Source organism: Rhinolophus hipposideros, assembly GCF_964194185.1.
Source record: "Rhinolophus hipposideros genome assembly, chromosome: 20".
Lineage (NCBI taxonomy): Eukaryota > Metazoa > Chordata > Mammalia > Chiroptera > Rhinolophidae > Rhinolophus > Rhinolophus hipposideros.
Window position 1 is genome coordinate 35,685,821 of NC_138066.1, and position 71,848 is coordinate 35,757,668.

The window sequence follows — 71,848 nt, forward strand, 5'->3', positions numbered from 1 at the left end:
ACCCGTGACCACATTAAAGTTGCAACTAAATTATAGAACAATCAACCTGGAGAACCATCTGAAGATTAGTGAACAGAAGTTTTATAACTAAGGATGTAAAGTAGAAGCCACCATCATTACCATCTTTATCCTTCTCTGCCTTTCTTATTCTCTAAGTGAGAGATCATTTTGATAGAAACTAGGAGTGAGTGTAAGGTCTAACTGAACAGACTAAGGGGTGAGGTCCTCTGGATTTGGAACATGCGAAGCTCTTTCCTAGTGTTGACTGTAGAGTTTTAGGCTAAGATAGTAGCAAGTTAAGAGAATACTTCTGTTCACAGAGGATTGAATTCTTGGGTTTGGGTAATGGGAAGGTGGCTCTCGGTCATAAAATTCTGTTCCTCCCTAGTCCTGAGTGTGTATTTCTCACTCCTGTGTATTATTCTAGTACCATGTACATTCAGATTTCTCATCCCTGGACTGTCACCTAAGATAAAAACCATCAGGAAGAGTTCGTCAAGACATGTTGCCTGTGTTTATGTTTTAAATAATTCTTAAGCAACTATTTTTGACTTTGTGTGACACAGTAGAAAGAGCAAGTCCATTGGGTACAAATTCTGGTTCCACCATTTTTAAGCTATATGACCAGAGGTCAATTAATTGACTATTTGAGCCCCAGTTTCCTCAACTGTAAAACGAAAATAATACCTTGCAGTGTTGTGACAAATGTTAAATGAGATTAGGAATACAAAGCTCAGTCAAGAATAGTTGTTATTGTTAAAATTTCTTCTAGTATTTGTGTGCATGTTTACCACATGCATGAGTATAATGTTGTGTATGTATACTTTAACAATTAGCATAGTTTGACTTGTAGTTTTTATTAGATGACTCATAATTCTATTACATGGCTTCTAATTTAAATTTCAAAGAGCATTTTTGAGTAGGACAGTCCATGTACTGGTATGACTAACACACACACACACACACACACACACACACACACACCCTTCTTCAGTAAAACTCCTAAGTATGGTTAGGTCATCAGATCATGGAGTATGTCAGAGACATTGTCTTCTTTTGCTTTTTGCATGACCACATTGCAAATATATTTTAGAAACTCTTTAATCCTCTTCAGAAAGGTAGTTACATGTAGATGTTGTAATAGAATAAATGTGAAGGGGAATGAGTCACACACATGGGAATGATCTCAGGCATGTAGTAAGTCGGAGAAACCAACATTGCTAAGATACACAAATAACTGACAAAACACTTAGGGGATATATAAAAACACCAAAAATCTTAAAAGTACTTACTGATTAAAGACCATATAAGAGTATAACATTTAATGTATCACATTGTGAAGAAACATGCCTAGAATGAGTGGACAATATTCAAGAATCTTAATGACTTAAAAACTTAAACATTCTAATGAAGAGCTACCTAATAATCACGATCATCTTAATCTGTAAAAGCTTTATATAGTTTCTTGGTGGAGGAGAACATTGCTTATCTACATTGGAAACAGATCCCTTTCAGTGAAACTTTTGATCTCTGCGATACTTACTGTAAGTGTAAATATTTATAGAGAGGATGTTAATGTCCCTGGAATGAGGAACTTAAAGAGAGCCAAAGGGAATCGAAACTCCAAGATAAGAAGGAGAGGCATTTACCTGGGCATCCAGCATACTTTAGAGAAGAACAGGGATGTCCCTCTTGTCCTGGTTGAGTTATACTGCCTCATCCCCGTTTGTGAAGAGGCAGAGAGAGCAGCTATGAACATACATGGGTAATGAATGACTTTACTCTCTGCCATTTATTTTTTAAAATAATTTTTTGTTTTTCAATTACAGTTGACATACAATATTTTATCTGTTTTAGGTGAACAACATAGTGATTAGACATTTATATAACTTATGAAGTGATCACCCCGATACATCTAGTACCCACCTGGCACCAGACATAGTTATTACAATATTATTGACTACATTCCTTGTGCTGTACCCTACATCCCCATGAGTGTTTTGTAACTACCAATTTGTACTTCTCAATCCCTTTCCCTTTTTCGCCCATCCCTTCAACACCCCTCCCATCTGGCAACCATCAAAATGTTCTCTGTATCTATGAGTTTGTTTTCATTTTGTTTGTTCATTTATTTTGTTTTTTAGATTCCATGTATAAGTGAAATCTTATGGTATTTGTCTTTCTCTGTCTGACTTATTTCACTTAGTATGATACCCTCAAGTCCATCCATGTTGCTGCAGATGGCAAGATTTCATTCTTTTTTAATGGCTGAGTAGTATTCTGTTGTATACATGTACTACTTCTTTATCCATTCATCTATTGGTGATCACTTAGGTTGCTTCCATGTCTTGACTGTTGTAAATAATGCTGTAGTGAACATATGGATACATATGACTTTTTGAATTGATGTTTTAGGTTTCTTCAGATAAATACCCAGAAGTAGAATTAACTGGGCCCTTCTTTGTCCCTTGTTATACCCTTTGTTTTAAAGTCTGTTTTGTCCGGTATAAGTATTGCTACCCCAACTTTTTCTTTTTCTTTAAATTTCCATTTTCATGAAATATTTTTTTCCACCTCTTTACTTTCAGTCTATGTGTGTCTTTCGATCTGAAATGAGTCTCTTGTAGTCAGCATATGTAAGGGTTTGTTTTCTTATCCATTCAGCTACCCTATATCTTTTGATTGGGGCATTTAATCCATTTACATTTAGAATAATTGTTGATGGATATGTAGTTATTACCATTTTATTATTCATATTTTTTATCCTCCTCCTCTTCAAGAAGTCCCTCTAACATTTCTTGTAATACTGGTTTGGTGGTAATGAACTTCTTTAGCTTTTTCTTGTCTGAGCAGCTCTTTATCTGTCCTTCAATTCTAAATGATAGCCTTGCTGGTAGAGTAATCTTGTAGGTCCCTGCTTTTCATCACTTTGAATATTTCCTGCCAATCCCTTCTGGCGTACAAAGTTCCTGCTGATAAATTAGCAGGCAGTCTTATGGGAGCTCCCTTGTAGATAACTCCTATTCACTTGCTGCTTTTAAGATTCTCTCTTTGTCTTTAACCTTTGGCATTTTAATTGTGATGTGTCTTGATGTGGGTCTCTTTGGGTTCATCTTGTTTGGCACTCTCTGTGCTACCTGGGCTTGTACATCTATTTTCTTCGCTAGGTTAGGGAAATTTTCCGTCATTAATTCTTAAATAGGTTTTTAGTTCCTTGCTCTCTCTCTTCTCCTTCTGGTAACCCTATGATGCAAATGTTGGTACACTTGATGATGTCCCAGAGGCCCCTTAAACTCTCATCTTTTTTGGATTCTTTTTTCTTTTTGCTGTTCTGATTGGGTGTTTTCTGCTACCTTATCTTTCAAATCACTGATTTGATCCTCTGCTTAATCTAATCTACTGCTGATTCCCTCTAATGAATTCTTCATTTCAGTTATTGTATTCTTCATTTCTGACTAGATTTTTAAAATGTTTTTTTAATCTCCATTTTTATATTTTCTATCTCTTTGTTGAAGTTTTCACTGAGATCATTGAACATCCTTATAACCAGTGTTTTGAACTCTGTATTTGGTGATTGCATGTCTCCATTTTTAGTTCTTTTTCTGGAGCTTTGTTCTGTTGTTTCATTGGAACATGTTTCTTTGTTTTCTCATTTTGGTTGCCTCCTTGCATTTGTTTCTATGTATTGAGTAAAGTTGCTGTGTCTTCCAGTCTTAACAGAGTGACCTTATGTAGTAGGTGTCCTGTGGGGCCCAGTGGCACAGTCCCCCTAGTCACCTGAATTGCGTGCTCCAGGTGTGTTCCTTGTGTGGGTTGTGTGTGCCCTCCTATTGTACTTGAACCTCGGTTGCTGTTTGCACAGCAGTGGAAGGGAATGGCTCTCAGGCTCATTGGTTGTGAGGGAATGACCCTGTGACTACAGTGGAGGAGCTGTTGTATAGGGGCTGACCCTACAGAGCATGATTTGCTTTAGTGGGGCCCTGGTGCCTGCTGAGTCTGCCCCTTTGATGTGTCTTTGTGGAGGTGGTTTGGTAGTGCTCTGGTGTGATCTGAAGCTGGCCATTGTGTGTGTTGGTTCTGAGGGCTTTTGAGAGGGGTTCTGGTGCACAAGCCAGGGTCAGCCGCTGCCTGTGCCCTGCCTGGAGCCACTTGGTATGAGCTACAAAGTAACCTGCAGATGATTGTCACTTGTGTTGGACTTGGAGGTGCCTGGGAAAAGGTTAAGCTGCGAATTGAGTCTGGCTGCTGCTAGTTCCAGGCTTGGAGTGCTCAGCCAGAGGTACAGGACATGCCAAGGCCAGATGCTGCTTGTTTGGAGTTTGTGAACTTTTGAGAGATTTTAGAAAAGTCCTCAGCATGAGCCAAGACAAGTTATTTGTATGGAAAAGTCACTGGAAGTGGCTTGGGTGTCTCCGAAAATTGGGTTGGGGCAGGGTCTCAGAGAATCACCAGGGCGGGGTAAACAGTGTTAGCCAGATTGATGGAGACTCAGATACAACACATACCTGTATGTACAAGCAGGGTGGGGGGAAGGCTCAACAACGGAGCAATAGCCTCTGCCAGCACTTCTGTCTGGGAGAAAGCTGCTTCTCCAGCCCTTCACTGAAACCAGACAATTCATTTCCTCCCCATATGTCCCTGGCACCTTTGGAGCTGTTGCCCCAGCACTGGAGCTCAGAGTGAGTTAGTCTGTCAGCAAGTAAGAACTTTAAGAGGAATGCCTGGGACTCCAGCAGTCCCCTGTCTAACTCAGCCAAAATCTCCACTGGTTTTCACAGCCAGAAGTTTTGGGGACTTCTCTTTCCAGTACTGGAACCCTGGGCTGGGAGCCTGGTGTGGGGGTGGGACCCCTCACTCCTCAGGGGGGGGGGACCTTTGCAGCTGAGATATCCCTCACAATTTTTAACTGCCACATGTGGGTGTCAGACCAGCCTGTTCTGTGTCTCTGCCCCTCCTACCAGTCTTGACATGGCTTCTTCTGTATATCCTTAATTACAAGACTTCTGTTCAGCCAGATTTCAGGTGATTCTCAATGATGGTTGTTCTGTAGTTTAGTTGTAATTTTGATGTGGTCATGGGAGTAGGTGAGCACAGCATTTACTTTGCCATCTTGACTGGAATGCTACTCTCTGCCATCTTTGAGGAAGAAAGACCGTTTTTCTCTTGGAACTTTGATGTTTCATCTATGGTTATTGGACCAGGACTTCTGTAGAGATCCATTTCAGTGTTAAAATGACTAAAATCCTAGTCAAAAGTTTGGTGGGATGCTAATGAACTAATCTTAAATTAGCTATTGTCACTGAGCAAATAATAGACTCTCCTATTTTTTAATACTTTTTTTTTTTTTTTTTTTTTTTTGCTTATCCATTGCCACATGAAAGCTTACTGGCTTAAAACAGTGCATTTTATTTGTTCATAATTCTGAGGGTCAGAATTTCAGATTCAGAAGACTGGGGATGGCTTATCTCTGCTCCATGATGTGTGGGGCCTCAGCTGGGTTGGCTCGACTGGCTGGGAAGTAGCTGGAATGGCTTAGTCAGAGTCATGTTTGTTGCTTCAGTTATGGCTATTGGGTGGGTTCCTCAGTTTTCCTTCATGTGGCCTCTCCATGAAACTAGCTTAGATTTCTGCATGGCATGGTAGTCTCAAGGTAAATGAACTTCTTACATGGTAGCTAGCTTCCTAGAGAGAGCATTCCAAGAGGATAAGCCCCAATGTGTAAGCATTTATTAAACCTCTGTTTGTGTCATGTTTGCTGATATTCCATTGGCCAAATCAAGTCGCATGGCCAAGACCAGAGTAAATGTGGGAGAGAATACAGAAAGGCATGAGTGATGGTGGTATTGATTCATTGGGGCCACCAGTAACTACTAAATACTCAGAAAAATAATACCATTTTTTAATATGCATTTTCTGTTGTGAAAGGCTAAATAGGTATAATGTAATGATGGTACAATGTTGCTAATGTCCATAAAAGGTATTTCTGAAATTGTTATCTTTATCCCAAATAAATGGTATGCTATTTGACACAATCTAAACTTTTAAAAATCTTCATGCTATGTATAGCCTGTGTTAAATAATTTATTTAAGACCATCTGTAAAGGAAAAAAAAATATCTAACCTCTTGTACCTATCTCAGACTTACTTTTTTCTTGCAATTTTTGGGATTTTTTACAAATTGGTTCCAGTTTAAAAACTCATACCTTAATTATTTTGACCTTTCAATAGTTCACACATTTAGAATTGTTATTTTTAATTTGCTATGAGTTTTAAAAATTATGTGATGCTTTCTTCAGTATTGCTGTTTCCATATGTCAGAGATGCTACATGTGGGTTACATAGAGGTAGGAACGAGATTTGAGTCCCCGGTGGGCTTGGCTAACCTCTCTAGAATTTAGCTTCCTCATCTCTTAAATAAGAGGGTTCAATCAGTTGATTGTTATGTTTCTTTCTAATGCTGGCATTTTAAAAAATTTGAACTACGTGTGATGCCTGCTTAATTATTAGAGAAATATAAAATATGCATTTGGGAAATAAATATAAAGCAATCTGATATTTCTTTAAGAAAAGAATTACTTGCGTGTTCCTCAAATTAAATTTAAATAAGTCAGTTGGCTTAGAATGTTTTCCCTAAGAGTCTCTTACCAGCACATGGGACTGTTTTACTTTACTGTGAAAAAAAATCTAAGAGGTAAAAGAAATGAAGAGGCTTAAATAACACAGCAAATTTTCGTCACAGACATTCATTACAGGAACCTAACACTTTGTGAAAATATTTGATTAAGCACTTGAAAGAGATTTTACTACAGTCATGTGGAAGTAAGTTTGCAGTTTTGTGAAATCATTTTTAATACATTAGTCTTACTATTACATTTTTATTCAGCTGTCCTTCCTGGAAGCAGTACTCTACAGTTCTGTAAAATGAAACTCGACTCACAAGCCATTGGGACTGACACAAAGGAGATTCTTACTTTTCTATTAGCTGTCATTAATTCTTATGGGAGTATTAGCAAATTAGTAATACGGGGACATACAAATACAAAAGCACTAGCCTGAATTTAAAACAGTATGTTATCGGCTGGGCTATACATTGTAATTACTTTGGGACTCTTTAAAATATGTTGATGCCTGGGTCCCAACCTTCAAAAACCTTAATTTAATTGATCTGTCACGTGGCCTGGGAATTAGAATTTTTAAATTCCCCAGGTGACTGTGAGGTGCAGCCAAGTGTGAGAACCCCTATGCTCAAGGACCTTTCTCAGATTCTCCTTCCTCTTACACACCTTTCTCACCATAATTTGAGTCTTTGCTCCCTTCTCAGGCCTATGACCTCTCCATCCAACATACAAATTCTATGTTCCTTAATAATAAATTTTCACTTTCATTCCCAGTTTCACATATCATTAACAGCGTATGTATATAAAAACAGTAATGGAAAAATGAACATTTAGTAAAGGCATCTATTTGATTGGTTTGAAAAATATTAAATGGATCTATCCACCCAACCATATTATGGTACTTTTGGAAAATATGTCAACATAAATACATAATTCCAAAGTAATACTTTATCCTCTCTGGGTTAGCCAACTATTTGTTCAACTGGGTTTGGGGTAATTGAATAGCTGCTATTTATCGAAAGTGTGTCAGGAATAAAAACAATATAATGTATTACAACTCCTTTATGTGGGTTGGGTGTGTGTGGGTCAAAACCAAATATAAATGAAAACCTATCTGGTTGGCAACTCATCTGAACATATAGGCACTAATTGATTTGTAATGGGTATTTTAAAAGATTTTGGGGCTGATTTAGATGTGGGAGAGATGTTATTTTAGATTACCCTAGAGCCTAACCTCATGCAATTGTCTCTTTATTAAGGCAAGTGGTTTAATTTCTCTCTACTTGTCTCTCCTTCGTGAAATAGAGGTGTTATGGTCTGAAACATTTCTATGTTGAAATTCTAAACTCCAAAGGTGCTGGTTTTAGGTGAAGCCTTTGGGTGGTGCTTAGGTGATGAAGGTAGAGCCCTTACGAATGGAGTTAATGCTGTTACCAAAGAGCCCCCACCGAGTTCCCCTAGCCCCTTCCATCATGTGAGGACACAGGCTGTGAACCAAGAAGCAGGTCTTCACCAGAATGCGACTGTGCTAGTCTCTTGAGCTTGGACTTCCCAGCCTCCAGAACCATGAGAAATAAGTTTGTATTGTTTATAAGCTCCCCACTCTGCGGGATTCTGTGATAGCAGCCCAAATGGACTGAGACAAGAGTAATTCTTTATTGATAGGTTGGCCAACCACCCCACTTTGCCTGGAACTGAGGACTTTCCTGGGCAAACTGAGATGAGTGACTCACCTTCATTGCAACAGTGAAAATTAATAAGACTGTAAGGATATTTTAGCTCCTTAAATGAAAAATTATTTGTATATTACAATTTGCTGTTACCAAATCATATATAAACTATGATGGTAAATGGAAAGTTAGTGGTTACTTTCTGGGTCAAGTATTATAACTTTCTCTTTAGCGTGTCATATTCTTTTTGAATAGTCTTCGAAAGATTTTACTAGCAATACTCACTTTACCTTGAGAAAGCACGTATATTTTATACATAATTTCTAAATTTCAAGAAAGAGGTAATATCTCAAATAGAGTGAATTGGTGCTAACATAGAGAAAAGAATTTATTTTTAGATCTGATTTTAGACAATAGTATCTTATTAACATAGAGAAGTTCTCATAGTAAAATGAAATAGAAAAAGAGAACTATTGAAGTGTGACATGGATCCATTCTTGCTCCCTCAAAACATCAGAAGTTTCCAGAGACAAATACTGCACAAAGAAAACTCGTTGAAGATGTTGGGGTAGTAGTTATTTTTGACATTCTCTGAGGTAATCACAGCAAAGATAAATTTATAATTTTACCCCAGAGAATTAATGTATTTCAGTTATATCAGTAACACATTTTGCAGTGATGTGATTATCCAGGGTTCCTTTTGCCTAATTTCAGATTCTTTGGGCACTAAGAATCAGAAACACCAATTATTGCCTTAAAGGGAAGACTAATCCAGTTTTCACAGATGCCCAGTTCAGAAAATATCAAAAGTGATACTTTCCAAGAGAGTGTTAAAACATAGACACCAAACATAGGTCTCTATGTGACATAGGGACATTGTCAGTGTGTTAGATGCCAATGGAACTAAATTACACCACTTTTAGTTTAGCAACTGTTATGGAGTCAAGAGGGCTGGATCTAGGCCCAGATGCAACAATACAGTGACTGTTTGGGTAAATGCATTTATTGCTTTGGGCCTCAGTTTATTTGTCTGTAAAATGGGAGAGTTTGACTAGCCTGTGCCTGTGGTCCCTTAAATTGTTAATATTCTATAATTCCACATACAACATTCTGATGATGTCTTAGTAGGTATGTGGGTTTCTATCTTTCTTTTCTCCAGCATTGTTCCTCTGTACCAACCTTGGACAATGGCTCACACTGCTACACTTTGAGAAAATGGCATCTTCTTTAGAAGACAGAGCTGCATAGTGTCTGTGTTTTAGCCTACTATACCTCCACATAATACTCTGGATCCTAATATTTGCAGTTCAGATCTTGGATGGGTCAATTCCCCTTTTATGGTCTTTGAATCTATTTATAATGAGGATTTTTTAAAATGAATTTCCACTTCTAGCTTTAAGTCTCTTTTACGCCCTTAATGTTTGTTGGTCAATTGCTTCTTTCTTTCTTTCTTTCTTTCTTTCTTTCTTTCTTTCTTTCTTTCTTTCTTTCTTTCTTTCTTTCTTTCTTTCTTTCTTTCTTTCTTTCTTTCTTTCTTTCTCTCTCTCTCTCTCTCTCTCTCTCTCTCTCTCTCTCTCTCTCTCTCTCTCTCTCTCCCTCCCTCCCTCCCTCCCTCCCTCCCTCCCTCCCTCCCTCCCTCCCTCCCTTCTTTCTCTCTCTTTCTTAGAATAAGGTTTGGTCATCTCACATTCTCAGTGAGTTTTTCTGGGCCTCCCTTTATTTCTTTTCCCTTCCCTGTGGCAGAAGTCTAGAGAGACTTGTGAGCCACATCTTGTCCCCAGGTTGCATGGCTGCGGGATAGTAATTCTGCCCAGTGTTTGGATGCTGTGGACATTAAGGTCCCTCTGGATCTTTCGTGGATAGTGCTCTTATTAGGAGGAGATCTTGAGTTCTTATCTTGCCTTATGGTGTAAAAAAGACGTTGATGCAGCTGGTGTGGAGTTTTATTGGCTACAAAACAGATACACAATGATGGGAATCGAAAGACTGTAGCAGGAAAATAGAGCTTTAAGCTCCTGGACTCATACTTTGATTCAGAAAGTGCAGCAGTATACCAAGATCATTATGGAATGTCTGGTGAGATTGTTACAGAGGAAAAAAAAGTTCCCGAGTTTGATAACTCCAAGGATACCTCTTTGGACTCACCCATTTGTGTCTGGGCAAGGACTTTCCATTGCGAAAAAGTAATTTTTACATCAGGCAGAAACTTTTATTGGCATCACGCACACTTTTGGATCTCATTCACTTGAGAATAAACTATTCTTCCATTGATGCTCTCCTCTGTGATGGCCTTGATCTTTGGAGCTGAAGACGCTGAAAGAAAGAGCAACGAAGAGGTCACTGCCATGGTCCCTCCACCATCTGAACTGTATGTACTATTTTCAGTTCCCTGCTCTCAGCACCAGAAGGCTCTTTTTTGCCTTCCACAGTGATCACTAAGCAATATGGCTCTCTCTGCTGGAATGAAAGGGGATCTCACCAAGGAAAGTTTTTCTCGCCTACGCTCCAGGAAATGAGGGTGTCTGAACAGTGTCATCTTCTAGAGGTCATCCCAGGCATGCCTGAAGCAGCATCTAGTCTCTGACCACAAGCACTCGAGGAGTCCTTTCTGCTTATGTGGGCTTTGTGGCACTTGCCTCACAGATTCTTTGAGCTTGCAGGGCACTGAATGCCATTCTGGGCACCTCTTTTTAAGATCTAGAAAGCGTGCCATGTGAGGGATGGGCGAGAAGCCAGTGATGTTTATTATGGTTACACTTTTCAAAGATATGATTTATTTGAATAGTGTTTTGTTGACATCAATCAACTGATTCTAAACGAGAGGGAAGAATTGAAACCATTAATAGAGATGCAGGGAAAACTTCGTTAAAATCAAACCTCTCCAATAGTAGGTTGGGCCACCCCATCAAGTAATGGGTTCCCCATCCCTGGACATGGGTGAGGAGAGGTGGAAGGACCATCTGTTGGGACCTGGCAGAGGGGTAGCAGTTAGACAGCTGTTCGGTGATGGTTACTTGAACTCTGATTCTCTGAATCCCTAATGCCTTAGGACAGTTTTACCACAAACGAATCAGAAAGTGCCCCTTGTCCCAGACGAGTTTCTTGGTACTTTTGTGAGATGGTAAAGGTAATCTGAGAAAATAGAGTTCCCAGATCAAAGATATTTGGGGACACTGGGTTTAACAAAGTAGAACTTTTGTTGTTTCTTTCTTTTTCTTGTTCCTTTTCTTCCCCACCCAGCACTTCCATCTTTAACGTACTGAAACGCAACATGGCTCTTTGCGAAGAGGAGAAGGGTACAGTCTTCCCAGCCGTATCTGGCCATAGAACACATTGTTCATATTAGGTTGGTGCAAAAGATTAATTGAGGTTTTTGCAATTTTTTTTTAATTAATTTTTTTTTTTTTGGTTTTTGCAGTTTTTTAACCTTTTAAACCCCAATTACTTTTGCACAGACCTAATAATAGACAATTTAAACCTCATGGGACACTAGTACTCAACAAAATATAGTTTGGGAACTTATGTAAAACCATTTCCTTGTAATTTCCTAGGAGTTTAGTAAACAGATTCTGTTTACTATAATAGAGATATAATAATATTAGTGATTATTTTTATCTAGTGCTTGCAAAGCGCTTTCATATATATTGTTGAGGACAACATTGAGAGCTCACTTTGTTCTTATTATCTAATTTGTTAATTCAAAATTCCTGGCCATTTGGGAGTAAAAGAAAAATTGAACACTGGCTATTTGGGAGTACACTATTATGAGTACTCCAGAATGGATAAATATGCTGATTTAAAAAAAAATAGATTGAAACAATGAAAGACAGTTTTTTACCTTTCACGCTCAGCTTAGATTCTTCCATTGTCCTATAAAAATGATAAAAAGTTAAAGCTCATTTTAGTTTTGGCAACAATCGAAAAAAGACTTCTCAAGATGACCTTACTTCCTTTGCCTGCTTGTAAATTCATAGCTCTTTAATGAGGATAATTGTCTGAGCTTTGTAGTCTCAAGGTCATGAGTTCAGGAGAGAACCCTCCTGGGTCCAGAAGGCAGTGAATAGGCCTCTCACTAACCCTGGGGTCAGGGGAAGTCTCGGAACCACCCCCATCCTTTCAGCAGCCTGCAGGTTTTGCCCCCCAGCAGGGTCCTTTCTAGTGTGTGGATCTGAAGTCCATAACTGCCTCTCCCCCGCCCCCGCCCCAGACTATTTACAGTTTGGTCCTATAACTATTTATGGATTTTTTAAAAAAAACTTCTAACCCTTTCTCTTAGGTCATAAAATGTAGGCGCCCTTTTGGTGGCCAGTTATTGTTATTTCCCGAGGTGATCAGAAATAACAGACTGAAAATCTAGATACCTCAATGTCTCATGAATCTGCTGTTAGGCTAAAATATTCCCTCAGCCATCCTTTCTTTGGAGACAAAATGGTGTGCATTCCCCCTGGGAAACACTAGCGCTAAACCTTCTTAGTGTTTCTTTCTAGAGATTTTAATATATCAATTTTAGCTGTTGACCTCAAATCTCTGTGTCCTGGAAGTAATACCTGATTAATTCACACTTGCTGCTTTATGAACTACAACCTGATCTAAGTATTTTTGGGAGAAATTCAACAGAAACCTTTTTGCTCTCGAGTGATGCTTGCTAACAGAACCTTATGGTCCATGAACGCAAACATGGGAGCGGCATGCCCTTTCCATCTTCCCTCCCCTGACCGCCTCTGCCTTACCCCTGGCTCTCTCCCTCCAGGAGCTGGCGGTAGGTGGCGATTTCCTTCTCTAGGTGGATTTTGATGCCCAGAAGGACCTTGTATTCGCTGTTCTGACGCTCCAGGTCATGGCGGAGCTGTCTCAGTTCCTCCTCATAGTGGGAGATGGTCTGTTGCATGTCCTGGAGCCGGCAGGAGTTCCGCGACTGCGTCTCGGATAGCATGTTTTCTAAAACAGATTTCTGAAAGAGGAAACGCTATGTCTAACATCAATTGACTGATGGCTTGATTGATTCAATAATGTGTGCTTGTGGAGTAGTTAGAATACGCTGACCACTCTGCTAGGTGTCCTGGTGGCTGTTGGGGATGGGAAGATGAGAAGTGCGGGCTGACTTACAGGTTTGGGGCTTGGGTGGTCAGGGGTTGAGCAGGGGCTGGACTCTTGAAGTGCATTTTTCTGGGCATAAAACCTTCGTGTCAGGGTTCTCTTGGCAACTCTGCTGCACTCCTGTCCTCTTTATTGTTTACGTTACTTATTCTGGATTGGGCACATGGCGCCCGCCCTAATCTGCTCCTTACCTCCTTATGCTGACCTCTGTCTCTGGCCAGATTGAAAACTCCTAGAGAGAAACAGCAGCTGGGACTGCTGTCTCTCTGTATCTTCAGAGAAGGGTCTTAAGTAGGGTTGCCAAATAAAATAGAGGCACCTATTAAATTCGAATTTCAAATGTGCAATGAGTAATTTTTTAGTACAAGTATGTCCCAAGTATTGCTCCAGTATTGCATGGGACATACTTATAGCAAGAACGCTCTGTTGTTTATTTGAAATTCAAATTTAACCGAGTGTCTATTTTAATTTGGTAAATCTGGCAACCCTCATCACAAGCAATACTTTTTGATTATGACAATTATCCCTTCCCCCCTCCCTTCCCCTCCGTTCTCCTCCCTTCTTCTCTCCCTTTTGTTCACTCACTGAAGTCACATTGGCTTCCCTTTGTTCCTCTAACCCAGTGGACATACCTGTGCCTCAGAGCGTTTGCATTTGCTGTTCCCTCCACCTGGAGCCCCCTCCTCATAACCACAGAATGCACCTCCTTACCACATCTTGGTTTTTGCTCAGCTATCACCTTAACAGTAAAACCTTTCCTGACCATCTTTTAAAATGGCAGCATTTCACCCTGGTATGGCTTACCTCTCTCCCATGTTTCATTTTTTTTTTTTTGAGCACTTTTCTCCATCTAATATATATTTTGATGATTTGTGTATTCATTGTCTATCATCCTCGGTAGAATATAAAATCATTTATTATTGAATCCTCAATGCTTAGAATAGTGTCAGATAGTAGAATGCATGAAAACGGGTATGAATGCCTTGCTGACCTTGCAGGATTGTTGTGAAGTACTGTATATTAAAATGTTTCGAAAGCTGTAAAACACTGTGATTATTTCTGCATGCATTATCACCTTGACAGTGCAGATTTTAAATATCTGCTCACCATCACTGATTCCCAAAACCTAACAGTAATTTACCATGTGTGCCTGCAACAAAATGAACTAATAATTTCTCCCCAAGACCAAGGGTAGAGGAGCACTCAGGAATGATATTGGTGAATGATTAGAAGATTCAGATAGACTTCACTTAATGAATTTTGAGTGCTATGACACTCACGCATAGCACTTCACTAAAAACCTTGAAGATTATAGAAATGACTGAGACATAAGAACTTACAGTTGGTTGGGTGATAAGACATTCGTAATGAATAGAGCAGCACTTTGGAGTCAGCCAGGCCTGGATTTGCCACCAATTCATGTGGGCACCAGAATTTTTCTCTATGAGGTTTTGGGGACCAGCCTGGTTGTAAGTGGGTGAGCCCTGACAGAGATTATGGGAGTTTAGAGTTGCCCTGCCCCCCAAATACCATGTGGCTCCATCACCGACCACTTAGCTGTGTGACTGTGGCCAATTTACTTAATTGTTTGGAACTTTGGTTTCCTCATCTCTAAAGTGGGGACACTAAGATCTACCCGGAAAGGTTAATGTGAGGGGTAATGACGTCACATATAATGAACTCCCTATCACACCATCTGGTACAATGTGGACACTCAGCAAATGATAGCTTGTATTATCATTCTCATGATGAACAATTTGGATGGAAAGTGAGAAGTGAGAGATGTCCCAGGGGAGCTGGGGTATTGGGCCCAAGAGAGAGAACAGGAAGGCTTTGTGGAGGAGGTGACACCTGACTCAGGTTCTCCTCGCTCAGACTCACCCTGTTGTACTGTGTCTGTAGGTCAATCTCCAGGGCCTGGAAAGTGCGCTTCAACTCATGGATGTTACTTTGGCTGCTCTGAACAGCTGTTGGATTGGCCCCCTCCTGGGCCGTGGCCATTGCCTGTGAGACCAAGCAAAGAGCAGAGGCGTTGGCATTGGACCCCGTGGAAATGGAACCTTTGGGAAGTTTGGGCCCCTTTCTTTTACCTTCTCTTTATACCAAGCATCCAAGTCTCGGTGCTTCTTCTTTATCAGAAACTCGTATTCCTGCCTCATGTCCTCCAGGGCCTTAATCAGATCTGTCCCCGGGGTTGTATCCACCTTCACATTGACCTTGAAGTCATTTGGCACATGATGTTCCTCCATTTCCTGTTTAATCACAAAGAAAGAAAATGAATTGGCTGAGACAATCAGAAAGAAGTGTGTTGATTGGCAACAGTGAATGGATCTTTTAAAAATCCAGCTTATGTGGTTGCTACTCGTTCACTGGTTTGGCTTCTCCGTTATTACTTGTTGATGACAAAACATTATGTGATTTTTTTCCCTCTTATATACTTTTACAAAATAAAGAATAGCACCAGACAGGTAATAAAATGGCCTTTATGATTACTGACTTAATCCCTGGTGAAAATGTTTCAGCAAGAATTATGTTTGCATAGCGTGTAAAGTACTCGTCAGTAAATTTTCATGGGTGAAGCAATGACATAACTAAGCAGTTGAGTGTTTCAGGTTACAGACCAAAGCTTTGGGGAAATAGTTCAGTAACCCAAAGCCAAAAGGTGTAGAAGCTTTTAAAATCTCTTCAGTGCGTTATAATGGGCTCTGTAGGACTGACGCCCATAGGATATCATGAAAACCAAGAAACCAAAGGAGAGGTTTAATTAACAGTCATTGTCTAACCAGCTGTTCAAAAACCGAGGGTCTTCGATGTTCATAAGCAATTTTGTTTGCCTAAAATAAGGATCGGTTTTCTGTCATTTTATCAAGTCTCGGGGACTTTAGATAGATGGTAATGTTTTGAAAGTAGGATAAATGTTTCCAGAAATTAGGATTCTTCATTTTTGCCACTACATAGTCATATTTACCTTGGTCAGTGGCGGATTCTCTTTACTCTATTGTCCCTCAATTTGCTGCACCTTGGGTCAAAGAAGGAAGTTCATTCTCACACATTTATTCTTCCAGTATCACGTTAACAAACAAATCTAGGTAAGCACTATGTATTAAAATTGTTGACCAGTCCATTGTTAATTGTGATTGTGTTTTGGCTGTTGTATTTGACATTTGAGTAGATAACCTTGAAATTGGAAAGATTCGATGTTTATGTGGTTCCTTATGATTATTTAGGTTAAAGGACAATAGCACTGGCATAGAGGTGGTTTCTTCTGTAGCTATTGAAATGTGTAAATTAAGAGCTGTGCTAGTGACTCCTGGGGAGTCCTACCTTCTCATGGCGCTTTTTCATGAGGATGAGCTCTTTCCTCATCCCCTCGACATCCTGTTCCAGGTCTGTTGTGATAATGGTCAGATCATCCAAGGTCTTTCGGAGACCCTCAACCTCAATTTCCAAGTCTCTCTTGAAGGAGTGCTCATTTTCATACCTTTGGTTAGAAGGAGGGAAAAGTACACCTGTTGTTGGAAGGCGTGATCTTTGTAAGGACTCACCTTGGTTTAGAGGTGAATCTCTTACTCTTAGGTTTAATGGGAGCAAATTAATCCATGCTGTGTGTTCTTTGTATGTCTGTTTCATGTTTGTCTTTCTGTGATGATGACTCAATGTTACTTTTTTTTGCAGTTAGAGAGAATAAAATATTAAACAACCACATGCCCATCACGTAGATTTGGCAAGTACCATTTTGCCATATTTACTTCATCTGTATTCCATTTTGTATTTTAAAGTAAATTACACACATTGTGACATTTCATCCCTAACTACTTCAGAATGCATCTTTTAAGAAAAAGATATTTAGGGCCGGCCTGGTGGCTCAGGCAGTTGGAGCTCCATGCTCCTAACTCTGAAGGCTGCCGGTTCGATGCCCACATGGGCCAGTGGGCTCTCAACCACAAGGTTGCCAGTTCAACTCCCGAAAGGGATGGTGGGCTGCGCCCCCTGCAACTAGCAATGGCAACTGGACCTGGAGCTGAGCTGCGCCCTCCACAACTAAGACCGAAAGGACAACAACTTGAAGCTGAACGGCACCCTCCACAACTAAGATCCACAACTAAGATTGAAAGGACAAAAACTTGACTTGGAAAAAAAGTCCTGGAAGTACACACTGTTCCCCAATAATAAAAAAAAAAATCTTAAAAAAGGAAAGAAAAAGATATTTTAAAAAATAAGCATAATAACATTATCATACCCCAAAATGAACAATAATTTTTTAACATGTAATTCTTGGTTCATGTTCAAAGTTCGTTACACCAAAGAGAGTGTTTTATATTCGGTTTAAGTATATTTTAGTAAGATTTTATATGGGGGTAATGGTGAGATAAATTTTCCTTTTGCAAAACAAAAACAAAAGCAACTCAAATAAAACAACCCCCCCCCCCCCCAGTTCACACACACACACACACACACTGTGAAGAAGGAACTTACTTGAGGTTGAAGTCGTCCACTGCCATCCTGGCGTTATCAATGAGAAGAATGACCTGGGCATTGCTCAGCTTACCATTCACTACCTGTAAAACGTGTGAAGAGTCATTTCAGTGGGACACACTGCACAGGAAAGCTTCGTTTCTGCCCTCTAGTCCCCTGGGTGTATGACTTGTATAACTTCTTCTGGCAGCGGAACAATGAATAATCCAATCAATCAATATTTACTGAGCACCTACTAGGTGCAAAGCAGAAGACTGTATTTGTCGTAAGGATATGGCCTGCACTGTCTGTTTTTACATGGAGTTTTGACAGGCCAGGGCTGATGCAAATGCTGAAAGAATGATACAGGAAAGGGAAAGAGAGTAATTGTTCAAAATGTCTTCAACTCTCGAATACTATGAATGTATCTTAGTGTTTTGCTTAAGCTCATCCACATCTTGAGATGTTAAAAGTGGCTTAGGTTCCGATCCTTTTCTTATTGTGCATATTAGTTTGGTGCCCCTAAAATGCAGTGATTGTTTTAGATTCTTTCTGCGATAGCATTCGTGTTTCTGATCAGTATCACTGATACAAAGTATTACTGACGTTAGTTCATCAAACTAATTTTCAATGTATGTTACAGTACATTTAAACTAATTTGAAATGTATTTTATACTAGTCATCACATACCATAAATATTTTTGTCCAAAGAGACTGTAGTCATATACATAACTTATAGGGATGTGTATTTGTTTGTAAATTATTCCATGAGGAGAATGCCCCAATTACAGCTATTAAAATATTAACTGAAATAATTATTTACCATCTAATGAAGCAGCTTAATAAACTTTAACTATGTTAAAACCTCTAGTTAAAGACTTTCACTAGATGTCTTTTAAAAGAAAAATATTATTGAAAATGTCTAGCTGAGCAATTGTGTATACATGCGATTTGTAAATACTTCCTGGTAGTTGTAATCAGAGAAATAGTGCACATTTGATGTATGTCACTGTCTTCAGAAAAATTGGGTGGAAGATGTATGTCTTAGTGTCAAAAGTATAATAATACTTTTGTGCCAAATACTGTGCTGAACTAGGAACTGGAAGATTTTCCTTTTACTTCCTGTTGTGACCTTGGGTGTGAACTTGGGTCAGTCTCTCTACCACCTGGGCTTCAATTTCTTTATCCGTTAAATAAGGAGTTTGTACTAAAAAACAGGTAGCCTGAGAGATCCTAGCTCCGACCTTCTGTAACTTAATTGGAACCAGAGACTCCTGTGACATTTCCTTGTATTTGTACAGATAATTCCTTTATTTAGAAAGCATTTTCATAGGACAAAGCTATACCTCAATACAAAGGCACCTTTAAAAAATCTGTTCCTATTTAAAGCTCCATTGATTACATGGAATTCGGTATCATGAATGCACAATAGCAGAACTCAGAAGTGCTAATAATACTGGGTCTTGGACTCAAAGAGCAGGGCCTGGGATCTTGCTCAACATTCATTAGTTGAGTGATATTGCCTAGTGTCAGTTTCTCCATCCATAAAATGGCAATAATAGTAATAATAATAATTATTATAGCCTCTTCTCAAAGAGTTATGAGAATTAGAAGAGATTAAATAAAATAATGGTGTAACAGTATATTCTGGGAATACTTTAGACACTCTGAAAAATTAGTTGAAACTAAATTAGTTCAGAGAAGTGTTCCTTAAAATCTTGCACTTTTGTAACTAGAGCCAATGTCTGCATTGGACAAATCCCAGGATTTATATGTTGAGATACAACAACTTTGTGGTGGAGGTAATCAGGCTGGCTGACCCTGCCTTTGGTGGATTCCAAATGGTACTATGGATACTTCCCTTGTTCTAAAATAGGATTCTGTAGGTATTTCCTTGTCTTCCCTCTATGGGGCTTCTTAGGGACTTTCTTACCAAATGCTTTTCCCTCCAGGCTCTTTATCCTTTGCGTTTCTAAGCTCATGGGAAATAAAAGTAGCTCCATCCAAAAAGGCCTGGGGTCCCTAGGATTAGCCTTAGTTGTGCACTGAGGTGTGGAGTGACATCCAAAGAAACCACAGAATGAAAACATCAAAAATGTCACCCGTGGGCTAATTGGGCTTTCCTGAGTTGGACTGATAATTGATCCATTGCAAAGCCCATGTCAAAACTCTGATTTCCCAGCCAGCATTCTCATAGTACATGTGTGTTAAGTTCTGAAATGCACTTGACATAGAGCACATTTAAAAACCCAAACTATTTCCCCCTGTTTGGGTTACCTGATAGAATGTTATGCTACAGCCACTATTTCTGAGACATCCAGTAACGAATGGATGAAGATGGATTGAGAAATAACAGGTGAGGCATAGGTTTCACATTGTGTGTTATGATTAATCATCTGGATTCTCCCTAGGGCCCTGAGTTAATTCTTTTTAAAAAATCTGGTTGGTATATGAGTGCAGCGTCATTGCTCCAGGCTGTGTGATTTCCTACCAGAGAGAGGAAAATAGATTTTTTTAAATGTAAACCAAAATGCCAAATATAGTTCTATTACGAGCTATACTCATATCTGTCTATGTCCACCTCTGTGTTTCAAAAAGACTGGATTAACTTTTGAACTCAGTTTCTTATAGACTTTTTGAGTAGCATTTAATATCCCTAAAGAAGAGCGGGAGAGTGCTTGTATTTACTCAGAATATTTCCTCAAGGCCCGGGAAGGGCTCAGCCGCAAGTAGTTGTGGGTTGTCTTTTGGCCTCTGTTTTCTCTCCTGCAAATGGGGGAGATTGGGATAGGTAGACAACCTCAACTTCCAAGAGTTGTTTACTTCTAATATGGAGAAACTGTAACAACTGAGGTAAGAAATCCAGAAAAGAGCTGAATTCGAAGCTGAGGAAGCTTCTCTTTAATGTCTGAACCCAGAATCTGTGGCCACCTGGAGCATGGGCAAGTTTATAGGTTGTTTATAGGCTCTCATCCTTGGCCCCACTCACTTTTCTCAACTCTGCTCTGGAGATTTTAGGCAACCACTTGGTCTCAGTCTGCTCATCTATGTATATATTAGGGGTAAAAATACTTGCTTCACAGAATGAGTAATGTGTATGAAAGATTTGTTGTTTAATTAACAATGCAAATGTAATACATTATCTTTATCAATAAACAAATCATGGTTGTACGAAGTAGGCTAGTCAGCACCATACCATATGGAAATCAAGGCCATCGGAAACAGCCCTGGCTGAGAATCCCACCTCTGCCTCCTGTGGTACCTTTGGGTGGCTATTTCACTTTTATGAGCTTCAGTTTTTTTCCATGGTTGTTGTGAGAATTAAATCAGATGATATAGAACATTCCCATCATTCGAGAAAGCTTTGGGAAAACACTAATAAGTGTATTAAGTACCCAGCATGATGCCTGGCATACAACAAGTGCTCAATAAATGTTTCCCTCCTTTTTCTCTCTTTGGCGCCTTCTCTCTACTGTCAGATAATACATTATTTGACCAGGTCTCACCTCACATTTCTTTTGGGAGTTATGTTCTCAGTTGTCCATTTGCAGAAATTTTCTATTCTCTCTATTCTAAAAACCAAAACAACTTTATCAATGAAAAAATATGGTGAGGATTGTTGAGTCACCTTGTTTTTTTTTTTTGTAAAGACAACCATGTACTATATAGTTAAGGTAATTACAGTCAGTTATTAGGTTGATTATTCAATAATTAGGGTTTATTATGAAGACAGATTTATATTATCTTGATTGGTCCTTCCTACATTCAAGTAAGGATGACTAAGTGTTGAGAAGTAGAAATATTGGAAACCTGTGATGCCCTTTCTACGATAGGTTAAATCAAGATCTTGCAGGAAATTTTCTGGGAGTGCTTTACATAAAAGGGAAGTTATGTTGCATTAAAAAACAACCTAAGAGATTACTGGATTCCCCTGCTTCTAGCCAATGTTATGAGATGTCCCAGAAGGTATATAAGCTTAGCTTTTTAACTGTTTGGTTGGAAAGTTCTTTATTTTTAAAGAAGTCTCCGTAACTTATCCTAACCCTAAGACTCCAAAAATTGTGTTCATTTTATTATGTTTTTCTAGCAATATGCTGTTTTCAGAACTGTGAACATCTAGAACTCAGAACTTCGAGTAGCCCCCAAGAGGAAATATCCACAATGTCACAATGACATTGTCACAATGAGGGATGTCACAATGATTTATCTGTTAGTGGAGTGACAGCTTTTAGGTGTGATCTCCAACATAGTATAACTCAGCCTTTCTTTGCTGGATAATCACACTGTTGCCAGTTCTTTAAGGTGGAGCAGAACTGATGTAAAGAGAAAGTAACTAAATGCTCCTGTGCCTTGTATACTGAGCGTGAGGAATGCATACCAGCCCTTGTCATTACTGTGACATCGTTGGATCATAAGTGACACTGAACAGCAGCTGGTTGTCTTAGATTTTTTAGATTTTCCCCATCATTTATGTACAGAAGATTGAATAAGCAAAACAGACTTTCCCAAGTCCACATTTAAGGTATAATGAGAAAATATCCTCAAATACCTTTGTTCACAATTACTTTTAAGTTCTTTTGCCATTTTCCTGGAAACTGTCTTTCATACTAATTTCTCCTCCCAAGGGTTCCCTGGAAATGCAGCCCCCTCTCGAGTTCCAGGGTCACCCAAGATCTTACCTGCTCCTGCAGGCTTCTGATGTTTTCCTCGTATTGGGAGTAATCTCGCTTGCTGCCGAGATCTCTCTGCTGATGCCATTCCAGGATGCGACTTTCGAGCTTTGTATTAGCCTCCTCCAGGGAGCGCACCTTCTCCAGGTAGGAGGCCAGGCGGTCATTGAGGTTCTGCATGGTCACCTTCCCATTTCCACCTAGGAGGGAACTGCCTCTTCCAGACCCCCAAGACCCTCCAGGGGATAGGCAGCTTGGTGAGGTGACAGAAAGGGAGATGTGGACACCCCCTGCACCCCCATGGACGCTAGGAGCCTGGGGGTAGCTCCCTGGCCGGCGCCAGCCGCCTCCTGTGCCAAGGAGGGAGCCGGAGGAGGTCTGGCTGAAACTCTGTCTGGAGTTCATGGTCCCATCTGTGTGTAGGGCAGGGCCGGCTCTGCTCTGCTCCCTGGCACCGCAGAACTAAGCCGCCCCAGACTGCCCTGGATGGTTTTATGCCCTTCGCTGTGGGAGTTTCCTTCTCTGACAACTGTACCAACAAGATCGTATCATTGTGCAACATGTGTTTCCTCTTGGTCAATCTTGAAGTGCCCCGGGCCTTCACACACGTTGTTGTTGTTTAGAGCCACGTCGATAGACCAGTTTGTTTCTCCCTTCCAGTTGTAACCCGGAGGTGTGGCCCACGACATTAGGAAGGGTATTAATCTCAGGTGTCTCTCTAATCTTTCCAGGGAGTTTTTCCATTGATCCAAAAAGGTCAGATTAAAGTCCACAAAAATGTTATTTGGTGTAGCATAGATTTCCTTTTAAAAAGTAGACATTAAACACACAGACACACATTCCCTGCTCCCCCCCCCCCAAATAAACAAATCCCAGCTCTAAAGCAATGATGGGAGAGACTCCCAAGGGATGAGCCAGATCAGAACAGAATCTTAGGGCCCAGAATAAAAATATTCGTGCTGAGGAAATGGAGAATGTTCTGAGCATCTGATGCTTTTGTGGCTGTCACTGTTTGATGGAAAGTAATTTCAAAGGAATCATTCTTAAGAACAAACCCTCAATTATAATTAATTAATAAATGGCTGAGCCTTCCACTTCCAAGGTGCCTTTCATCCCTAGCACACCTCAAAAGCAAACAACCCTGACCTGCGCTCAGGACTTCCCTCGGCCCCCGGGAGGAGTGCGGCCTTTGTTAACTGGCCAGCCGCCCGTCCCGCCTGAATCCTGGAAAGGCTGGGTTCTGTGGGTCGGTGACCTGCAGAGGGCACGGAGGAAAACCGGAACTGTGCCATGGGTCGTCTAATGTGCTTGATGAATTTTATGCTTCATCTGCCAAGGTAAAGTTTAGGAATGAATACAGAAATAGTCCGGGGTGGGGAGCCACGTGCTGGTTACTGGTAATTAGATTTAAAGGGGAATTAGGAATAAACTGGCTGCAGTGGAAGGGACGCCCGTTCTTTGTTCCAAGCCACTCATTTTACAGTGGAGAAAACCTTAGGCCTATAGTGGGAGTGTGGCAGAGGACAGAGGGAGGATTAGTGGCAAAGCCAGGATGGGATTCTTTCGGCCACGTGGCACTGTTATCACTGAGTTGAATCTTGACAGAGTGCAGTACAACACTTCTTCCTAATGGTGACCATGGGACTTCCCAGTTTACATAGCCCTTTGATGTTCTTTATTTAATTCGCACAACTCTTGATGTAGCCAGGAAGGGTTCTTGTTCCCATTTTACAGATAAAGAATCAGGGACTCATGGAGGTGAAAGATTCAGAGCTGATGTGCATGCGCAATGTAAGTCAAGGTGTGAATTTGTAGATGTCATTGGCCTGGGTCTCTGCGTTTCCACTGCGTGCAAAGTCACTGCCTGCTGCCCAGGCCTGCTCCCCTGCCTTCAAGATGTAGTTCAAAGGTTATTGCCTTCAACAGTCGTTTTCTAAATTTTCCTGCATGAGTCGGGTGCCCCTTCCATGAGGAAACCACCTCTTCTGGATCCCAAGATCTTCCAGAGGGGCAGACAGCTTGGTATCCTGACCCCACACCACATTCTTTCACGCACCACGTTATACTGCATTTGTTACACTCCTCTGGGGCTACAGGCTTCTCGAAAGTAGGGATTATGTCTATCTTTCAAGCACCAAAGTCTGACTTCTTGTAGGCATTTCATAAATATGGTAACTCAATAATGAGCTTTTTAGAGTCAGGATTTTAACTCAGGTCCTCTGGCACCAGAACCTCCTGCCCCCTTTAGCATGTGAGTTGTAAAATCAGAGCATAGAAAAAAGCTGCTCCTGGGGTGAACTAGCCAGCCACAAAGGCAAACTCGTCCCTACTGACAAATAAGATCACTAAAGCACACTCAGCTCTGCCTGTCCGCCCTGGCGACAAAACCTTGCAAAAGTCCCTTGGTCTTTCCTCATCTCACTGTGTGCAAGATGGAAAATTTAGTCAAGACTAAAGGAAGCCGTGGGGCTGCTCAGAGGGAGTGCCCTTTTAATGTGTTCTATGGTCCCTTCCATCTTTGGACAGGAGGAAAACAAACAAAAGGGAGCCACCATAAAAAGAGCAAACAAGGGAAACAGAGACATGTTTAGATGTGTGGTGGCAAGCAGGGTGGATGGTTCCTGATCCCTTTGGATGGTTTTGACTCGAGGTTAGGGTCGGTTTGTGTTCACATGGGCTCAGCCTCCCAGATGAGAACATCCGTCTGTAAGATGCACAAGAGCCAGGTGCACTCTGTCTCCCACTCGGTTCATCTTTCTGATAAATCAAGACTTCATCATTAAAAGGGACTGGCTGTTTTGCAGCAGAGGTTGGGTGGGGATTGAATGAATGGGATTGCACGTGGGTGTATCAGGGATCAGAAGGGAGCCCTGTCAACAGTTAGCTGTCATTAACTGGGAGCAGTGTGTTTGTGCCTTTTAAAGACAATCGTCCCATCACTGAAATGTCCCATAGGCACCCTCTCCTTTATAGTGAGAGAAGAATGGCCCAAACAACCCCCAAGTAGATTTTTACTATGCATGATATTTCAGGACAGATGAGTAGGAGATCTTTAGGCAAGATTGCTATGTTCTTATCCTATGATTTGGAGGGTTACATAAAAGATTAGACATTTATAGAAATAAAACAGCTTCTGCAGTGACACCATGTCCGACATTTTATAAGTGCCTCAGTTTATCAAACTGTCAAATAAAAATAAAATTTTCTTATATTTCTATTTTTTTCTAGGAAAAAGGGGCCAATAGATGGGAGGTTCAAGTTAAAAAGTATTCAGTATATAATTCCAGACCAGGAGGGGAAGGCAAGACAGCTTAAGGTTGCTTCCAAATAATATTTGTATATATTAACTAATATGCACGGGAAAATAATGACAAACACAGCACACAGGCAAGAAGAGTTTCAAGATCACAGAAGGAAGTTTTCTCAAATGGTAGATCATGAGACAACTGTGTTGGAAACTCTTCTTCATCTCATTTTGAAAAGCAGGAAAGAATTAGATAAGGGTAAGGCAGACAAAACATTGTAAGTGACCACAAATGAGTAGCATTTGGGGCCTTTAGAGAAGAGTTAGGAAATTGGAACAATAGAAGGTATCAGAATAAAGAAAGCGAAAGATTTCAATTCAATGAGATCTATATTGACAGAAATCCAAGTCAGTATGTATTTATTAAGGTCCTAATCTGTATTAGCATATTTCTGAGCAATTTGGAACACAGAAAACATGGAAGATGTTTGCTGTGCAGACTGTATATCAGGCCACTGCCTCCTTAGTGATCCCAGTATTAACTGTAAGGAAGGTTAAAGGCCCAGGCTATAACCAACTTGTCCTTAATTCCTCAATATTTCCAGTTCATGGAGGGCTGTGGTAGACCCTCCATAAATGTCTGTTAACTTTGGTCTAGAGAAGAATACAAGGCAGTAGTGGATTCTGTACAAGAGACTAATTGCGATAGAAATGAGATGAAAAAGAAAGATGTTTGTGGCCAAGTGTGGTTTAAAAAGATAACCTCTCCAACCAAGGGGATTCAACTGCTTTTGTGGTTGGGAAGGAGCAAGAGGTTCCAGTTAATACAGCCAGAAAGAGTGGCTGGAAAGGAAAGACAAATCCTATAGAATTTCCCAAATTCTGGATTTTGCTGATTGAATCCCTGTGGTATCTTAAACACATGCCTCTGACCCCTGTGTTTCTTGTAAGTTAGATCTAAAGGCTTTATTAGATTCAGGTTTGACGTTTTTGGCAAGAATACTTCGCAGGGAGTGTTGTGTACACTACTTGTATTGTTCATGCCATAACAACATGTCTCATGTCTGCCTTACTTGACCATTGAAGCTTAAGCTCTTGTAGCTTCTGTATCCATTGCAAAAATCTCCCAGCTGAAAAAACAAGACAGTGCTTCAACTTACGCTGAGGTTTTTTTAACTTGGAATTCAGTGGATAGACTTCAGACAGTTAGTAAAATCTCTAAAACTGTATGCAGAAATTTCTATGCATGTTTATATGTTCACTCTTCTGAGAGGGGGGGTTACAGCTTTCATTAACTTTGCAAAGGAGTATATAAATTGAAAAAGTTGGGATCCATTGTTGTAAAACTTTAAAGGTTCCTTTTCTCTATTGGCCTCTAGTTACCAATAGAATGTTTAGGATTTTCATATTTTATAGGAACGTAATATTAGACTTGAAATGAACCATACTTATCATCTGTTTGATGCTCATCATTTTACGGACAGGAAACAAAAGGAGGGAAATACTTTCTGCAAGGGCCAATGGCCAGGTAAATGGCAGAGCTAGGACTGGCAGCGGGATTCCATTATATTATTGTAGAGCTCCTTGTTCTGTGTACTTTATTATTATTTTTAAACCCATAGAGATGATACTTTAGGTTCACTGAAGTTTTTGCTGTTGTGGGATGTTGATTCACACACATTTACAAATGGCCAGCCATGTTTAAAATGTTTCTATGACTTTTTTCTCCTACCCCAAACTATGCATTTTTTCTCTGATTCCATTGTTGGTTAAAGTCCCTAGCCACAAATAATCAGGGTTAAAATCCTCTAATTTCATTCACGTAATTAATTATTTTATTGAGAGTCTACTTTAGAGGTGCTCTGATTCTGTGACTAGAGAAACAGTTCCTGCCTGTATCTTTCAGTCAATGGATATACATATATATTTTCAAATTCAATACTCTGCCAGATGACACAATCTTTTATGTGAAGGTCTGTTCTGGGGTGCTTAGGAGCAGTTTCTGATCTATACACATTAATACCTCGAATTTAGAGGTGCCAATTCTCAGGGAGACATGGCAGTTTAGCATTATCACCAACAGAGAAAGCCTCATTTTTGGCAAGAATATTTCATAAGGAGTGTTGTGTAGAGTACTTGAAATGAACCATGTTGATGGAAATGAACCATATTGCCTGGTTGTCAGGATCTTTTCACCTGGTGGTGATGAAATCATCATTTCAGTGACATACTTGTCATTCAGTACTGTAGTGTGAAGCTTGGGAAGGAGGGGTTGGCCTAACCCATGATACTGGGAGTTGAATCTCATTTATCACCATCACCTTTAATAAAAGGAGCCTTATCTCCTCCCTTTTTCGCTTTCTTTTCCAGCTGACACCAAACCTTTCTGAGAAGGTAGTGGGAGATGTTCTAGCTAGATAACTTTGAAAGGAGCGCCAAGACAATCTGGGTTAAGCCTTTAAAGTCCTTTTGTGCTACCTTTGGCATTTGACGTACCACCAGGTCTGTTGGGATGATTTTGTTCAAGTCTACAGAAGAAAAGCAGATCCCCACTAGTGGGTGGGGAGTGCTAGCGCAAGACTGAAGTGATTTCACTCTTTCTTTTTCTTTTTATCATCATCTTAATCTGCAGAACATGATAGGTAATTAAATAAATCCCTTATGCAAAGACTGTTGTCGCTGATAATCCTTGAATTAATCCACACATTAGCTTCAGTGCTCACTGGGCGTTGCTTTTTTTTTGCCATTTAAGGAGACATTTTGAGTAATTGGTGTGGGTTTGCTGAGACATCACTGCATGCAGTCTGCTGAAATCCTGGTAGGTTTTACCTTTAGCCCATTGTGGTTCATGGGGTGGCAAGGCCAGTGTATGGAGGGTCGTGGGAAGGTCCTGGCATCCCGGGAGTCTTCCCCGCCTGACAGTTGTTGGTGCCTGAAATTCAATGATCTATTTGTTTGGTTCACCAAAATATTGCTTGCTATTAACAAAAAGAAATACAATGTATTTGTCCATTCGTTCATTCATTCATCTATTTATTCAACAAATATTTATTGAATTCCTAATCTAAGTGACTGGAGCATAGAGAACAAAGGGGGGAAGTAGGATGAGATGAAACTTGGTGATGCATTTAGATGCTGGGCTTTCTCAACTCTGCTAAGTATTTTGATCTTCAATACATGAGCCACGGAAAACCACAGAAGTATTTGAAGAACAAGAGTGCTGTACCTCACTTATATTTGTGTTTTTTAAAAAATAATCCTGGCTGCCTTGTGGAGAATACACGAGAGCAAGAGTAAATGTGTGGGGGATCAGCTGGGAGACGGTTGCACCTGTCCAGAGAAGAGAGGATGGTGGTTTATTTAATATTTTCCATAGAAGAATGATTTAGCAAAATGTGCAGGGATATTAGAGGAATAGCACCGCATTAGTTTTCTGCCATCAAGAAAAGACATTGTAATAAAATAAAATTTATTATTGATTCTTATGGCATCCGTAGTATGTGTATGCTGCATTTGTCTCTACAGGATTATAGAATAAACACAGTGCGTACTATGCTATCTTAAACTGTACGTGTTTGATACCTGTCTTAATCAGTATGCTGTTAGACAGGAAGTAATATATTTCGCTAAACTATTTTGTTCAAGACTCTAAACTTGTTTTATGGACAAGTAACTACTAATTCTTTTATAGATGAAAGAATTAAAGCAGTGAAAGGAGAAAGATTTGCCTTAGGTTGTCCAGTGTGAGTCAGTGGCAGAGGTGCCATGGAGCCCAGCCCCTACGGAACCCGTGACTTCATATTTCTTTTTCTTTCATGTGTTTATGGTGACTTAATGTGTTTTACAGTATCTTTGCTGGTTTATTTCTGGGTCGCTCCTTTCTACATTTGTGGGTGATGTTCTTCTCCTTACCTATTTTTCTGCTTATCTCTAACTATGGTTTGATTTTTAGCTTGGGAAAATTAGATTTATTCCTTCCCCACTCTCTCTTTTCTTTTAGCTAGGAATCATCACTTTTTCTGTGCTTTTAGTTTCAAAGAATTCACTGTTCCTTTAAAAAAAAAATTGCCCTGATGATACTGTACATTTTCCGTGTCTTTGTCGCAGTGTGGATAAGTGGAAAGGACATTAGCCTGGGCTGTAAAGTCTTTGCCCTGGTATTGTTAGGTAGAAGTCAAAAAATTTAGGAAGAGGGGGTGGGAGGGGGTCCACAGTACCTATAAAAAAAGCACATGACTAGCTTTGATTAACTGCCCCCAACCACGTAACTGTTTTTACAACAACAGATGATGAGAGGTGGTCTGGAGCAAGATAAGAATATGAGTCAACAAACCTCCACCCTTCTTAGGCAGTCAAGCCCTTCCGTGGAAGAGCACGCACCACCTTTTCATGCCAAATCAATGTGTAACTCCCTCATCCCACCTAGCAAACTGTAAATCAAGGGGCCGGTCTCCCCCTCACCCTTTTTCCCTCCCTCTCCCTCTCTCCTTCTCCCTCTCCTTCTCCCCCTCTCTCCCACTTGGGGTAGGCCCATTCTCTTCTCTGAGAAGTATCATTAATAAACCCTGCTTGCATACAAATCAGCTTGCTGACCTTTGATTTTTCACTGCATGGGCAAGAAGAATCAAGATTTCTGTAACAGTATTAACCCACTGGGTAATCTTAACTTCTTTATCATTAAAATTGGGCTAATAATAATCTTCCCTGCAATTAATAGGCCTGTTGTAGGGAGCAGATGAGTTCCTGTACATGAATGAACTGTGTAATTTGTATGTAATGTACATTCATGAGCTATGTAATCTGTGTGTCATGTACATACATCATCTATGGGATCGATATGCAATGTACAAGCAAGAGTTATATAATCAGTAACCAATGTGCACACGAGAGCTTTGTGATCTGTAAACTGCAGTGTGCAAATAGGCCAGAGGATGGTGACAATTATAATCACCCTGGTCTATGCTGCAGCCATCACCCCACAGGTCTGGAGACAGAGGAGACCAATGAAGGTGTCATTTGATAAGGGCTAAATAAAAAATTCTAGCCTCAAAGACATGCTTCTGTCTCTATGTGAATTAAAAAATAAACATTAGTTGTAAGAGTTGATATATTTTAAACACAGTTCATGTAAAGGTCAGCCTAAATTTATGCTTGGGAATATTCTGATGCCAGCGCTGGTTATCAGTTCAAATTCTGATTCTGCCACCTGCTGCCAACACCTCGGGCTTCAATTTCTACAAATGTACCCTGAGATTCATAATACTCAGCCCTGATTGACGGGGGTATTGTGGGAATTAAGTAATCCATGCTTGCACATAAAGTGCTTAATGGTGCTATCATTAAAATACATTTGTGTGTGTGTGTACGTGTGTGTGTGCGTGTGTGTGTGTTAGAATACTCTATTTTGGTCAGGTAAAATAAGCCTATTTCACTCTATGTTCTGACTCTGGATCAAGTTTGTTCGGAAATTACGTGTTTTTTATAGAATGCTCTAAACTTACAGAATTTATTTCAATATCCTTGGTACCTTTTAAATTCTATATAAATTATATCCCAAATATAATTTCCCATTTCTTTGTTTGCTATATTCCTACCATACTCCTACTATGTTACCTGTTTAAAGTTACTTTAAAGATGTATTTTAAGATTTTAAGATGACTACTATTTCCACTCTGAGGAAGTTACCAGAATATTCCTTATGTTATGTGGTATTATAATAATTGGGGTTTAAGGTGGGTGGAGGACAGTCAACCAGTCTTACAATTCTTCCCGAGGAAGGCTGGAATTTGTCCTATTTCTTTCGAGCAGTTGAAAGCACTTACCAGGTGCCTTCTGTTGAATCTCACTCTCATTCTTTCCCTCCCATCTCTCTGTCTGCCTCATTTCCCACATGTACTATGACTCTTTCTCTCCCTCTTTGTCCTCTCCTTTCTCTCCCAGAATCAGAGGAGAGGTCAGGGAAGAGTGGCCAGAATTGTCTGGAGGGACAGAATCATTCCCGGTAGCTTTTTTTTAATATTGAGAACATCAAATGTCAATCAGGGAATAAATTCTTGCAAAGTGTATATTGGTTAAAAAAGGAAAAGGCAGTTTTGCATGATGGTTAAAAGTGCAGTGTCTCGAGCCACACAGTCCTGGGTTTGAATCTTGTCTCTGACACCAACTATCCATGTGACTCTGGTAAGTTATGAACGTCTCATACCTCAGGTTCCATGTTTGTAAAATGAGCAGTTGTGCAGAAAATGCACATAGAGAGCAGTGAACACCTAGTCTGTCCATTGGAACCACAGTAAATTGTTATTGTAACTATAAAAAGATGACCCCATAAGGTTATGGAGTTTGTTTACATCGTCTTCAAACTATTAGTTAAGCTATGAGCCTTAATATGCACTATCTTTACAGCAGTTGTATTCCTTGAGGCTGGAAGTACAACCTGGAAACTTGATTGGTTGGTGGAGTTAAACACTCATGACTTTATTACTGTATATATCAATCTCCAGTTTGGGTCCTGGTGTTTTATGGAGATAAAACGTGAGGTGTCTCTTAAATTATAGACTTTAAATCATGTTTAACAAAACATTTCACAAATGATTTGTATTGAAAAGTATAAAATTACATAAAATCAAGGCTTTTCCTGAAGATCCGGGGCAGACAGTTACCATAATCAGGGTAGATGTGAATACTCGTCTTTTATTTACAACCCAAGCCTATCTCCCTCCTGATCTCATCGTCTGCCTGCAGCTCTTGAACTCCTCTGTAGACCTTGCTCTCAGGTAGGGAGCTACCTGAATGGTGGTTTCTCTGTCACTAATTGCTGTTTACTACGTAGGCTTCTTATCATTCATATAAAGAGGCGGTGCTATAACTGGGATGATGGACATGATGCCTGAAATCTGGTTCCACTGACATAGATTCTGCTCTATTTGGGTGCGCTCCAAATGACCTCTTGGCTTATCTCAGTCCATGGCCACAAGAGCATACCTGTTTACTTCCTTGTTTTGTCTGTTTCCTCTGAATTCGCAGACATAACATGTTCTACTTTTACTACGTAAACCGAATACATCTGATTGCGTTTCTGATTATTATTCCCCAACAATCTGTAACCTGTATGCAGAGGGATCTTGAGGCGGGGTGCTTCCCATATCCTATTCTATTACCTTTCTCCTCTTAATCTTACGATGGCTCAGAACCAGAAAGTCCCCTGCAGCTTCAGCAACCCGTGATTGCTGATGAAGCCACACATCGTCTGTTGGAAACATGGGTGTCTGGCAGCCATTGTTGCAACCCTGTGCTCACCATGAGTATGAACAGGATTAGAAATGAGATCTGTGCTTTCCTGATGTGTCTCTAATCAAGACCTCTTGGTTTAATGTCGAGTGGAACAGAGCCATCCCATGCCAGTCCTCAAACAGTAAACTTCACATGAACCCGGCAACCCAACTGCCGCGGTTAGAATGAGATGAGATGGAGACGCCATCTAGTTAGGCCATCTGGCCTCCAAGGCAGAGCTGCACAAGGTGACACTCCTCTGTACAGTCACAGTGGTCCGTGTCTGTTCTCAGGCTGGTGGGTTCAGAAGAATCATTGTTATTAGTGCACCAGAATCAAAGGGATTCTCAGGAGCCAACTCTCAGGAACCTAACTCTTAAATACCAGACGAATGCAGACTTAACTAACTGAACGTTGAGAGATGGTCCATTCTGCAACTGTAAAGTTTCCATATGCAAATTGGAACACCTTCTTTGTTGTAGCTGAGTATCAGAGAAACCAGATTATGATAGGAAAGTTGTTTAGTAAAAATGGAATCGGAGCAGAAGGAGGCTGTCCCCTGAGGAGCTGCCCCAACTCTCCATGTGCCAATGTGACTGTGTTTAGCTTTGTTCCTTCCTGGGTTGGGCTGGATATGAACACTGGCTTGTTGCTTTTAGGGCTCACCTTCTTTAGAACTCCGTGACAAAAAATTTATTTCTTTATTTATGCCTTTGATTGGGCTACAGATATTATATTATCCAACTTGAGTTTGATTAAGGCCTGGGCATCTGGAGTACAGAAGGCGTGAATTTGTTCAAATTTTAACTTGACCCTGTTCAAACTGTGTGACGCTGAGCATGTTAGTTAGCCTCTGTAAGCTTTGGTTCACTTATTAGTAAAGTGGGAATAATAATAGTATTATAGGGTTGTTCTGAGGATCGAGTGAGGTAAGTCATGTAAAGCACTTAGCACGGTGTCTGAGGCATAATAGTCAATCGATTTTTAATTGAATAGGAGAAACATTACTCTTCTACTTGTTGGCCCTAGGAGGCAATGGAGCTCCTGCATATATCGGGTCACTTCGATTATGTATTGGCTGTACTGTGTTAACTCTGAGAGCTTTGCAGGAACCTTCCTGTTGTTTTCTCTACTGAGCCCATCACCTGACTCCAGGGAATGTTGGGGCCACAAGAGACAAGGGCAACAGGTATTGTACTAGAAGAAAGGCCACCAACCCTATCTGAACTCCCCAGTCTTTTTTGTTCTCCACAGAAGTGGTCCACTTTACAGTGCTGGCTTCAAACTGTCCTCACGCCTCCTCCTGGGCCATCTTCTTCCTATTGGCTGCCAGAGTATAAAGGTTGATATATTATGGGGCGGTCCTTTCCAACTGAGTTCTATAACATTCTGGAAAATATAAGTGTTGGACCTGCGTGTGGTAATCATTTCACTATGTATATGTATATTGAAACACCTTAAGTATATACAATTTTTTTATTAAAAAAATAAATAATAAAAAAGAAATGTTCTATCTTTAATCTAGTGCTTTCAGTTAGGTATCTCAATGGCTTTGCATGACTGTGCCATTGTCACCTCAAGTGAAATACTTAGTTAGCTTGAGTGTGATTGTTTGGCCAATGGAATGTAAGCCTCTCAGAGTAGCACAATGAAATCATGCTTACAATGTTACTGGGTGCCAGGCATTCTCTAAGAGCTTCATATGCATTAATTAATGCCATCATCTCAACCTTATGAAGTAGATGCTATTAATAGCTCCTGTATTTTAAAGATGAGGAAGTGGAGATAGAGAGGTTAAATAACTTGCCCAAGGTCTCTCACCAAGAGGTGGAAGAGATGGGAACCAGACCCAGCTGACCTAGCTTCAAGCATCGGTTTTTAATCAGCATGTGATTTTGCTTCTTGACCAGAGCTGGCCAATGGTCTCTTCTGTTTTTTTTCTAATGCCTCAGTAGAGGCCCCTTGTTCTGAATTTTTATCCTAGTCTTCTTATCTCTCTCAAGTTACAGAGCCCTCTTAAATGGATTGTAATTTTTTATTTGCCTTCCATGGGAGACTTCTTTTCTGTACCCACAAAAGTTATGCTGGGGATGGGTGACAAGGGGAGCAGTTTCTTGCAGAGTGGCAGTGAAACGGGGCACAGTAATTTTATTTTTCCTGATGGGTCAGTGGAAAGTGAGCTCATGAACACTTATTTCCCACGAGGTGCAGAGAGAAGACCTTTCTACACCTATATGTGTATACAAAGTTGGGGGGAGGCAGTTCTCTACAACCACCTACATGGATTTGGAGAAATTCAGCCCCCAGTATGGTCTCTCTCTAGGTTTCGGGGTCAGTAGAGTTAAGTTGCTTCTCCACTGGCCATAGCTATCAAGGAGGTAAGTACAGTCCTCTCAAGGGTAACTCGCAAGTAACTGCTAGGCCCACTGGACCACTGAAGGAGACTTAATATCAGATTTTTGCTCCTGGTTTAGAAGAAAGGCCTTCTTGATTTCTTTTCTTTTTTTTTTTTTGTTCTTTAGATAAGGACACAGAGAAGGGAGCCCCAAACCTGCTCTCTTTCTAGGAAATAGTAGGAGTAATTTTAGCCTCAGGTGTTTTCTCCAAGTACCACCATTATGTCCACCTTGATTGTTACGTTGTTCCAGATGAAGAGGGAGGACAGAGCTTGAGAGACTGAGATTGAGATGGGGGGGCGGGGTAGAGGGAGCAGAAGGGAAAGGAAGGAAGAGAAGAGAGGGAGGATTAAGAAAACATGTTCAGAAATTTTGCTACTGGTGACACCTTAGTTGGGATATTTAGAAACGTTGGCGTTATTACCTATTTTCTTATGTGCATGTAAGTGGTGGCCTGTGGCTCAAAAGCATCGCCTAAGAAAACTCTCCAAATATCATGCTTAACCTGAAATGCTAATTCAATTAAATAAACCTTTTCAGTGTTGCCAAATAAGGTTCTCACTTGAACTGGATGCGTGTGTTGTTCCCATGAGGCTTGTGAATCATGCATGAACACACTGACCAGCTATTTCCAGCCAGCCAAATAGCCAAAGGATTCATTTCCCATAGAAGACACTAAATTACAGTGTTGAAACAATGCATTCCGGGCTTCCTTGCACTGGTTCTAAAATGTAGCACTGTGTCATGGGTGCTGGTTGCCTCAGCCTAGAAATTCTCCCTCGCACAGATGGCGCTCTTCCTGTCTCCTCTGGGACACTTTCCTTTTCTCCTGAATTTCAATCTCTTTCTCCCTCCCTCTCATTTGGGCATTTGCTTTCAAAATGCTTTTTATTATGAAAACTTTTATTTTAAATCAAAATGAACAGAATCAGGATAAACCTACGCAGGCAATGAGTGAGATGCTTTTCTTCATTGTTTGATATAAGTGGAAATTATGTAAATTAGTGATTATAACAACATACAGTCCTTAACTTTTAAAGAACTTAAAGATCTTATTGATAGCATCTAATTGCCTTTAAAAGACATGGTGGGGGAGTTGAAGGATGTGATTTCTGGGGTCGTTTTCTATTTACAGACATAGAAGACCAGACACTAAGGTGACTAACATCAGAATTGTAAAAGAAAGATCCCTAGTTAGTACCTAGAGCCCAAATGCTGGGAAGTCGAATGCTGCTGCTAAGAACTAGAACCCAAGGTCACTGCTCTATGGTCCTGGAATGTTTCCATCAGACCCAAGTCTACCACTGTCTGCTGTGATGGGGAATGAGAAGTAGAAGAGAGGGCTGGATTCTTTCACTGTCTGTAGTCATGGACCAGTCCCCTTTCTCTCTGGGCCCCAGTTCTTCATCTCTGATATGAAAAGGGCTATTAGATGCCATCAAAATACCTTTCTAATTTTCAAAGAGATAATCACACTCCCATGTTCAGTGTGGCACTATTCACAGTAGCCAAGGGGCAGAAACCACCTAAATGTCTACTGACGGATGAATGGATAAAAAGGAATGTGATGTGAGTGATAATGGGTGAAGGGGTCAAAAGGTAAAAGCATATTTTTTTAATTAAAAAAATAGAGGCTTCTTTATTTCCACTCCGTGTGGAACATTGATTCGCACTATAAAAGAATCTGATATTGACGCACACACTCAATGGACTATTATTCAGCCTTAAAAAAGTAGGAAATCTTGCAATATACAACGACCTGGATGACACTTGGGGACCTTATGCTAAGTGTAATAAGCCAGTCGCAGAAGGACAATAGTGTACGATTCCAGCTCATAGGAGGAATCTAAAATAGTCAAACTCAGAAGTAGAGAATAGAGTGGTGGTTGCCAGGGGCTTGGGGGAGGGGAAAGGAAGTGTTGCTAATCAAAGGGTCTAAAGTTTCAGTTATGCAAGATGAACAAGTTCTAGAGATCTACTGTACCACACTGGAGATAAAAACAGTTTCTATTCTTAGAGACTGATTATATAATGTATCACGTGCTTTTTTTGACCTTACTAAAGAAATCAAAGTGCTTAAAATTCCTTTTTATTTTTGTGTGGCATTGGGCAAGTCATTTAACTTCTCTGTTAGCTTCCTTATCTTTTAAACAGGAATATTGATAGTAGCTGCTTCATGGTAATGTTGTGAGGATTACATGAGTCGTACTTATTACCTTATTGGTTAGCCCCGCTTTATAAACAAGTGGATAGACATGTAGAGGAGGAACTGTTTGCAAGTGTGGTCATCTATCAAGCACGTGTCAGAACCTAAAAGAACCTCAAAAATGCATCAAGTCATCCGTATCTTTAAGTGGCACTTCACTTGTCAGTTAGGAAGTATTGGCTTTTAATTCAGCACACATGCTTCAGCTGCGAATTTTGTTCTGGGATAAGATCCAAGAATCTAAATTTTACAAGTTTCCCAGGGGATTTAGATGTTGGTGGTTTTGGGGTCAACTAGAGAAATCCTGGTGGGAAATAATGTCAAGCGTTACCACTAATCGAACTGTTGAGGGAAAATGTTTGGGCAGCCTCTTTTGGGACCTGGAGAAATGGATGGAATGGATCCTAGAGGATGAGGGGGGAGAGATCGTGGGCCACGTATAGGGATGGGGTGGTGGTTAATGGGCAAGAGACAAAGGGGAAGAGCGAAGCATGTTTGGAAGAGTTTGAACCAGTTAGCATATTAAAGTGGAGTCAACCTGAAAAAAGACAAAATGTAGAGAAAATATTTCCCCGAAACTCCCTTGTTTAGAAATACAATTCTGGACCACAAAATGGCTTCTGATATCCCTTCCCCTTCTGAGTCAGGCTCTAGCAAACAAAAAGCCATCTTGCTCCATAGAGTTAGTGCTTTGCATGATTGTGTCTTACAGGACTGGGACTCACAGACTTCTGGGTGTCAGGTATCTGTAATTTAGCCCAGTGGTTAGGAGCGTGAGTTTGGAGTCAGAGTCCTGACTCTGTCACTGTCTAGGTCTGGGAAAGTCACTTACTCTGTCTGAGATTTGGAAGGAGAGTAACAGGAGCTGCCTCGTGGGGCAGAGGATTAGAGGTTATGCATGTGACAGGCTCAGCACAGGGCCTGATGCCTGGGAAATGCTCAGTGTATCACAGTTATTATTATTATTATTATACACTGCAGCTGTCATTATTATTATTATAATAATTATAATCATTATTGTTAGTAGTAGTAATAGAAATCATGGCAGTAATGGCATTATTACTCTATAGAACTGTCTCCCAAAGAAACCCACATGGGCCTACATTTACATTACAATGGGTGCTACATTTATATTAATCATGACAATATTGATAAAAATAATTAACATTTATTGAATATGTTCTGTTTTCCAGATATTCCTCTAAGTACTTCACATGCTTTAGTTTAGTTAATTTTCACAAGAATCTGCTGGTAGGTATTACTAATACACCCATTTCACAGATGGGGGGAAAGTGATGTTCAGAAAGTTTCAAACCAGCTTGAGGTCTCACAGTGAAGGAACAATGGTGGGATTTGATCTCAGGCTCCAGAAACCATGCTGTTTCCTGATTCATGGTTGTGTTTTGAGCTCTGCTCAAATTATGCTTGTATCGAATCCACTCCCTCCCCTCTCCAGTAGCCCCTTTTTTACTCTAGCTGCTGATCTGTGCTGACCTATGTAGAAAAAACAAAATCAAAACCAAAAAAACCTTTAACTTCCTCCTGTGTCGGCATACCATAGTGATTTAGCTTCCTGGTAAAAATCCAGACTCCGTATTGCCCTTAAAAGGTTTGACCCCTCATATACAAGGTCCAGCAGATGGTTTTACATTCCCTCATACAGAGAAGACACTTACAGAATCTATACGCCCGAGGGATCAACCCCCCTCTTCACCATGCAGTTTATAATTTATTTGTATCATGGAAAGCATGTGGGATACTTTGCTCTGAGTGGGAGGCAGATGTCCTATTTTGGGGATAAATTGACAATGGCACAGCGGCATCAGCCTGAGGTTACCCTGAGTCCATCGAGGTTCCTGAACCCTGAATCCTGTTGGAATCACAACTCAGAGCAGACTGAGCAGCTCTGACCTCTCCCCAGTTGGTTTCCCAGTCTGTGTTAATGTTGTATAGTATATACGGGGTCCACCAGGGACTCTCACTGAACCAGACACAGGAGGGGGTATGAAAGGAAAGGACACATGCCTGATTTTCATTGTAGGGAGTAAACTTCCTTCTGCAGAGCTCTTTACAGCTTGTAAGACCCTTTCACCTTTCATTATCCCATTTACTTCTTTCAGCTGCACAGGAGGCAGGGCCTCAGTTGTTACGTCCCTTTTATTCAAGGTCACACACGCAAACCAGGTTGAGACTCTGTCCTAGGGTTTCTGAGTCCAAGCCCCACGCTTTTTCCCCATTTCCATCCTTCAGTCTGAGATAGTATGCAATGAGGTGCTATCAGGGGTTATGTGGGTATTCAGATAAGAAAGAAATTATTCATAGAGATCACCCTGGGAGTTCTGCATTCCACTTGCTTAATGTAAGTCGCTACTTGTCTGGAGGAAGTGGATTGCTGAGCTGTGAGTTAAATAATGCTTTTGTCTTTGATGTGGGCGGGCATTAGTCATCAACTGATATCTGATATCTACCCTAAGACTTCAAAACTGCTTTATTGAGTAGGCTTGATCACCGGGCAGCTTGTTCTAGTCTCCCCCCCTCCCTTCCCCCCACCCTGGCCCCGCAAAGCCAAATGCTATTAAAACTCCAAAATCATGACTGGATAACTAAATTCATGGAGAAAGAATTTTAACATGAAATGATAATAACACAGTTCGGTCTAGAGCTGTGGCTAAAAATCAAGCTTATATAAAAATAACATTTGTGTAGTACTTTTCCGCATACAAAGCAGCATTACATAAATAATTTCATTTGATTTTCACCATGTCCCTGTGAAGTAGGCATAATCCCCATTTAACCAACGAGGAAATTAAATTGAATGAAGGCTAAATGTTTGCCCGGGGGCACCGTTGGGAAGTGACAGGTTCAAGACTTCAGGCTTTCTGGCTCCACATTCTGTGTTTGATTTGGAATCATTTACTAAAATCTCTGGAAATGTCAAATAATTTTGTAGGGAATGACTTAAACACTCTGACCCTACGGTAAGAAGCTTTGATAATGGCTGGGACGGAAATGATGCCTTCTCACAGTGGGACTGCCTTATGCTTGCAAGTAGTAATTATTCATGATTACTTTTCTGCAAAGTCTGTGAATATTAAGTCCATTTCTGTCTGGTGGATAGATTGAATCAGGCATCTTAGTTATTTTTTTCATGGTCACCCATCACAGGGAGATAGAAGAGCAGGGTTATGTCTTGAGAGTTCCAGCTACATGTCCCTTGTAAAACAATCAGAACCAAATCCCATTCCCTAAAGAACAGAAAGAGAAATAGCAAACGTTTAATGAGAGGATCCATGCTATTTCTTCATAATGCTCTAGATTCACTCACCATAACTATTCTTGGTTCTCAGTGAAAATATTTGGAGACCTAATAGTTCCCAAAGCTTTGGAAAACACAGACATCTTTAAAAATATCTTGAAGAAGGTCAAGTACGTAAGAATGGGTAAACAGAAACTGAGGCAACAGAGTTCAACAGGATTCAGACTCATGACTCTCAAGGAAATGAAATCTTAAAGATCTTTTTCTCTATTCATGCTGTTCCCACATAATTCCAAAGAAGGAGTTAAGAAGGGAAGGTTATAGCTTTTCACCTTCATGTGCCATGGCCAAAACCAATCCTAGAACTGGTCTGACTGGCTCTAATGAGGAACATAAGTAAATAAGACCTGAATAAACAAAAGAGAAACCTGCCCATCACCTGTGGTCAGTAATGTAAGTCGCCTTCCTGGGCACTTACAAATCAGTGTTTGTCCTGCAGATAAATGTGTAATGTGCTTCCAGAGAATGTCAGTTATTAATCACATTGGCAGCAGAGACTTGGGAAAGGAACAGAAGAAAAGATACTCTGTCTATCAGTGGAGACCCCCTGTAGTAGTAAGAAACTAGGTACCTGAGGGGACCGAGGAGTGCTTAAACCTTTCTGGCAGGAGCAAGCATTGGCCTCTTTCTCATGAATGAGGGTCATTTTCATCACCTTGGCATGTTAGGCCCTGGCAGCTCTGATGATGAAGCAGGGCTGCACATGCTCGTGAGAACGAATGACTTTCCCATCCCTAATCTCCTTGGTGATGGTGCAGATTTTAACCAGTAGGAGGGGCAGGGCTCTGCAGGCGCTGGAGGGCTCGGGTAGCCCTTGGGGGTCTGAGGAGGATGTGTGCGTTGGGGCTGTGCCTTCCATGGCTCTGGCCTTACTGGATGTGCACGTGGAAGTCTCACATTTGGTGGCACATGGGTTACAGGGAAGCCTGGAAAAAAAACAGAATTTCACCGGTAATTGAAGAAAGGCAACAATGACTATGGAGAAAAATGGTGGGGGTTAATTTTTTAACACGGATCACTCAAAACCAGTATTTCCAAATGCTTATTCATTCACTTTGTACTGTCGTTAGTGGAAGAAAAAGAATCAGACCAGATCCATGGGAAAGCAGCATCCTCGATTTAGAAGTGTTCGATTATGTCTGCCGCTGTTACAGTCCACGCCACAGCGTATGGAAGCTATAACACCAGGCCAGGAGACAAAGATGATGGTGGAGCCCAGCTCCGTTATGTATGTGGTGACCTCGGATAAGTCAGCTAATCCTCCTGACTTTAGTTTTTCATCTGCAGGATAGAACTAAACTCACAGGGTCAACCGTGACAAGGGACAAATGGAGGGGCTGATTGTCTGAGGAAAGGAAGTTAGTCAGATATTTGTCTTGTCAGAGAGTTAGTCACAACCCGACGGGTGACCTGAGCCCTTGTGGGGACAAAGCCCCCAAAAGCAGTTTCCAGGCTCTCGGTCTCACATAGAAAGGTGCTGGCTCAGGTAGTAAATGGCCATCAACTGTGATCAGATGGCCATCAGCTGTGGCTAGTTGGCCGTCAGCTGTAACCCGTAAGCCATTGGCCACTAATATAACTGCTGTGGTTATGCTAGGAGAAGGAATGGGGGCTAGCAAGAGCGGATTGCAGAGAGGCGGATGCCGCCGGTGAGAATATAGTGATATGACTCCCCTACTTATGGCTCCGTGGGTGTTCCTTTTTGGCCTCACCATGTCCTGCGTTCTTATGTGGGGAGCGGGAGCAGAGACGCCACCTGCCGCCCAGCACGACAGCCCCATCTATGGAAGAGTTCTCACCGCTTCATCAGGAAGCACCACAGTGCCTTCTGGGTGTCTACAAATGAACAGTCTTTAGAGAACTGGAGCTGCAAGCGGTTAACAGTAAGAAATCTTTCATTGATGACTCAAGGCCCTTTGGTATATTGTAGCTCCTCAAAGTGCTAGCGTGGGTTAACATTGTGCTAGAATAATGTGAACAAGTCAGCTGAAAGAATGCTGTCACCAGAGTTCCCTGATTATTTGAGGGGGGGAAGGTCTCCTCAGCAGTTGTAACTCAGTCTGCTTTGGGAGTGTTCGTTTGGACTGGGTTGCTTCCAAGAACCCTTGTTCTGGGTCAGTTCCTTATGGGTTGGTTAGCTTATCATGTAAAAACATTATACCTTCTATTAAAAAAAGAGGCTGAAGCACGCATATGTATATGACGCTCTTGGCAGCAAGAACAAGTGACTGGACACTTGAGTTCGGGGTTTCAGCCTGAGCAGAATGTTCCTCCGAAGGAAGCAGGGTTGCCTGTTCAGGCTCACAAAATTCAGACGTCTATCTCAGTGGGGAAATCTATAAGTCACCAGGAATGTTCTGCTTTGGGGAAACCATTTTTATCCCTAGTAATTTTTAAAACTCTAAGAAGCTAAAAAAAACACAAAAAAAACCTATAAGGAACTGAGCTGGTGCACTGGCTCTTCAGAACAGCAGAGTTCAGCTGGACTAGATTACAACTGTGGGTCTCCGGACCGCACAGCTTGAGAGATCGTACAGACCCTTCCATCTGAAGCTCCCATCACTGGTAAAATCACACACAGCACTTGTCCCCATGCTGCCAATGGTAGTATACATACGTGTATGTGTGAGCCTCTTTCTCATAAAGCTGCTTTTATTTTACGTACTTGCCATCCGAGCTCTCCAGCAGGCTGCGGTATGTGGCAATCTCACACTCCAGCCGGGACTTGACGTCCAGCAGAATCTCGTATTCTTGGTTCTGCCTTTCCAGAGCACAGCGGATCTCCGCCAGCTGAGCCTCTAGGTGATCGATCAGACACTGGATCTGGGCCACCAGGGCTGTGTAGCGGGCCTCCGTCTCCTCCAGGATGCATTCCTGGGAGTCCCTCTACCATGGAGGAGGAAAGTAGGATTTATCATGATGACTCCTTTAAGCCCAGGTCACTTGTGATCTGTATCATTTTCAACCGCAATGTCTTTGGGACAGGTACTGATGGGTCTCCAAGCCCTCTTATTACCTCCTCACCAAGTGAATCCAAAACCAAAAGTATCCACTATGCTACAGCGTACTTCCCTACATGCTGTATTTTTTGCCTCCCGTTAAGTGCTTACTTATCTTCCTCTTTGTTAATCACTTGATAATCTCCTACCACACTTTCCTACCTATGAGAGAAAAAGATATTTCAGCTTATTTGAGTGTTTGTACCTTAAAAAGGAAGTGAGTGACTTTTAGCCATAATAATTCCTTCACTGGGTCAATTCCTTTATACATAAGATATGAGAGTTGAAACTTTGATGATTAAAATTCTTTCCTGCCCTATCATTCTGTAAGTTTATGGGTAATGGAATTTTAGTTTTCAGTAACCTGCTATTTGCATAATTATCCCCAATTTTTGTAGATGATAAAACCGAGGTTCAGAAGGTTAAATGGGCTGCCCACAGTCACGTGACTAGCTGGTGACAAAACTCTTCAGAGTGATGGCACAATGAGGCAGAATCGGTTCTAGTTTTGGAACGTCAGTTCTGGATCAAAGTTATTTCTTTTGTGACTTATAATGCCTTAGGATCTCAGTTTCTCCATTTATAAAACAGGTGATATGAAACTTAATCTTGGATTTGGCTTGGGAAAAATCCCCTTAGCTCTCTGTGTCTCATCTGTAAAATTGGCTTAATAATTATTCCACCTCCCTCAGAAGATTATTTTATAAATTTGAATAGTTTGTAAAAATGCTTTGCATAAAATAAGATGCTCTCTTGGTGTTTCCAAAGTGTACTCCATGGATCATGATTGCCATGAGATATTCTTTAAAAAAAGGAGTCTACAGTCAAGTGAGTTTTGGAATGCTGAATATCATATATCCCCTTCTTGGAGACTCAGGGTGTATATCAGCTTATTAAAGTCCTACCAGAAGTTTCCCTGTTTCGCCTTGGTTTAGTGCAGCATTTCACAGGCTTACTTGACTATAGAATCCTTTTTTGGCCATAGCCCCTTTAACAAACAGAGGAGTGCAGTTTGGGAATCACTGCAATACATAAGTGTCGGGGCCTCTTGCCATCACTAGTGTGCTAGGCTTGGTCAGTTTGCTGGGTACCATTCGGTGCTGGGCCTGCCGTTCAACCTCCAGAGCATTCACGGTTCGTCTCAGTTCGATGATCTCCATCTGGCAGCACTGCTGCTGTTGAGAGCTGGTTACCACCTGCTGGTTCAGCTCCTCCATCTGAAACACAGTGAAAGGCCATGGATATTATGAAGGAAAACATAACTTTGATTAAAGGGCCCCCGGAAATGCGATGTCAGCTTTGGGGGTTTTGACTTTTCTACCTTCCCCACCTGCGTATTGAACCATTGTTCCACATCTCTGCGATTTGTCTCCATGATGGATTCGTATTGACATCTCATGTCTTGTAGAACCCGGTTTAGGTCGACAGAAGGGGCAGCAGTCACTTCAACGTTGAGTCTGTCTCCAAGCTGGCTCTGTAAGGAACTGATTTCCTATGGAAAGAAAAAGGGGGTGAAGTCACTTGGTGAACAGATGACACTCTTGTGTTCTTGTTTCTGTCCGGCAGTCATAATTCAGTTTAATTGGGTCTGAAATATAGCCCACAATAAAGGGATGTATGAATCATAGGTGCTGTTGAGATGCTTTAACATGACTTAAAGCTATTTCAGATATGTGTTCAAATATGTGCATCGTTAAAAGGAATTTACTAGCAAGATCAGAGGTTTAAAGAATGTAGGTCATTTCCGAAGATGGGTAATGGGTGAAGCAGCATAGAGGTGGCATTTACGAGAGACCTTGGTCTCTGTGACACCAATATGGGTTTATGCCAAGATTGACTTATACCCATAGGGGAGAAATCTGTGTAGGGATGCCTACAAAAAGATGGGAAACCTGTGAGGACAATAAAATTGGGTTGCTTCCTTCTCCTGGAAAAGCTGGAGAGGACAATGGAGGCTTCAGAGATTGTACCATAGGCAATGGATTTGAAACACATTGAACCAGTGGTAGTAGCAGTAGGTATTATTGGGGTTGCAAAGTATTTAGTAGGGACACCTTTTGTCAAGTTCAACTCAGAGGAATTGATGTTACTTGTAATGACTCTTGGGCTTTTTCTAACCTCTCCATGGTTGTTTCTGAGGCAAAGGAGCTCCTCCTTCAGAGACTGGACTGTCGCCTCCAGGTCCGCTTTGCCCAGGGTCAGTGCGTTCAGGATCTTCTGTAGGCCATTGGCATCTGCCTCCACTAGCTGGCGCAGGGACATCTCAGCTTCATACCTTTCAAAATGAGGCATGAAATGAAAGACATTAAAATGTAGATGGTAGAAATCAAGCCAAGCAGAACTCCCTTCTGCATTTTCCTCTGGGCCTTTCATTTCTCTTGTGCGTTTTATTCTCCTTAGAGGTGAAACTATGTAATAAATATCACCACTTAATTATTATTCCTATTTTAGTTTGCCTGAGTGATGCTACATTGCTGTTCTTGAGATGAAGTTTATCCTCGTTCCCCTGCCCCTCGAGGCGATGCCGTGTAAGTGCAAAGAGCATTGGATTAGCACTTAGAAAGCTTCCATCCAAGTTTCAGCTTTGTCTTGTACTAGTTGTATGCCTTTGCATAAGTAACGGAACCCCATTAAACCACAGTTTTCTTACCTTAAGTAGGGTAACAGTATATTTGCCCTGCGTATTTTACTGAACTATTGGGTGGGTAATCAGATGTGTTTATATGTTAGGAACTACAGGTACTATATACATATATGTGAGCGGTTATTAATCTTAATCCTTTATTGAATTTGAGGGTCTTTTTTGGGATAGCGCCAACATGGTATGGGGCAGAAGGGTCAGTGGACTTGGGGACAATCATATTGGGAATGGTTGGCATCAGATGCCGGGTGAATTCTGTCACGAATGACAGTGTGGTGGGGCTTACTTGGCTCTCAAGTCATCAGCAGCCAGTTTGGTGTTGTCAATTTGTGAGACCAGTCTGGAATTCTCAGCCTTGGTACACAAGATCTAGAATTAAGAAGTTGGAGACACTAATGAGACAAACACCAATCTCCTTCCTCAAAAACCAAGGGGCTTGCTTGTGTGTTTCGGTTAACAACGGAAGGCTAGTTAGGCTTTTCTTTTCTTCCTTTTTTTTTTTTAAATTAAAATGTATTGGGGTGACAATGGTCAACAAAACTACACAGGTTTCAAGTGTACAATTCTATGACACATCATCTATATATTGCTTTATGTGTTCACCACCCAGAGTCAGTTCTTCTTCCATCAGAAGAAGGGTTTTTCTTCCATCACCATCCATTTGACCCCCTTTACCCTCTTCTATCACCACCCTCTCCCCTGACCCTCTGGTAACCACTAAACTGTTATCTGTGTCTATGTGTTTTTGTTTCTTTATTTGTTTGTCTTGTTCCTTTTTTGCCTTCAGTTTTATATCCCACATATGAGTGAACTCATGATTGGATAAAGAAGGTGTGGTGTATATATATATACACAATGGAATACTACTCGGCCATAAGAAAAGATGAAATACTGCCATTTGCAACACCATGGATGGATCTTGAGATTATTATGCTAAGTGAAATAAGTCAGATAGGCTTTTCATAGCTATGCTTAGGAAGCTTGGGAAACATTGGAAAGTCAGTTTTTGTTATTATCCTAAAAGTGCAGCAAAAATTACATCAATAAAAAGTTTTGTAGATGTTTTACCATTAAAATATAAAATCCTCCCTAAATTTGCCTAACATATCACGATCCACTAGAATGTAAATGCCATGAGGGCAGGGACATTTTTAGTTCACCAGTATGTTCTCAGAACCTAGAATAATGTCTGGTGCAGTGTTGTTGGTGCTCAGTAAATATTTGTTGAACAACTAAAACAAAATAATTCCAACACATGAAGTGGCAGCACATCACTCTGAGTGGGAAATTTAGGTTTGGTGTGGGAAGAAACTATTTAAACAATTTGGAGATGATGAAATGAGTATAAAAGGGGAAAAGTGATGATGGTCGAAAACATGGATTAAAAATTAAACTATTTAGGAACTTATTAAGACAAAATTTGTTTTCTCAGATCCCTGTTTTCTTAATTTTGTTAAAGAAATGATAGCAACGGGTTGTTAATGCGTTTCGGTCCTGGGTTTTTGGTTACAATAATAGCAGAGTATATCTCTGGAAAATGAAAAACTATGAAACTGCATATTGCGTTAAGATGACAGTTTCATTCAAGAGATTTTCTTATTCTACAAAATAATTTTTCAGCATTAAAGGAACTAAAAATATTAAAGTTTAGCAAGTGACTATTGCTTAGAGAATGTCAATTCACAACTTGATTATACAGTTTCCTAAGAATCTTACCTTCTGCTGGAGCTCCTCAATGGTAGCATAGTAGGACAGGTAATCAGGACATATGACAGGGAGGTCTTTGTTACACTCTTCCTGGATTTTACACTCCAGTTCAGTGTTCTCTCGTTCCAGCGTCCGCACCTTTTCCAGGTAGCTAGCAAGCCGGTCATTCAAGGTTTGCATGGTCCCTTTCTCGTTGCTATTGATACCTTCACCACACCAGCCACAATCATCCAGAGAGGGACAGGCATTGAAGTTGTATATTAAGCAGATGGGCATAGGATGAAAACAAAGAGGGGGCTGGCAGCTCTGGCACTGGAGAGTTCTCACAACATGGCCAGTTGATTGGCAGCTGTTGGCTTCAAGACCACCACGTTGGCAGCTGGTGTTAGAAGAGATGATCCTAAAATTTGTAATCCTAGAGCAGCTTTGGCATGGCATTGAAGAAGAAATAGTTGTGGTACAACCCTTGGTATCCATAGTGTGTGCCCAGCTTTGGTTTATTTCAAAGTCTGCGGTTCCCCTGATCCAAAGCTCATGCTACTGAGACTGAGTCTAAATTCCAAGCCTTTGTGGCGTTTTCCTCTTTGAACTGCTTATATAGCCTTTGCTCTGGGTGGTGTCAGAGCAAGCAGGATGTTTTCCTTTCTAATGTTTATATCAAATCCCATCCGAACATCTCATTAGCCTGCTTTTTACTTGCCTGAGAAGAGTTACCTGGGTCATAAAAATGTGCATTTAGGCTGTTACTAAGATATTACCCATCACAACTACTACTTGTCCTTGGATTCAGAGCTTCACATTATGTCTTCAAAAGGAAGTGGAGTCACAGTTCTAACAGCATCCATTATTAAGTAGGTGTGAGTATATTGAGTTCATTAAGTCCTGTTGACCTCCTCACCTGGCATTGAGCTCGACTAGGATGAATCCATTCTTTTTTTCCTTTCTTCTCTAGAAAAGGGAAACTATTAATATCTAATAATTATTGGTGTGAACTTGGAAGTCAGTATTTTATTTTGTTCTGCCTGATTGATTTCCACCACCCCTTTTTTTTCGATTGGTGGTATTCTGCCCAATTGTTCTCCCATTTTCATTGTGAGTCTGGATTACAATGTCAGTCTTAAATAAGGCTCTTTTTAAAGTAATTGCTGAATTCTTTTTTTAGCTTTCTAGGTAGGGTTTGCTTGCTAACAAGAAAGTTCTTAAAGAGGTAAGTTACCTTTTGGATTTTCCAAAGCCCACATTTCATAACATGTTTAGTGCTCAGTGTTTGCTTGTGGTGTTGCATTACCTAAACATTTGTGATCGTGTTGGTTTATATTTGCTGTTTAAATATGATCTGTTGAAAGGTATGTGTGTTCTTTTTAGGAATACTTACTCAGCATTTTCTTAAGAAAGTTGTTTGTTCTTGATCCTTCGTAGGGGCTCTAAGAGAGGATAATTGCCTTGCCTTTTTCAGCTTCTAGAGGCTGCCCACATTCCTTGGCTCATGGCTCCCTTCCATCTTCAAAGCTAGCAATGGCCAGTCAAGTTGTTCTCACATGCATCGCTCTGACACTGACTCTTCTGCTTCTCGCCTCCACATTTAAGAACCCTTGTGATTGTATTGGTCCTACTTATGTCACCTAGGATAATCTTTCTATTTTAAAGTCAACAGATTAGCAACCTTATTTCCCCTTTGCCATGTAGCCTAACATATTAAAAGATTTTGGAATTAAGGCATGAATAATTTGGGGGATGCATTGTTATTTATATCACACATAATAAAAATACATAAATGAAAAAATAAAAAACGTAATTTACGATAGCACCAACAAATGTAAAATATGAAGGAATAAATTTGGGAATAAATATAATTTAATTCAAGATGGATTAGAAACACTTAAATGCTAAGGTTATACATGTAGAGTTCTTAGAAGAAAACAAGAAGACTATCTCATAATCTTGTGCTAAGTGAAGATTGCTAACACACGGAGAACATGATCATAAAAAAATTGATTAGACTACATCATAATTAAAATCTTTTGCTGATCAAGATATACCACCAAGAAAGTGAAAAGGCAAGCCACATGCTGGGTGAAAATATTCTCAATATATCTGACAAAGGACGTCCTCTGTGACCCAGTAATCACAAAGATCTCCTTTATGCTGTAGCCAATTTGTTCCTTATCTCTATAATTTTGTCATTTCAAGAATGTCATTGTAAATTGAATCATACAGACCCTTCAAGATTGCCTTTTCTCACTCAGCATAATGGCCTTGAGATCTTGAGGACATTTTGGTTTTTTCCAGTTTTGGACTATTACAAATAGAGCCACTATAAATAATCATGTTTTTATTTTTTTTCCCAAATCCTTTACTTTCAACCTACCTATATCATTATATTTGAAGTGAGCTTCTTGTAGAAAGCATATAGTTGGGTAATGATTTTTTATTTACTCTGCCAATCTCTGTCCTTTAATTGGGATATTTAGATGATTTCCTGTTGCTGTAATTACTGACATGGTAGGGCTCAAGTCTCCGTTTTATTTTTTGTTTTCTGTTTGTTCCCTCTGTTTTTTTATTTCTCTGTTTTCTTTATCCTGTCTTTCTGTGGGATACTTGAGTATGTTTTACAATTCTACTTTGATTGATCTGTAGCCTTTTAAAGTATTTCTTTGCATAGCTTTTTCAGTAGTTGCTGTAGGTATTATATTTTATATATATATATATATGTGTGTATATATATCTATATCTATCTATCTATCTATCTATCTATCTATCTATCTATCTATCTATCTATCTATCTGTCTATCTATCTGTCTATACAACTAATCATAGTCTATTGGTGCTGACATTTCATCACCTCAAGTGAAATATAGAAACCTTACCTCCCCTTATATCCCTGGACGCTGTTCTTCTTGGAGCTTTTTTTGTTTCCTGTCTGTACCTGCTGGTGTTTTGGGTTGTTGGTTTCTCCAGCTCCCAATATGAGATATAGGAGACAGAAAGAAAGCCTAGGGAACTCACGACTGTGTTGCTCCCTGGATACCAAGGACTCTAGGCGGTTTGGCTTCTTCTTCCACTTTTTAAAGTCTTCTTATATTTGTCTTATATGTAATTTCTAGGAGTTTTAGTCATACTTAGGAAGAGGAATGGGAAATGTACCTCTACTTCATCTTTCTGGAAGTGGAAATTCTCCACTTTGCTTTTTAAATGTGCAAGAATAATTATTCTTATATCCTAAATGTCCAATGACAGACCAATGTAACATATGGTGTTTCATGCAGCCACTAAAATAATGGTCACAAGACACTCTTATATGTTTATTAGTATTGAAAATGCTTGGATGACATAGTGAAAAAATAGGGTACATAACTAAATACATATGTATCTATGATTACCACTATATGGAAAAACCTATTATAAGAAAGAAAACTGGAATTTCCTAAAATACTAACAATAGATGTAAACGGTATGGAATTATAAGTGCTTTTTCCTCCCTTCATGTGCCAAATTGAAAAAATTTGAAGGACTCTAGTGCTTTTATAAGTAAAAATACAATACAATACAATTTTTTTATAATTAAAAATAAAGAAAAATAAAATTTATCATATTTTATTTCTAAGTTTACTTTCACGAAGATACATACAACTATCTTCCATGACATTGATAGTTTGCACGGATTAATCTATTTGTATTTGAGGATTAAAAAAAAAATATTTTCAGCCTGGATTTATGCAAAAGCAAACTATCAGCATGGGTTTAAGTAATTACCTTGGCATCATATGGTTATTATATCAACAGTAATAAGCCACTTAGCTATATTTATCATGCTACAGGAATGAAACACATTTTATTTGGAGATTAGCGAGAAAGCTTTATAGGTTTCTAGAATATCACAAATAAGCAGGCGGGAGAGGAAATAATAAAGCAGAAATATACCAAGGACGTTTCAAAGACAACTTTAGGATATGAAAGCCTCCTTGACTTTGAGTTTCAAGTTTGAAATTTGGATGTCCCTGGTGGAAGCCCCCTCTCCTGTTCAGGGCACTGCTGGCTTCACTCCCTCCATCCACTGTGCTGGCTGTTGAACACTCACGCACAGCAGTCTTCAACTGTACAAAGTACATACGCTGAGCACGGCTCACAAGTGTTGCTTGGCACGCTCGTTGTAGAACATGGGTTACAGGGAAGCCTGTGGAAAATCCATTTTGAACAAGAGAAAGCTGGATAAAATGTCAGCTTAGAAAAAAATCATGCCAGAAGTTACCCTGCAAATTATGTTCTGAAGAACAACACTCTTTGCGGAATACCATTTGACCTAAGCCTGTTTCATCCCCGGACTCAGCATTGTCACTTCACATTCACTGCAGCAGTGGCAGTTGAATAAAATTGTATATATTTTCTTTACTTTGCAGATACCATCTTAGGCATGTTCCCGATTTCCCTTTAATGGGAGACGGGAGCAAAGGGAGACAGACCCCCACCATGAAATGTTATATATAATACTTATACTGCTTCAGAACTTTAGACTATTTTTGAACATTTCTGTTATCATGTGATTAGCCTCAGCTGCTGTTTGTTACTCTTTTAAAATCTTTTTAACACGTTGGGGAGGTGTGACCTTGGCCAGATCTTGGGGAAACAGGATCCTAGTCCACGAGCCTCTTTGTGACTCGGGGTGACTTTGAGAGTAATTGTGTGGCACTTGCCTGCTGTCCTCGCTCTCCAGCAGGCCCCGGTACGTGGCGATCTCGCCCTCCAGCCGGGCCTTTGTGTCCAGCAGCACCTGGTACTCGTGATTCTGCCGCTCCAGGTCACAGCGGATCTCAGCCAGCTGGGTCTCCACATTGTCGATCAGGCACTGCATCTGGGCCAGCTGGGACCTGTACTGGGCCTCGGTTTCTGCCACGGTGCACTCCAGAGATTCTGTCTGCAGAAAGAGCGCAAAAAGGGCTGTGCAGCATAGTCTCCGGGCCACATGGCCTGTTTCCAAAACCTCTATCTACCCATTTCCAGCTATGTGACTTTGGGAAAAGTACTTAGCTTCTCTGAGCCTCAGTTTTATTCTATAAGAAGTGGATGTTGCAAAGTACGTATCCCATAGGACAGTGAGGAGTGAGTTAATATGTGTAAAGCACTTAGAACTATGCTTGTAAAAACTTTAAGGGCTGTGTAAGTGTTCGTTATTACTACCACCACTAGGGCCTTCACAACCTGCCACCACAACTTACTTATGTAGCTTAGGGAGGAGGACCAACAGGATTTGAGAGGAAATGCTGAATATGGACTTGTGGCAGGGTGATATGGTCGAGTGTGGTTAAGAGAAAAGGCTCTGGACTTGAACCACCCGGACTCAGCTTCCACTTTTGCTTTTTAAAAATTGCATGACCCCTTGTTACTTATCTGAGTCTCAGTTTTCCTCATCTGTGTAATGGAGTTATAAAGGGATTTACCCCATAAAGTTGTTGTGAGGCTTAATGGTGCCTCTTACAAGATGATCGCTCACTGAGATATTCTTTATAGGACCTAACATGGCACAAACACAGTAGTATTCGACTAGAACTGGTTAATGTAATCTTGAATGCATAATATTCTTGTTGCTTGAGTAGAGTGGGGTGCAGGGAAGGGTCTGGTGGAAGCATGGATCCTGGGAACGTTTGGGATAGTGGTAGAGTGCAAAGTGTGAATACCGTTCTTTGTGTCTGTGACATGATGGTGAGCTTGGAAAATTGGCCTGGATCAAAAGAGAGTTACACCCCCTGGAGTGCTTGAGTGCCTTTGACTCCAAGGTGCCTCTCTCGTTCTGCCCTTGCCCTTTCCCCTCTCTCCCTGTCTCTGGAGGTTGCCACAGCATCCTGCTCAAGCCCAAGAGGAAGGTCAGGACATCCTATCAGGACAATCCAAGCTGTGGACGTCTGCTCCTAGCTGGTACTTGGGAAAGGCAAGGAAATATAATTCTTGCAAATTGGAGGTTCAGACTTTCTGCCACATGCGCTGTGTGGGTCTCTGCTTTGGGTTATGGAAGAGAGGATAGTATCTTAGGGCCTGTTTCTTCAGTGACAAATCAGAGCCTTCTTTGCCTGACACACCAGGCTTTGCTGTGCTTGGAGCTCAATTTCCAGAGTATTGGCTGTGCGTTTCAGTTCCAAGATCTCTGTCTGGCAGCCCTGCAGCTGCTCTGCGCTGGAAAGCTGCTGTTGATTCAGCTCCTTCATCTGAAACACAGGCATGATGAGAGAATGCAAAGAGGGCAGAAGTCTGGAAGCCTGTCTTTGTACTGCTCCAGCTGCTGACCTGAACAGCGAACCACTCTTCCGCTTCTCTGCGGTTGTTGGCGAGCACCGTTTCATACTGACAGCGCATCTCTTCCAGGACCCTATGGAGGTCAATGGTGGGGCCACTGTCTAGCTCCACACTGAGTCGGTCACCAAGCTGTCCACGAAGCACGTTGACCTCCTGAAAGTGGCAATGAAGTAAAGAATGTCACAGAGTGGGGGAGGAAAAAAATCACCTCGACATCCTAATGATATCCTGTTTTTGTTTTTCAGAGTAGTGAGTACAAATATGGGATTTAGATTCAGATTGCCTAGGTTGAATCTCTTTCCATCACTCAGTTTCTTCATCTGCAAAATGGGTATAATGATTTTATCTTTTCCACAGAGTTAGTGACCGATACATGAGTTAATACACACATAAAGCACCTATAAAAGTCCTTGGCTCCTAGTAAGGTCTCAGTAAAAGCTAGCTGCAATTCTCATCAACAGATGTTCAAAGGGAAAATGTACTTGGTTACATCATTCAGTTTTTCACATTTTAGATTCATCAATATAGGATAATCATATACTTCATATTATGTGATTTTAAAAAGTTTATTGATGCAGAATATTTAAAAAATACTGGTCCAAATATTGCTAGACTCTTTATGCCCTTTTTGAAATGGTTTCACAGTCTGTTTGTCAGGCTGATTTTCTTACCTTATGGATTAGAGTTAAGCATGGCATAAAGCCTCCAGGGAAAGCCATTTGTGGAGTTACTACCTCCACAAAAACAATGGCTGGTGAAGAGTTTGGTTCTTTCATCTGGCACTGGCTAGGGGCCAGTTCACGGCTACACTCAGAGACACACTGGAATGAGCAGGCTGAATAGTAATAGTGCCTTCAGTAATTTTGTTCCAGCTTTAGCAACATCTACCAAAGTTCAATTTATATACACATATGAAATCTGTCAGTTTAATTTGTCAGTCTTACATTCTTTTGGCAATTTCCACGTTCCTCACCTCCTCATGGTTTTTCTTAAGGCAGAGCAGCTCCTCCTTCAGAAACTCCACCTGGGCCTCCAGGTCGGACTTGCACAGCGTTAGCTCGTCCAGGATCCGGCGCAGGCCGCTGATGTCAGTCTCTACCAGCTGGTGAAGGGACAGTTCAGACTCGTACCTTTCATAGCAAGAGAGGCATGTGCTTACTTTGCTAGACACTGTGCAAGGCGCTGGGACACATGGACTCAAGGAAGCCACGCGCTGTAATTTCTTCTACATCTGAATAATAATCAATTTGAGCTTTGTGAGCATTCTTAGCTTAAAAAATATTATACAGAGAATATTTGTGGCATGCGCATGTGTGTATATGTGTGTGAGTGTGTATGTGTGAGAGAGAGAGAGACAGCGAGAAAAAGAGAGAGAGAGAGAGAGAGAGAGAGAGAGAGAGAGAGAGAGAGAGAGAGGTGTGACCATAAATTATTTTCAAATTTACATTAAACTTACTTTGCTCTAAAGTCATCGGCTGCCAGTTTGGAGTTGTCAAGCTGTATAGCCAGTCTAGAATTCTCTGCCTTCGTGCACAAGATCTGGGAAGTAAGTTGTTAAGTAATAAATGGTTCTTTGAGAGAAATCTAAATATCTATTCTTTTAACAGCTATGCCACTATTTATCTTTTAAAAGTCTTTGTAAGAAAGTATAAGATAGCTTTTAGCCTGCTTTTCTTGTTAACCATGTCACTTCATGAAAAAAAAAGGAGTGCCAGTTTATAAATGAAATAGAGAAATAAAAAGGTTTAGTTTTTTAAAGACCCAAGACATTTTGCAGTATTTCTTGGCAGGTGAACTCAATTAAACTTTTCTCCATAAGTAGTTTGTATTATGACTGTATCCCCACATATGATAATAAAAATCCATCAGTAAGAAAAGAAAATTATTACTAGGTAAAATTATATGATTAAAAAGATGACATTTCAGCTTATGATAAAAATAATACAGATGTACAGTATTACCTACAGAAGTAATTTTAGATATAACTCCGTTTTTCTTTACTCTGTAGGTGAGAAAGGTAGAGTCTAGAGGGGAGCTTATCGTGGTCACTCAGTAATCAGGGGCAGCACTGGGGTCAGTGGCATTTCCTGACTTTCCGTCCAGTGCCCTTTTCTCTACATCGCATTACCACTCAGAAGTCCCTTTTCCCAGGCTTCCTTCTGCCGGACAGCCTCTTCTAGTATAAAGATCAAGCAAATCACAGTTTGGGAAGGCGGAGCATTAGGGCAGTGAGACACCAGACCTTTTGCTGGAGATCTTCAATGGTGTCGAAGTAACACTGATAATCGGGGCACACCAGTGGGATGTCCCCTTCATACTGTTCCCGGATCTGGCTTTCCAGTGCTGCATTCATCTCCTCCAGGCCACGCACCTTCTCCAGGTAGCTGGCGAGTCTGTCATTCAGGAACTGCATGGTCTCCTTCTCACTGCTGTTGAACACCCCATCCTCACACCAAGCACAGTGCCCCACCAAACACGGAATATTACAACTCCCAGAGAGGTAGCATGGAGCGAGGCAACCTGTCGGCAAGTGAGACCTGGATAGGAAGCGAGGGGTCTGGCATCTGGATGTGGCACAGGCATTGCTGGGGAGACAAGTGGTTTCCACGGAACAGGTTAAAGCAGTTGCACCATCAGAAACCCTGGCACAGGACTCAGAAGAGCAGCATGTGGTGGAAGAGTCCGAAGGCATCCTTTTAGAAGTGAGGAACAAAGATCTGTGGCAAAACTCAAGTCGCCTGACTCCAAAAGTCTCCGTCCCTGCTTGGACTTTTTTATAGCCCCCCAAATGGGTATTTACAGAATGCACCGGATGTTTTCCTTATCGCTGTTGGTGCCAGTTTTCATATGATCATTCATTAGTGTTGTTTATTTGCTGAGGAAGAGTTTTATGCCTCATAAAAGAAGCATAACTTCAGGTTACTAAATAAGGACCCATTCCCATGTGCCAGTAGGATAAAATACTTGTTTCAGAAAATCTTTATAGGAAGCATTGTCATTTTGACGGAATAAGGAAAGAAAGAGAAAATTTGGCCAATCAGTAATTATAGCTACAACTGATTACAAATAAGGAAAATAATATTCGCACAGATTTTGATGCTAGCTTTGAGAATTGTTTATCTCCCCTTTTAAAATTAATATTACAACACGTTGAATGCTATTTATTTGTTTGTGCCACCACCATAAAATGTTCCATGTGATTAGCACTCTTTGCAGTGCCTTTTCTGGTCTTGCTGTGCTCACATGGTAGAGGAGGGAGGTATATGCTGGCTTTAAAGTGTGTGTGTGTGTGTAAATTATATCTGCCTGTGTGGAAGTTGAAAAGTCACTCTACATGACCGATGGTCATAATTTGTGCCCTCCAGGCCAAAATACAAATGGGACACCAGACCTTTTTGGATTATCAAGACCTGGAGCTCTGATCTTTGATTTCCTGAAACTTATCTTTCCCATATTTCCTATTCCTTATTTTTAGATCAGGGATACTAATTTTTACCTGTATCTCTAATAAGAGTGAAATATAAATTTGAAGGTTAATCTTTGAGTCTCTTGGGAAACCCTCAGTGATTACACTTGAGTAGGGGCAATGAAGCTACAGAAAGCTGTTCTTCTGAGATATGGAATCTCGTATGCATGCATGTATTTTTGAAGTCCCCAGTTTCATGGAAATTAAAAATGCTGGAACTAGGGAATAAAATTATATAATAAAATATGTCACTAAATTTGGAAAAATTTCAACCTTTTTCCAAATCCAAATTTTTCTGCGCTACTTTCTCATATTATTTTGGAAAAACAACTTCATGTATCTTGAGCCACTTAACACTGTCCTACAGGCTGGTCAGGTTCTGTTAAATTTTTTTCAATCTTTTTTCTCTACCTTTTAGTTTTAATAATTTTGATCTATCTTAATTCATTGACTTCACCCCTAATTGGCAGTTTCCAATCTGCTATTAATGTCACCTATTGAATTATTTATTTAAAATTGTATTCTTTAGTTCTAGAATTTTCATTTGCTTCTTTCTTATTTAATTTAAATAATTAAATTTAATTTGTTAAATAAAAATGCTATTAATGTCACCTATTGAATTATTTATTTAAAATTGTATTCTTTAGTTCTAGAATTTTCATTTGCTTCTTTCTTATTTAATTTAAATAATTAAATTTAATTTGTTAAATAAAAATGTAAAATTTTACTTTAGATCCTTATCTTGTCTATTTTCACATCTTTTCATCTTTTCCTTTAAATCTATGAAAATATTTGTAATAACTGATAATTCTTGCCTGCCAATCATAACATCTATGTATCTGTGGACCTACTTTTATTAGCTACATTTTCTCTTGATTATGGATGACATTTTCCTGTCCCTTCACATCTGGCAATTTTTAATTATATGCTATATGCATTCTGGATGATGTATTTTAGGAAGTCTTGATTATGTTGCAAAGTTTTGGATGTTGAGTTTTATTCTGACAGGAAGTTAAATCACTAGAAGATCCTTTTGATCCGCTCAGGCTTGGGTTTTTTAGACTTTTCTAGATCAGGTATAATTCGGTGTGTTCTTTACTCAAGGTTGTGGTTGGTTCTTACTCTTTTAGTATGTCCTTCTGGAACATTGATTAAATATCTGAGGAACTCCCAGAGTTTTGTCCCCTCTGGATGGGCTGGCACTTCAACATCTGTTAGTATTAAATGACTTCTGGTATCTCCGTTCAGCTCTTTAACCCCCAGCAGCCACTCTCTGCTAGCCTTATGGAATTTCATCCTGTGTGAATGCAGCCCAGCCCACTGCAAGCCCTCTGATAAGAACTTTTACACAGACTGCTGCATCCTCCTGCTTACATCTTCTTCCTCTCTAGAACACTGTTGTGCAAATTCCAGCTGCCTAAACTCTATTTAAATATGCCACATGTGCCTCAAACTTGTCATGTCTAGAGTAGAGCACAGTAGTTCCCTTATAAGTTTTCTCCTCTGTTACCATACTCAGTTGGTGACCTAACTCCACTGTCTAATCTTTCTTTGACACCCTCTTCTCTCCCATATCCCTTTGACCACCAACTCCAGTCAGCGTGTCTTTGACTATGTCTTTCTTCTCTTTATCACCACGGTAGCAATCTTAATTTCTTAATTGTTCTGAATTTTATGGTACCATCGCACTTTAATAATGCTACTGGTAAAACACTTTTAAAAAATTATACTAGAATGCCTGACATTCATAAATAATTGTTAATTGTATGAAGGAATGAATGGGTATTGTGTATGTATCAGCCTCACCTGCCAGACTGTCAACTCATTTTGATCAGTGACAGTAAAATGCAGGACATATAATAGATATTCAATACGTATTTATTGAATGAATATTATATTATTATTTTTTGCATAGATTAGGTCACCTGGATTAGTTAATATGTCATACATATTTACTTTTCAGATCATATTCAATAATTTCCAATCTATCTTAAACCATTTTTGGGAGGAGGGCAAGTCAATGAAAGTTTATTTTCAAAGTATGCTGATACATTAAACCATCTTTTATGCAAGTCCATTTAGTTTTATTACAAGCAAGAAATATTTATCTGTGCTGCCACCATGCTCAGTTTTGCAGATGCCCTCTTAAAATGCAGTTCTTAAAATGCTGACTTTTGGAGCTAAGAAAATACATTTAATGAATTAACAGAAAACAAAGTAATTGTAGACATTTGTGCTATGCCAGAGATGCAAAATTTATTAGGATGATCATGAAAAAGCTCCTTAATTTCCAGGAAGATACCACCAAAGACTAAAAACAGAATTCCCAAATACCCAAAGAAAGATACACTTTAATATGAAGGACATGAACAACTTTGGGAAACCCATAGGCATCCACCTGTTCAAATTGCCCTTGGTTACTGATATCTGCTACATGGCCATCAAAAGTCTCTTGCTTTTTTTATGGGGGTGGGGGATTGTCAGTGATAGTGCCATCCTTGTTCCAACTTCGGAAGCAAAGTCAATGAGTTGCAGGTACTGAGACAGGTGAACACTAAAGCTTCTGGGTAGACTCTTTCAATGTCAGGCACTGGGCGAAGCAGCCGTCGGTCAGCAGCAGCTTGGGAGGCAGGGCTCACAGCAGGGCTGAGTGTAAGTTGTGAGGTTGATGGTCTCCAGGCCTGGGGTGGGCAGACAGGAGTTGAGCAGGAAGCAGGTGGGCACACAGGTTTGAGGAATGTGGCATGGTGGGGGGCAGTTGTCACAGCAGGTTGGCTCCAGTAACCAAGTGGTGTGTGGGCAGGTGCTGGGCAGGCAGACTCCGCACCGGCAGCATTTGTCAGAGGAGCAGATGGTGGAGGCGGGACCGGTGGGGACACTGCAGCAGCAGGGAGCACGGCAAGCCATGGCGGTGGGAATCTGGTTTTTATTGGTTTTGTTTCCAGACAGATGAGGTTTCTGGGGTGATCCTGTCTCTCCTTGCTCTGGGGTTCTTATATACCCTCCCTAATGGGTGTTGGTCCAACCAGAAGGCTTCTTTCCTGGTTCTTGTTTATGTTAGTGTATCCATTATCCTTTAATTGGTTTGACATTTAGATGCTTGTAAACAGTCTCTATTCTCCCAATTAACCTTTATTTGAGTTCTTTGCTAAATTTGAGCTTATTATTCTTGCTATTTGTCACTGGAACAGGAGCTTTATGAGGTATTACCAAAGGCTTCTGCTATTAGAATTCCAACACCAGCCCTTCTGGGGAATATTGCATGTCAGCACACCTGTAGTTTGTAGGTCTTATCTCTAGTGCTGGTCAGTTTTTATTCTGTTTACCTTGATCTGTATCAGTTGATCTGATGAGGTATTCTTGTTTTAAAGAGCTAAACATAATTTTAGCTAACTTTCTTTTAGCTTTGGGACCTGTTTAAAATTACTTAATTAATGATATGTAATTGACATATCACATTGTATTAGTTTGCTTTTGGGACTTTTGATGATTAAACTTACATTAATATGAAGAAATACTATTGAGAAATATGAGCAGACTTTAAAAAAATACCTATTCCATTTTTCCTATAGAATATTACATATTAAAAAATTTACAAAATATAGTAAAGTATAAAGAAAACAACTCATCGATAATTTTATCAAGAGAAATTCTCCATTAATTTTTATATATACATCCCCCTAGTCATTTTTCTATACATTTGTTTATCATTTTATTTCATTATTGAAATCATATTGTACATACTGTTCTGTAACTTTCCTTTTTGTTTAAACATATGTTTTCATTATCTTATATTCTTAAGTGTATTTGATAATGTTATTTTTAATGTTTCCTAGCATTCATCATATAGTTGTACTTCTAAGTTACTTAAAAATTTCACATTATTAATCATTTATGTTATTTTCAACTTTTTTCTACGATAATTTTGGCAATAGTAAACAACTGTGTATAAATCTTTATGCACATTTCTGATTATTTCAGGGAAGAAATGATTATTGGGTAGAATTATTGGAACAAATGTTAATTAACAATATTTTAAGGCCTTTGATAGTCATTACCCCATTTCCCCTCCCCCCCAGAATGGTTCTATTTACCTGTTTCTTTCTATTTATGCATTCCCACCAGCTATCTTTGAGAATTCCTGTTTCTATATTCTTTTGATGGATATTTATTTTAAAAGTGTTTGCCAGTTGGTGGGTGAAAAATGAAATTTTGTTAGTGTATTTTTCTCTTATAACAAGTTAGGCTATGACATTTTTTCACATGTGCATTGTCATTTATCTATCTATTGAGAACTGTCTCTCTTTGTTTCCTTCACTGTTAAGAGTGGAAAAATTGAATTTTTAGCTTATGTCTTATAGTTTAAGACCATTATGCTACTATTTAAATGGAATTGCTACAAATGGAAAGTGGTTATGGGCCCTAAGCTAATATGTTCACATTTGATTTTGTTCGTTGTTTTGTTTTGTTTTCCAATGTAGTGCAGTTTTTTCTCCAGATCAAATAGAGCTGTGTTAGGGAAGACCTGATCTCTAGTTCCAGGACACCATTTGAATTCAGGCACAGTTCAGGATGTAAGAGGGAACACAGAGGGGGCTCATGTCCGGGATCATCCTGATCCAACCGTTTCCACTCAGCTTTGACTCACTCATCCTTCAAGCCAGCGTTCTTCCCACATTTCCCACTTCCTCCTTCAAGTGTGTCTGAGGATCAGTGCTTGATGGTGGGATGTCTGTTTGGTTTGTTTGGGAGGAGTGTAGATTCGAGAGGACCATATTAGGAGTCGGAAGAGTTATTTATGGTCCCAATACTGCCCACTACCTTTTTTGTTATGGCAAGTAATTCACTTTTTGGAACCTCATTTATCTTTTCTGCAAAATAAGGTAGTAATATTTACATTCTTCTTCTCAGAAGGTTATTGTGAGGCTTCCCTGACATAAAATGGGATAAAGTCCATAGACAACCATGAAATGCTATACAAAAATAAATTACTACCATCATTATCTAAAGTTGCAGATCAAACTTAAGGTAAGGGATGGGGGAAGAAACATAATCCAAGGAAGAAAAGTATAGCTGAAGGCAGGTGAAAGAACAACCTTATATGAAATAGGAAAACTTATATATAAATGTCCACACCTATAATTAGAGGAAATGGTTGGCACAGAAATTAATAAATTTCAAATTAAAAAAATTCTCTATGACCCCTTTTGGAAGAAAAGATGCATGATCTCTGCTCGTGTCCCTGGACCTCACCGAGATTTACTTTTGAGTGAAAACCTGCCAAATTGCTCACCCTTTTATTTATGACTGATTACAATTTTTCAGTATTTAAAAACATAACTTGATAGACAGTTATCAAGCAGTTACCATGTGCCAGGTGCTGTGATAAGTGTTGGCTATATAACAATGAACAAAATAGACACCATCCTTGCTCCCATGGGACTTGGACTCTGCTGAAAGGTTTAGCACACACATAATATATTATTATAAATTACTGTTACTGTACATTATGATAGGAAGGAAAAAGACTTGATTCTAAGAGAATAAAAACAATAAGCAGAAGGAAGTTATTTTGACATTCTAAGAAAAATATTACAAAGGGGTTTGCAGACTTTCACAATCAGAATTTCATGGCAGAAAGATATCACTCTCTTCCTCAGAGTACAATATGACTTTCAGTCCAGCTTATAAGGATAAAGGAATTGTTACTGTTCTGTATAAAGTGTATGTTTCCATAATTACGAATAAGACTTCAGGTTACAGATTAGAAACAGTTGTAAAGTAAGTTTATGATAGTAGACTCATCTCTTTTATTGAAAAGACTTGTAGTTTGTTAAAATGTATTTTGTCTGCATTGGTCAGGAGACCTGAGAATCACTCTCTTTTGTTTATAAATAAGGATAGTGAGTCTAAGAGAGGTGAGATAATTTGCCTTAGCTGGCCTGGTGACTAACTTGGTAAAAACTAAGTATATGACCTGTTGGGATTGAGCTACCTTTTTATGTGGTTTAAAATTAAGTTTAAAAGTATGTATCAGAGATGCTAAACATATTTTATTTTTAGAAACAAAGGGTATCTTTTTTCCTGTAAGTGAATGAAGATCACATTGATTCTTGATTAGATGGCAGATTTCAAAGTGCTGAAAATCTACACACCCAAGAACATGCCCGGGTTTTAAAATTATACCATTCTATAGGCAATGGGGTATCTGTGACAGTAAAGGCGTAAATTTAAGATTGATAATAAAAGGAAACAGAAGGGAACAGAAATAAAATGATTGTTAGTCTCTTGCTTCAAATCTCTCGCTGCTTTGAGGTTTTTAGTCTAAACCCCATTTGACTGCCCCACCCAGACTCTGGGCATGTCTTCTCTCCTGCTTGCCTCATCCGCTTCTCCCCATCGTCAATACATCCGTGAGTTAGTAAGCTGCTGTTCTGTCTGGAACAACTGCTCCCCACCCCTTCTGCCTCATCGTCTTTTAATGTTGAGCCTGGGTAGCATAACTGTTTCGCACGCTCTCACTGAATCTCCAAATCTGGGCTTTTGTTCCTCTTTGTGCGTGCTTGCAATGGCGTGCAGTGAGCTTACATGTCAGTCGCAGCAGAAATCACACAGCATGGTAATTATATTCATACAACATGTATTGTGATGATAATAACTTGTCTGTCTCCTTCACCAGATTTGAGAGAAACTGGAGGGCACCTTAGCTAATAACATTTCTTTTATCTTTATCCTCCTAGCATGGATATGGTGGTTGGCACAGGGGAAGCCCTCAAGAAATATTGGCCAAATGAATGAGTCAATGGACTCAATTCCTTGTTGACTGTATCCCAGGTTGTGTCTCACCTAGCTTTTGTCTTCTAAGTGCTGTTCATTTACAGTTGAGCTGTTAATGACCTTGTGGGGTTCTCTGAGAAATCCTTCTCTGGAGAGACGGACAGGCACACAGAAGACATTTAGAAACATGTTTGTTCAAAGGCATTTGCTTCTCCCCTTCCTTGCCCTAACTTTTTCTATTTCATATGCACTCTTGGTTTTAGCTCAATGCTTTTTCAGATTTTGACTTTTGCCTTTCTATATGTGTTATACATATATACTATAGTATGTATATGTGTTATATATTATATAAGTAATATTATATATAATATATATAATATGTATATAATATAATATGATAATATTATATATTATATAATATGATATATATGTATTATATATTATATATAATATGATATATATGGATATAATCATATTATATATTATATATACGGATGACTTGAAAAAGGATAATCTGCATAAGAAAAAATTAAGTAGGTTGGTAAAATGAAGTAAAATTAAGTAGTAGATTAAATCATGTTTAATCAGGGTTTTAGTTCTAGTTCTTAGTTTATCACCTGAAAAGTACTTGGCATTCTGTTGCTTACTGGGGTGGAATTCTGTGCTGAGTATGGTGGCAGGTAGAGATACAGTCCTACTGCCCTGGTACTAGAGTTGACCACTTGAAGTTCTTTCTAAGGAAAAATGAAGTCTAAATTGATAGGCGTATTAAATGACCCAAATCTTGGAATTGAATACCTGCCACTTTTAATCTTTTTCTATTACAATTGGATGTGATGATTTTGTTAAAGATTCTTACACTTTTTATTTCTCTTGCTTATTTTAAGTTAAAATCATAACTGTGTTCATTCAGCTCATGGCTCTGTTGGTACTGGAGGCTCAGTGATGTGGTAGAAAGAACTGGGCTTTCAAGTCAGACATACAAGAACTGAATTCCGGTTTTCTTAATAACTTTATGACTTTGACAATGTTGGCTATCTGTTAAAGCTCCATTTTTCTCATCTGTTAGTGCTGTTTTAAGGATTACATGAGTTAATACATGTGATTTACCTAGCAAAGGATAGGTAAATAAATGTCTCACCCCAAAATTGTACTTGTTTGAGGAAGAGGAGAGAGAAGACGAACATAAAAGACAACCAATTTAAAGTTAGCAAGCCATGTTAGTAAGATAGTTCTAGTCATTCCTCTAATAGATTCTTTAAAAATAAATCTTATATTTACCTTTTTTTAAATGAAAGAAATATACCAAAAACTCTAACATAAACAAGAACACATCTTGCCAGAGAAATAAAGTTTATTGGAAAACCCATCAATAATTTTTTCCCCTTTGTGAAAATACCCAATATAAGAAATGGGATCCAAGGAGCAACATGACCAAGAAAATATAGTCTGAGGTCTTACAGATTTCAGTAGTGTTTTGATAATAGATGACATTCACCTGCCCAAATAAACCCAGTGATTATTCAGCCAAATAACCATAATAATTTAAAAAACATTTTTTTCCATTAAAATGAAAAGTAGGTTTCCCGTATCTGGGCCATCTGGTCTACCCCAATATCTGATAAACTACTGAGGCAAGTGAATACTGAACAGCCAACTTCTGGGTTCTTCATTGTCAGGCATTGGGCGAAGCAGCCATCGGTCAGCAGCAGCTTGGGAGGCAGGGCTCACAGCAGGGCTGAGTGTAAGTTGTGAGGTTGATGGTCTCCAGGCCTGGGGTGGGCAGACAGGAGTTGAGCAGGAAGCAGGTGGGCACACAGGTTTGAGGAATGTGGCATGGTGGGGGGCAGTTGTCACAGCAGGTTGGCTCCAGTAACCAAGTGGTGTGTGGGCAGGTGCTGGGCAGGCAGACTCCGCACCGGCAGCATTTGTCAGAGGAGCAGATGGTGGAGGCGGGACCAGTGGGGACACTGCAGCAGCAGGGAGCACGGCAAGCCATGGCGGTGGGAGTGTGGTGTGCTTCTGGTTTCAGAAATAAAGATGAGTTTTCTGAGGTGCAAATATCTCCTCTTGCTTTGGGGCTCTTATATACTCTCCCTAATGGGTGCTGGTCTAACCAGAAGGCTTCCTATTTATTTTTGTTGTACCACTGTTTTCCACCAAGATTCTCTAATCAGTTTGGTATTTACTTGTCCATTAGGAGTTCCTGCCCTTATTAAAGTAATCATGTTTTTGACTCATTGACTTGTCATTTTTGTCATTAGATGGTCACATTTTTTCATCACACGGTCCTGGTATGTTAAACCTTACATGAATTATGGATAATCAGTCTAAGTGATAATTTAGCTATAGGTTCAGAGGCAAAATTCTTCTCCTTGTTTTTTCTCCCTTAGTTGAAAAGAAGATGCATGCCATGATGTGATTTTTAATTACTAATTTCAGATCATGCAACTCAGTTTTCTACTCAATAAAATCAATAAGAACATGGCTACTTATAGATGAATGTTGCATCTCAGGCATATTTGCCTTATTTATTAATGATATAATTCAGGTTCGTTTGAGCAAGATGACAGCCAGAATGGAATAAGATAAACCCCCTTTTTCATTATTTTTAGTAAAGCTATAGTGAGTTTCCAAATATTACAATACTCTCTCTCTTAAAAAAAAAACAATTTCTAATACGATGTCAGTCTTGTAGTGAATCAAAATATAAATCTCTGGAAGGAAAGATCCACCCACTTTCTGTCTTTCGTTAAATGTACCATTAAAATAAAATCATCTCAGCCTTCATTTTATTTTTCATATGAATAATATACTTACTTTGAAATAAAATGAAATGGATACTAAAAGGAGAAATCGTAAGATTCGCAGAACCATAGCGAGTTTTGGAAAGGGATCTGTCCAATGTGATTTAGAACTTTAGCGTTCATAGAAATCATTTTTCCACTGACTTACTCCCTACTTTGTGTGTTTATTTCATTTCGTATCTTGGGTCTTCAATTAGGTTGTAAATTCCTTTGAGGCATGTCTTCTACAACATTGTTCACCTCAGATGGCCTTCGTTTGCCTCAATGTAGGGTGACAGGTGACGTTGAACCGTATCATCTCCAATGGGTAAATACTATGATTCCAACATCTTCACATATATTCCCAGGGTAGGCACAAAACTATTCAGATAGTAGAGTATAAATTACATAATTTGTTGGATGGCAAATGGTTGTTGAATAAACACAAAATACAGATTCCATGGTGGGTTGCTTCTGAGGGCACATTAATGAAATCCAACATGGCTCGTGTAAAAGAGAAGAGAGCTGGCTAAAACATATCAGTGGAAAATACTACATGTCATTGGCAAATAAGCCTCAGATATTTTATGAGCAAAAGGACTTGTTGCTGAAGTTGGTTTGATTTTTGCTTACATATTAATATTTATCACAAAGCACATCAAATAAAAATGAAGGTTAGAGTCTCCTAGGTAATTTATACCTCTGTGACCATGAACACATTGTTTCTTAAAATGTCCTTCCCCGGTTCTCTACTTCTCAAATCGTACTCATCCCTCAATCAGCAGCTCACATATCTCCTAAGGAAACTGTAGGTGGTGCTTGTCTATGTTTTCATTCTTTTCTCTGCTCTCACAAAGGATGCTGCCTGGTTTTCCATTTAGACCTCGTTTCATTCTGCTCTGTGTTATAGTTTATCATTTGTACTGTCTTCCTCCCTCCAATGCAAACTCCTTGAAAGTGGGAATTTTGTCTTAATCTTCTTTGTCTCTGTCAAGCACCTAGGACAGTGCCTGGAACATAGTAGGCATTTGATAAATGTTTATTGAATTGGATTAAATTCTATATTAGAATTAAAAAGGTATGCATTTATTTTTAGAATAGCCCTTTATAATAATAATACTTTACATAGGCAAAATGATTCATTTCACTTGTGAAGTGCTTTACCATTGTCAAAACAGTTTTACATTCAAACCTTCACCTTAATGAGACAATGAAAAAACGTGGCTCAGCTCAGTCTTTGGGCCCCTTCTGTGAGTATGTTGATCTGCCAGTTTCTCAGTCTCTTTAAGGACGTATGGGAATTACTTAAAGAGGCAGGGAAAAAATTAAAATTAAAAGTAGCTGCTAACCTTGGAATTTAAAATGATTCAAGACTAGAACTTAATATATTTTATTATCTAGACAATTTTCTTCAGATATTTACGTATCCCTGGAAGGCCTCCTTTTGGCTATGAAATTTTATGTTGATGTCATCAGAAAGTGTAATTTTGCTGGACATATTTACAGGTTCATGATGCATGCATGTGTCAACAGTTGTTGGGTAATTATAGCATTAAATACTGAGACAGTGCATGGTTTAGGGAGCAGTGGTGGTTGTTTTCTTTTAAAGCGAGGAGGTCCATGATAGCATTTTTTTCCACTTTTCATTTGAAATCATCGTTTAAAACAGAAAGAACACTTCAGCAAAACTGAAGCCATAGTGTCAGAACATTTTCTGCCAGAGCTTTTACTTAAAGACCATTTGCTGAGCAGCCCAAATGACAGTCCCTTAGGACAATGTGGGCAAGCTCTTTGAAACATGTTTGGCTAGTAGCAAGGTGCTTCACACTCACAGGGCTGGGTGCAGGTTGTGGCAGAGATTTCACTCAGGAGCAGGGTGGGAGCTGTTGAGCCTCCAACATGATGGTAGGTAGGAGTCAGGCATGCAGCAGGGTTGGGGGCAGCTGTCACAGCAGGTGGGCCGATGGAGGCTGGTCTCCTGTGGACAGCAGGTAGACACCAAATTGACAGCACACATCAGGGGAGCAGACGGTGGTAGCCTGGCCAGTGGGGGTGCTACCGCATCCTTGGAGACAAGACTCACAGTAAGACGTGGTGACAGTGGATTGGGTAGATTTGTGTTGCAAAGGAAGGTTTGATTCTATAAAGCTGTCTGCTGTGAATCTTTTATATCCACATGTCTCAGGGAACATGGCCTCTGTCCATCGGAATGCTTCTTGTTGTTTGTATAATCCCATACAAATAACTCATTAACTTGTTATTTATCAGCCCGCCAATGAGCTCTCCTTTGGTTTTATTTTGTTATGTTGTTACATTCAAACTTGCTTCCTGTTGCAGTTTCAAAAACGGTGTCAGCGTATGTTCTCCACTTACTCAATCAGAAGTAAATCAATCAATATTACTCTGACTTTTCTCTTTTTATCAACCGGAATTTGTTCTTGCAAGTGGTCACTGCTGAGTGTAAAGAATCAAGAGTAAATTCCCTGTAAAGTAAGAAATGATTTCCCCCAAAATGTGTACCCGGGATGTGTTTGGGAAGTCAAACCTGTGGGACTTTTATTCTACGAGAGTCAATTGCTATTTTTTCATGGATTTGAGGGAATAAATGAATTTCAAAGATATGCAACATAATCTGGATTGGGAATTTCAGAGCCTGCTAGATGAGTTTTTATACCGACCCACTACAGTATTGCTATATACAATTATGTATAAAGATAAATAAGCTCCCAATTTTATAAAGGATCTTGATTTTTAACTTACATTGATTGGGATGACATTGGTTAATTTTTTTTCACCACAAATCAGAGCATATTAAAACCTAGGTCCCTGAGACTACATATGGTCTGAAAAATGAGCTTGCATCTCTTTGCAAAACAGCATGAAAAAGTTCTTTCTTTTCAGAAAAACCAAACTGCTGACCTGCTGATTCTAATTTTCAAAACCACTCTCAAAACTGATAATCACCTCCTATCAAACAGACAGTTACATTTTTAAAAGTCCTTCCACTTTAAATTAGTTATAGTGTTAACAAGTCATGGCTAACGCTAGTATGTAACTACAGTAAAGGAGACTGATCAGCAAATCCATTCATTATAAGTGAAGTATTTATTGAGTTGCTACTATATGCTGAAGAGTGTGGTAGAGATGGAAAATAGAAGACACAGTCCCTGTCCTCTAGGAGTATGTGATCTGATGGAACAGGCTAGAAATCCCTTTGTGTATGATTCAAGCCTCGTATAATTAAGTACATGATGGGGTAATGGAAGGAGTGTCAGAGCTAGGTTTGAATGCCGATTCTAACTTACATGTTGTGAGACCTAGATCAAGTTATTTGAGCTTTTGGGGCTTCAGTTTTTTCAACTACAAATTTGGGGAAAATAATCATCTACTATAGTTTTATTGCAAGAATTAAATAAAGATTAAATAAGAATTACTTTAGCAAATTATTTAGCATTGTGTGTGGCACAGTAGAGTTATTCAATCAATGGCTGCTTCTCCTCTGGGTACTGTGAGAATTCCCACAAGAGGAAATACAACGAAAGAGGGCTAAAATGATCAAAAAGCCTTCGTGGAAGATTAGGATTAAGTTGTTTCCATCAGAAATGCTTAGAAAAGAGGTAGGTGCATTTCAGGCAAGAAAAGCGATGACTTTTTCTATGACATTGTTCTGTCATTACTCCCAGCCCCTGCCTCTAGCACACTTGGCCACACCCTCCTTTGTTTGTTCATTGTACCCCATATCCTCCCATAAAACTTTGCTGCAATTTTTGTACACATGTTGATTCTCTTGACTAGAATGTAATCTCCCCTTCAAAGCAGGGACTATGTCTTCTTTTTCTTGGTTTCTGCAGTTCCTAGCATAGAGCCTGGATCACAAGGTGGAGTCTGGAGGCTAGAACACGTGGAATAAATATTTAAAGAAGAAAGGTTGGAAAATAATGATAACCAGCATTTATGGAATGCTTCTGTATCAATTTTATCAGGAAAATAAGAAAACCCTCACACAAGGTATTTCAACAGAGAGAATTTGAAGATAGGGAATTGGTTAAATAGGTGTTAGAGGACTGAAAAAAAACAAAAGGAAAACTGAGGAAACATACTCATGAAACAGCTACCAGCGCTAGGGCTGGGAGTGAAGAGTAGAGGTGGTGGTGAACCGGATCTAGAAGCATGGAAGAGTGGTCCTGCTGAGCGGGGCTCAGACCTCCAGGGCTTTCCAGACGGTGCTTTTAGCTCAGATGCTCAGA

At 39.9% G+C, this 71,848-nt stretch overlaps 5 protein-coding genes across 6 annotated transcripts; all 5 read right to left on the reverse strand.

Moving 5' to 3' along the window:
- Positions 1-9,997: 9,997 nt before the first annotated feature.
- Positions 9,998-23,016, reverse strand: KRT23 (keratin 23). Its single transcript, XM_081029550.1, has 8 exons — positions 22,519-23,016; positions 17,861-17,943; positions 16,709-16,865; positions 15,475-15,636; positions 15,266-15,388; positions 13,018-13,238; positions 12,126-12,157; positions 9,998-10,600 (listed from the first exon to the last, which is right to left on the reverse strand). The coding sequence occupies exons 1-8, from the start codon at positions 22,912-22,914 to the stop codon at positions 10,506-10,508; spliced, it is 1,269 nt and encodes a 422-aa protein (XP_080885676.1). The 5' UTR covers positions 22,915-23,016; the 3' UTR covers positions 9,998-10,505.
- Positions 23,017-41,604: 18,588 nt separating this feature from the next.
- Positions 41,605-48,764, reverse strand: KRT39 (keratin 39; the record flags this gene model as incomplete). Its single annotated transcript, XM_081028019.1, has 7 exons — positions 41,605-41,866; positions 43,606-43,826; positions 45,031-45,156; positions 45,270-45,431; positions 46,058-46,214; positions 46,867-46,949; positions 48,297-48,764. 7 exons carry the CDS (start codon positions 48,762-48,764, stop codon positions 41,605-41,607), a joined length of 1,479 nt encoding a protein of 492 aa, XP_080884145.1.
- Positions 48,765-52,361: 3,597 nt separating this feature from the next.
- Positions 52,362-57,264, reverse strand: KRT40 (keratin 40; the record flags this gene model as incomplete). Of its 2 annotated transcripts, XM_081029543.1 has the most annotated exons (7): positions 52,362-52,461; positions 52,979-53,199; positions 54,359-54,484; positions 54,564-54,725; positions 55,546-55,702; positions 56,029-56,111; positions 56,815-57,264. In XM_081029543.1, the coding sequence occupies 7 exons, from the start codon at positions 57,262-57,264 to the stop codon at positions 52,362-52,364; spliced, it is 1,299 nt and encodes a 432-aa protein (XP_080885669.1). The 2 variants fall into 2 exon arrangements, with proteins under 2 accessions (XP_080885669.1, XP_080885670.1); XM_081029544.1 differs by lacking the exons at positions 55,546-55,702; positions 56,029-56,111.
- A 3,384-nt stretch (positions 57,265-60,648) lies between these two features.
- On the reverse strand, positions 60,649-60,945 carry LOC308489035 (keratin-associated protein 3-3; the record flags this gene model as incomplete). Its single annotated transcript, XM_081029565.1, has 1 exon — positions 60,649-60,945. The coding sequence occupies one exon, from the start codon at positions 60,943-60,945 to the stop codon at positions 60,649-60,651; it is 297 nt and encodes a 98-aa protein (XP_080885691.1).
- Positions 60,946-66,517: 5,572 nt separating this feature from the next.
- On the reverse strand, positions 66,518-66,814 carry LOC308489036 (keratin-associated protein 3-3; the record flags this gene model as incomplete). The annotated part of the gene is made up of 1 exon (XM_081029566.1): positions 66,518-66,814. The coding sequence occupies one exon, from the start codon at positions 66,812-66,814 to the stop codon at positions 66,518-66,520; it is 297 nt and encodes a 98-aa protein (XP_080885692.1).
- Positions 66,815-71,848: the final 5,034 nt, after the last annotated feature.

Excerpts from the sequence above, each read along its gene's own strand:
- KRT23 (XM_081029550.1), bottom strand. The coding sequence starts at position 22,914 with ATGAACTCCAGACAGAGTTTCAGCCAGACCTCCTCCGGCTCCCTCCTT. Across the intron at positions 15,389-15,474 it reads ATGCTTGGTATAAAGAGAAG|GCAATGGCCACGGCCCAGGA; the intron begins GTAAAAGAAAGG and ends TTGGTCTCACAG. Across the intron at positions 12,158-13,017 it reads CTGGAGGGAGAGAGCCAGGG|GACAATGGAAGAATCTAAGC; the intron begins GTAAGGCAGAGG and ends TCATTTTTATAG.